The 72,089-nt window shown below is 37.2% G+C and overlaps 2 non-coding genes and 1 pseudogene across 2 annotated transcripts; 1 reads left to right on the top strand and 2 right to left on the bottom strand.

Moving 5' to 3' along the window:
• Positions 1-35,792: 35,792 nt before the first annotated feature.
• On the bottom strand, positions 35,793-35,902 carry LOC128773967 (U6 spliceosomal RNA). The gene has a single exon (XR_008418458.1). It is a non-coding gene; the product is annotated as a U6 spliceosomal RNA (small nuclear RNA).
• A 24,988-nt stretch (positions 35,903-60,890) lies between these two features.
• Positions 60,891-62,084, top strand: LOC109258687 (GTP-binding protein 10-like; annotated as a pseudogene).
• Positions 62,085-67,660: 5,576 nt separating this feature from the next.
• On the bottom strand, positions 67,661-67,764 carry LOC128773948 (U6 spliceosomal RNA). Its single transcript, XR_008418441.1, has one exon. It is a non-coding gene; the product is annotated as a U6 spliceosomal RNA (small nuclear RNA).
• Positions 67,765-72,089: the final 4,325 nt, after the last annotated feature.

Genomic DNA, 72,089 nt, shown 5'->3' with positions numbered 1-72,089 from the left:
CTGGGTTCTCTATTCTATTCCATTTATCTATGTGTATGTTTTTGTGCCAATACCATACTGTCTTGATGATTACAGCTTTGTAGTACAGGCGAAAGTCCGGGATTGTGATGCCTTCTGCTTTGGTTTTCTTTTTCAACATTACTTTGGCTATTCGGGGTCTTTTATGGTTCCATACCAATTTTAGGATTGTTTGTTCTAGCTCTGAGAAGAATGCTGTTGCTATTTTGATTGGGATTGCATTGAATGTGTAGATTGCTTTGGGTAGTATTGATATGTTAACTATATTTGTTCTTACAGTTCATGAGCATGGAATGTTTTCCCATTTCTTTGTGTCTTCTTCAATTTCTTTCATAAGCTGTTTATAGTTTTTAGCATACAGATCTTTTACATCTTTGGTTAAGTTTATTCCTAGGTATTTTATGGTTCTTGGTGCAATTGTAAATGGGACCAATTCCTTGATTTCTCTTTCTGATGCTTCATTTTTGGTGTATAGAAATGCAACCAATTTCTGTACATTGATTTTATATCCTGCAACTTTGCTGAATTCATGTACTAGTTCTAGAATTTTTTGGGTGGAGTCTTTCAGGTTTTCCATGTAGAGTATCATGTCATCTGAAAAGAGTAAAAGTTTGACTTCTTCTTTGCCAAGTTGGATGCCTTTTATTTCATTTTGTTGTCTGATTGCTGAGGCTAGGACTTCCAACACTATGTTAAACAGCAGTGGTGAGAGTGGACATCCCTGTTGTGTTCCTCATCTCAGGGGGAGAGCTCTCAGTTTTTCCCCATTGAGGATGATATTAGCTGTGGGCCTTTCATATATGGCTTTTAAGGTAGGTTCCTTCTATCCTGACTTTCTTGAGGGTTTTTTTTTTTATTGAGGAAGGATGATGTATTTTTTCAAATTATTTTTCTGCATCTATTGACAGGATAGTATGATTCTTATCCTTTCTTCTATTAGTGTGATGTATCACGTTGATTGATTTTTGAATATTGAACCAGCTCTGCAGCCGAGGAATGAATCCCACTTGATTATGGTGAATAATTCTTTTAGCATACTGTTGAATTTGATTTGCTAGTATCTTAATGAGAATTTTTGCATCCATGTTCATCAGGGATATTGGCCTGTAATTCTCCTTTTTAGTGGGATATCTGTCTGGTTTGGGAATCAAGTTAATGCTGGCCTCATAGAATGAGTCTGGAAGCTTTCCTTCTGTTTCTATTTTTTTGGCACAGCTTAAGAAGAATAGGTATTAACTCTGCTTTAAATGCCTGGTAGAATTCCCCTGGGAAGCCATCTGGCCCATGACTCCTATTTGTTGGTAGATTTTTGATGACTGATTCAATTTCTTCGCTGGTTTATGGGTCTGTTCAAATTTTCTATTTCTTCCCAGTTGAGTTTTGGTAGTGTGGGTGTCTAGGAATTTGTCCATTCCAGATTGTCCAGTTTGTTGACATATAATTTTTCACAGTATTCTCTAATAATTTTTTGCATTTCTGTAATGTTAATTGTGGTCTCTCCTCTTTCATTCATGATTTTATCTATTTGGGTTCTCTTTTCTTTTTGAGAAGTCTGGTTAGAGGAGTATCAATTTTGTTTATTCCTTTAAAACCACCAGCTCTTAGATTCATAGATCTCTTCTACTGGTTTTTTTGGATTCAATATTGTTTATTTCTGCTCTAATCTTTATGATTTCTATTCTTCTGCTGGCTTTGGGGTTTCTTTGCTGCTATTTCTAGTTCCTTTAGGTGTGAGGTTATATTCTGTATTTGGGATTTTTCTTACTTCTTGAGATAGGCCTGGATTGCGATGTATTTTCCTCTTAGGACTGCCTTTGCTGTATCCCAGAATGTTTGGACTGTCATGTTTTCATTTTCATTTGCTTCCATATATTTTTTTAATTTATTCTTTACTTTCCTGGTTGACCCATTCATTCTTTGATAGGATGTGCTTTAACCTCCATGTATTTGGAGGCCTTCCAATGTTTTTTCTTGTGGTTGATTTCAAGTTTCATAGCATTGTGATTTGAAAATATGCATGGTATGATCTCAATATTTTTATATTTGTTGAGGGATGTTTTGTGACCCAGTATGTGATCTGTTCTGGAGAATGTTCCATGTGCACTTGAGAAGAATGTGTATTCTGCTTTCAGATGAAAAGTTCTGAATATAACTGTCAAGTCCATCTGGTCCAGTGTATCATTCAAGGCCATTATTTTCTTATTGATTTTCTGCTTAGATGATCTGTCCATTGCTATATGTGGAGTATTAAAGTCAACTACATTTAGTATTATTATCAATAAGTTTGCTTATGTTTATGATTAATTGATTTATATATTTGGGTGTTTACCAAGTTGGGGGCATAAACATTTACAATTGACATGTCTGAAGGCAAGGGAAATAAAAGCAAAAATGAACTGTTGGGACCTCATCAAGATAAAAATCTTCTGCACAACAAAGGAAACAATCAACAAAACTGAAAGGCAGCTGTCAGAATGGGAGAAGATATTTGCAAATGACATATCAGATAAAGGGTTAGTATCTAAAATCTATAAAGAATTTAACAAAGTCAACACCCAAAAAACAAATAATCCAGTAAAGAAATGGGCAGAAGACATGAATAGAATGTTTCCAAAGAAGACATCCAGGTGACTAACAAACACATGAAAAGATGCTCAACATCACTCATCATCAAAGAAATACAAATCAAAACCACACTGAGATACCACCTCATACCAGCAGAGTGGCTAAAATTGACAACTCAGGAAACAACAGAGGTTGGCAAGGATGTGGAGAAAGGGGACCTCTCTTGCACTGTTGTTGAGAATGCAAACTGGTGCAGCCACTCTGGAAAACAGTGTAGAAGTTCCTCAAAAACTTAAAAATAAAATTACCCTATGACCCAGCAATAGCACTGATAGGAATTTATTCAAAGGATACAGGAATGCTGATTCATAGGGGCACATATACCCCAGTGTTTATATCAGTGCTATCAACATTAGCCAAATTATGTGATGAATGGATAAAAACGGTGTGGTATATATGTACAATGGAATACTACTTGGTGATGAAAAAGAGTGAAATCTTGCCATTTGCAACAACGTGGATGGAACTGGAGGGTATTATGCTAAGTGAAATAAGTCAATCGGAGAAAGACAGATTTCATATGTTTTCACTCATACGTGGAATTTGAGAAACTTAACAGAAGACCATAGAGGAATGGAAGGAAAAATAAGTTACAGAGGTGAAAGCTAACCATTAGAGACCCTTTTTTTAATGTTTATTTTTGAGAAAGAGAAAGAGACAGAGCACAAGCAGGGGAGAGGCAGGGAGAGAGGGGGACACAGAATCTGAAGCAGGCTCCAGGCTCTGAGCTGTCAACATAGAGCCCTACACAGGGCTCAAACCCACGAACTGTGAGATCATGACCTGAGCTGAAGTCAGATGCTGAACCCACTGAGCCACTCAGGCACCCCACCATTAGAGACTTTTAAATGCAGAGAACAAACTGAGGGTTTGATGGGAGTAGGGGGTGTGGGGAGGGCACAGAAAATGGGAGATGGGCATTGAGAAGTGCATTTGTTGGGATGAGCACTGGGTATTGTATGTAAGGGATGAATCATGGGAATCTACTCCCAAAGCCAAGCCTATAGTGTATACACTGTATGTTAGCCAACTTGACAATAAATTATTAAAATAATAAAATAAAATATCTCTGGAAGGAGCTCTCCAAAAATTGGGAGGGTGGCAGGTTCAGAGGTGAAGGCACCCAAACACTCTCCCATAGTCACAAAGAAGCACCGGAACCACAGAATAATGCCTGTCTTATAAACCTGATGTCTACAGAACAGTCTGGGGCCTCAGCTATACTCAAGGTCAACATGGATTCCCTCTTTCCGGGTCAAGTATTCAAACTCACATTGACATAAGGATTTTCATCCTTACAGAAAGATGGCTTTTATCCTAAACATCTGTCCCATAACACACTAAGACCTTCGGACTATGGGACTGCACAGAGAAAAATCTCAGTAGTAATGTGGGTTTTTGGAAGGCCATTTGTGTGGCCTCTAGGGGGTTTTGCTTCTACTTATTTGGTTCCAGAGTCATGAGCCTTTGGGCATGCATTTGAAACAAAGGTAATTTCAGGGGAACTACTCCTACGCCTACTTCCTCAGCCTAACACAACTAGTGTTAGTGTTAAGCTCCTCTAATTCTAGGGTATGGTAACTTGCATGGGTTCATTCCTCATAGTCTAAATGACTCTTTGCCTAGCAGAGAGGAATTTGGTCAACTTATTCCACTTAATGTATGTAGACTTGATATGAACTCTCTGGTATACTGGACTAATACTAACTAACGATACCTAAAAATTATGGAGAACTTATTGTTTGCTAGGCACTGTGTTAAGAGCCTTGCATGATTTTTCTCATTTAATCCTACAAGTATATATGGTATGCACAATTATTATTCACATTTTACATATGAGAATCCAGAGACACTGAGATTAAATAACTTCCTCCAAATTCATACCACCTGGTAAGAGGTAGAGCTCTGGCTCCAAAACCCACGCTCTTAATAGCTACAGTTGACTCCTGAACAATGCAGGTGCGAGGGGCACTGACCCCCACACAGTAGAAATTCCATGTATAACTTTTGATTCTCCAAAAACTTAACTAGTAACAGCGCACTGTTGACCAGAAGCCTGACCGATAACATAAAGTCAAGTGACATGTATTTTGTATGTTATATGTATTATATACTGTATTCTTACAATAAAGTAAGCTAGGGAAAAGAAAATGTACTATATGGAAAAAAATCTGCCTATAAGTGTACCCATGCAGTTTAAACCCATATTGTTCAGGGGTCAACTGTACACTCATACAAGCTGCTTCCTCAGATGCAGTGTTTGTAGGTCATCTCACCATATGGAGTGCATCTCCCTTTCAGAAGATGCAGGAAATAGTAAAGGACAAAGAGTGAATAATTCAGATAAAAGTCATTAGATTTAGAAGTTCAATTCTTATTGTAGTGAGAGAACTATATTTTGGAAGGTATAAAAACTGGAGGTAGCAGTAAGTATCAAGCAAAATAACTAGAGAATGATATGGTGGAGGTAGGTGTAGGCAAAGGGATGCCCATTGAGGTGTATACCTTAACCTACAAGTACACTACAAGGCACACTCTGGAAGGCAAGGTTATTTTACTCCCTATCTGGACCTAGAGAGAGAGTGTCATGCCAAGGCATGGTCAGCAGTGGGACAGGGATACCTGAAAGGCCCTAGTACTGGAAGCCTCCTATGCATAAAACTATGGCAGAACCCCAATTCCAGCCAAGCTAAGAGTCAAGTCTAGAGGAGTTAAGAAAGGGAAGAAGGAGCAAACAAGTGCTATAGCTCCAATTTGGTCAGCAGGTAGGATCCAAAACCCAGAAAGCCAAAGTCCTTAAGAGCAACACCAGCAAACAAATTGAATGTTGTTTCAAGATAGAAGTTGTTTAGTCTTTTTGCATTTGCAGCCTACTTTTTGAATCAAGCCCTTGAAGCCAGGACATGTGAACTATAGTTAGAAGTCAATAAGCCCACTCTTGAGTGTGGAAAGATACACCAGTGTTTTCTCATGACTAGATATAGTAGGATTCCCAGTGCTATGTCACACAATTCATTCCCACATATCTACTATGATTTTAGTCATGTTTACATCAAAGAAAAAATCAAATCAGTACTTTTAAATTTTATATCAGGCAGGAGATCAGCCACCATATCGTCAACACTGGTCTTGATTTTGAGTAGATTAATCTTTCACAAGAATGACAAAAGTGCAATTTTGAGAATGGATAAAGAAGAGTTGGTATATCTGTACAATGGAATATTAGTCATAAAAAGAGTGAGATCTTGCCATTTATGACAACATAGATGGACCTAGTGGGCATTATGCTAAGTGAAATAAGTCCGACAGGGAAAGACAAATGCCATATGATTTCACTCATGTGTGGAATCTAAAAACAAATGAACAACAAGAAACACAGAAACAGACCCATAAATACAGAGAACAAACTGATGGCTGCCAGAGGGGAGGGGGGTTAGGAGATGGGCAAAATGGGTGAAGGGGAGTGGGAGATACAGACTTCCAGTTATGGAATAAATAAGTCACAGGGATGAAAGGTACAGCATAAGTTATGTAGTCATTTGTATTGTAATAGCATTGTGTGGTGACAGATGGTAACAACACTTGTGGTGAGCATAGAATAATGTATAGAAAATTGGTTAATCACTATGTTGTACATCTGAAACTAATGTAAATTGTGTGTCAACTATACTTCATTTTAGAAAAGTGTAATTTTGATTTTGTCAAAATTGAGTTAACAATATTAAGAAGTTGAGTAATAGACACAGAAGAAAAATAAAATTTCTCCCCAAACATAATTTTGAGACAACAAAGGCATTAAGGTAGAAATCAGAGGTAGATTTGTGAGAAATAAATTTTGTTGCAAAACATAATTTGAATATAAATGTAACCCGATGGAGGATCAGAGTTGAGGGCCTTGGAAGAGCTTTGGCAAAGTACAGGTTACACATTGTTTAACTCAGAGCAAGCATTTGGAAGCAAGTGAAGAAACACCTTTTCTCCAACTACATCTTGGCAGAAAATAGAGTCTTACTTGGATCTGATCATCACAACCATCCAGCAAGCTCAAGAATCAGACCAAAAAGTTGAATTTGTGCTTTGGAACTAAATGATGCCAAATAACAGATTCTGATGATTTTACCAAATGTTTCTTTCACCATCTCTCCCTTGTCTTTCCTCTTTCTCCAGCCTTCTCTGCTTCAACCCTTGACTTTTTCGTTCTGAATCTTGGAGTAGTTAAATTGTATTTCAAATTGCTTTTGGCTTCCTGGAGTGACTGCTTTTAAAAGACATTTTTTCTTTCCAAACACATTTAGTCCAAAAATATTTTTAGAAATAAAGTGGATTAAATATTGGGGGGGGATGTCCAACAGTGTTCTGACCTTCTTTGCTCCATTTAAGGATTAATACTTGATAAGCACTTTGTGTTTCTCTTACTGAGTCTGGATTTGTCCCTACCAGAGTCCTGTTCTTTTCATTTCTTACTAGCCTTTGAGCATCTTGAAGGGGAAGCCTATAGCTTATTCATATCCATTGTGTCAGCCCCTAAAGCAGTAGTAAATGCTTAGCAAAGTATTGTTAAGTAAATACTAACATAGTCCTACTCCATCACAATATTTCTGTTTTTGAAATGGTCAACTAATGAACTTTAATTAATTTTAAATTTGTTTAACTTTGGTTTTACTACTGTGCTAAGGACTCTGCTGTCCTGAAGCCCATAGGCAGTAAGGGTAGTCAAATAGGCGATCTATTGCAGTGTGGTAAGATAACTGCTGCAATGATGAGAGCATGTAGGAACAGAACCTTAGTAGTCAAACAATGTTGGAAAATATAGATGATATTTTCTGTGACTCCTAAAGAATGAGTAGCATTGTTTAGTCAGGCAAAATGAAAGATAGGTAAGCAGAGAGAGCAGCATGAGTAAATACGCAAATGCAGGAAGAGAGAATGAAAGCTTTAGGAAATGGCCTGTCCTGTGAGATGACTGGTGAGTGGAACATGGGGTAGAGAGATGAGGCTGGAAAGGTAGTCAAGGATTAGATAATGCAACACATTATATGACAACTTGAGGAGATTCAACTTTATTATGTGTGCAATAGGAAGTGACATCAATTTGTAACACTATTCTAGTGGCACAAGAGAAGATACACTGGAGAGAGCTGGGCTGATCACAGACAACAGAGTAGGAAGCTATTGTAGTAATTCAGGTAAAAAAAATGGTGACTTGAACATAAGTGGTAGCAATTAATATGGAAATGAAGAAATGGACTCAAGAGAGAGACTTAGTACTTCATCTGACAATAGCAGAATACACATTGTTCTCATACACATGAAATATTCACCAAAATAGGGCACATTCTGGGCCATAAAACATACTTTAACAAATTTTGAAAAGTATAAATCATACAATGTTTGTTCTCAGACCACAGTGGAATTAAACTAGAAATCAATAATAGGTAACTGGAAAGTCCCCAAATGTGTAGATATTAAACCACACACTTCAGTGGTGCCTGGGTGGCTCAGTTGGTTGTGTCCGACTTCAGCACAGGTCATGATCTTGTGGTCCATGAGTTCGAGCCCGACATCAGGCTTCATGAGGACAGTGCAGAGCCTGCCTGGGATACTCTCTTTCATTTTCTCTCTCTGCCCCTCCCCCACTTGCACACTCTCTCTCTCAAAGTAATAAATAAATAAACTTTAAAAACACACTTCAAAATAACACAAGTCAAAGAACAAATCTCGAGAGAAATTAAATATTTTGAAATAAATGAAAATACAACTTATCAAAATTTGTGGGATGCAGTGAAAGCAATGCTTAAAGGTAAATTTATAGCAATGAATGCATATTTTAGAAAGGAATAAATAGGTGGTGGGGTTAAGGAGTGCACTTGTGATGAGCAGAGTGATATATGGAAGTGTTGAATTCTATATTGTACACCTGAAACTAATATAACACTGTTAACTAACAGGAGTTAAAATAAAAACTAAAAAATGATCTAAAATCAATGGTTCCATTTTAGGAAACTAGAAAAAGAAGAGCAAATAAAATCCATAGTAAGCAGAAGAAAATAAATAATAAAAATTAGAGCAGAAATTAATAAAATTGAGAGGAAGAAATCACTAGAGAAGATCTATGAAATCAAAAGCTGGTTCTTTGAAGAGATACTTAGAAGAGTGAACAGTTGGATGTGGAAGGGTGACGGAGATAAAGATACATGGATAACTTTCAAATGATGATGCCAATAACTAAAGTAGCGAATGCATGTATTCCAAAGACCAGTTATAGCAAGTATTGACCAGGATGTGGAGCTACTGGAATAATCATATGCTGCTGTTGGAAATGTAAAACAGTATACCACTTTGTAAAATACTTAAGCAGTTTCTTTAAAAGTTAAACATGTACCTACTATATAACCCAGTCATACTACCCCTACCTGTTTACTTGAGTAATGAAAGCATATGTCCAAAGACTTGTGACAGATGTTCATAGTAATTTTATTTGTAACAGACCAAAACTGGAAACAGCCTAAATGTCCATCAACAAATAAATGAATAAACAAATTGTGGCATACCAGTACAATAGATTACTGTTGCAATGAAAATGAGCTAAGAGGGGTGCCTTGGTGACTCAGTCAGTTGAACATCCAGATCTTGGTTTCAGCTCAGGTCATGATCTTATGGTTCATGAGTTCAAGCCCCACATCAGGCTCTGCACTGACAGTGAGGAGCCTGCTTGGGTTTCTCTTTCTCCCTCCCTCTGTACCCCTCCCATGAGCTTTCCCTCTCTCAAAATATTAAACTTTTTTTTTAAAGAGTGAGAACCTACTAGATCAGAATCTATCTTTTTTTAATGTTTTTTTTTTTTTTGAGAGAGCGAGAACAGGGGAGGGGCAGAGAGAGGGGGGACAGAGGATCTGAAGCAGGGTCTGTGCTGACAGCAGAGAGCTTAATGTGGGGCTCAAACCCACAAACCATGAGATCATAACCCAAGCCAAAGTTGGACACTTAACCGACTGAGCCACCCAGATGCCCTTCAAAATAATAAACTTTAAAAGATATCTTTTAAACTAATAATTGCTACAGCATGAATGAATCTCAAAATAATTATGCTGAGTGAAAGAAATCATACCCAAAAGAGTACATGTTATATGACTTCACTTATATAGAATGCAAACTAGTCTACAGTGACAGAAAGCAGATCAGTGGTTGTCTGTGGATTGAGGTATGGGGAAAAGTGAGAGGGAAAGATTACATAGGGGAATGAAAAACTTTGGGGAATGATAGATATATTCACTATTTTAAATGTGGTGATGGTTTTATAGGTGTGTTCACATGTGAAAACTTTTTTTTATTTTTGTTAACGTTTATTTATTTTTGAGACAGAGAGAGACAGAGCATGAATGGGGGAGGGTCAGAGAGAGGGAGTCACAGAATCTGAAACAGGCTCCAGGCTCTGAGCTGTCAGCACAGAGCCCGACGGGGACTCGAACTCACAGACCGCGAGATCATGACCTGAGCCGAAGTCGGCCGCTTAACCGACTGAGCCACCCAGGCGCCCCCATATGTGAAAACTTAAATGAGATTGCACACTTAAATATGTGCAGCTAATTGTCAGTTGTACCTCAATGAAGCTATTTTTAAAATGGTTGGGTTTAAAAAAATGTACGTATTTTAAAAAAACAATCTCACAGGTTGGTACTTCAAACAAACTTACAAATTTGTGTCAATCTTTACTTGATCTTATCTTTTCAATCTCAGGTTAATTTATCCACTGCCAACTTTTACAGATGGATGCTCCCACCACAGCAATTCTGCCTTTGTGAGAGATCCTTCCACATTTATCATTTTATCCTCAATCCCCAAGAATCTAGAATTATTGTAGAAGAAAAAAGTTAATTACCACACAGAATGGATACAAGCATAACCTGTAGAGTCTTTGTTTTGTAATGATGACATCAGAAATCCAAGTGAAAAATGCTTTAAAAGGCTACATATAAAATGACCAGAGATGCATGAATTGGAGGACAAATTTTATGAATACAATCTTAAAATATGACTCATCTTAGTAAAGTACTCATTTGATCCATTTTAATCCTCCAAATGTATTTTAAAGCTGACATCATACTCCACTCTGAGTATTATAATGGCTTTTGTCTAAAAGCAATACAATTCTGATGTGATTAGAATATCAGAAAAACCTTCTAATAAAGAAAAATAGTCAAACAGCAGAGCTGTCAGAGATGCTCAGTAAGTGTGGACTCAGTGACAGAGTCCTTTCCTACCCTGAGTTTTTAGGATCCTATGATATAAGTTCTTAACCTGGAGTCTGATGATCCTGTGAAAGTACAGGAAAATTATGTGCTCCCTTCCCTTGTACAGTCTTCCTGGGTCATACCTTCTCTTCCAATTCTAGATCAATCATGGACTTTCCTCTTATATGCTATAAGAAAATGAGGAGAGAGGGAGGGGAAGAGACAGAAACAGACAAAGAGAGACAGAGAGGCAGGAGCGTCTAATCTGAAGACATAGCTCTGGCAATGGATTTGCACGTACTACATATACTGTATGTGTGACAGTCCAGTTTCCTTCCGCCTTCATGAGCCTCTTTCACTATTACTTCAACTAAGAGGTTGAATTAGATAGATGCTCAGAACCCTTCAAGTTTTAACTTCCTAGGTGTCTATGTACTAATGCAGCTCTTGACTTAACCTTGATTTTGCCTTCATTTCCTGAGGTTGTTGCCATTTCCCTCTTTTCAGCCAAGGTTCTGCATCAGAGTGATGCTATATTGGCTTCTAGTTTTAGTCAGTGCCACTGTCCAGCATAGCAAAGGAAAGATTTTAACAATGACAAAAGCCACTGACTTTCCTTCTGAGTCTGCAGGTTCTGAGGCATCTTGTCTCTTTCACATTCTCTGACAAGACATTGAAACTTGGATCCCATGATGACATGCTCCACAGCTGTGTTGCAACTCCCTATGCTTGATCAAATCATTTATCAAGTTGTGGTCACTCTTACCCTAAAACATCAGGGCAGTAAGAACACCCTTAGGAATCATCACCTTGTCCATTATCTTCTCCACCACTACACCATTGTTTTCCAGATATGTGTGAGGATTATAAAAAGGAAAGGACACAGAAAGCCACTCATGGAGTCCACAGGTCAGGGTTAGAACCCAGAGATTCTGATTTCATGTTTAATCCTATTTACACAGTACCTCTTCTGTTAGTCATCTTGCCAGGCATAAAGCCTTATTTTATCTGGCCATTCATTCTTTCATTTAAAAATAAGCGATGGACACTTACTGTGTGCCAAACACTGTGTTTGGTGCTAGAAAAAATGCTGACAAGAACAAGTCATTTCTATCTTGAGATTTACCCTAGCTATTAACTAAAGGTTGGTTCTTACAGTACTGCCTTGGGCTTAATGCAACAGAACAGGTAATCATCATTGCTATTATCTCCACCTCTAGGCACTTACCCACCTACACTGACCTAATCAAGACCCAATATGCTTTGAAACAGAGGCACCACATAGCATTAAACATCATTTTATTGACTTTCTTCAATGCACAAGTATTCAATGAGCACCTGCTGATTCAATCTTAATCTTATTACTAAGAATCTAATGCAGTTTAAAGATAGAATTAATCATCAAAAGAGAAAGCCCAGGTTCCTGCTGAGTCATTCTGTGGATGTTCACTGTGAGAGGTAATCCTTTATTAACCACTGAACATCCCTCTCAATGATCCTTTGTGTATTCACAACTGTATATTGGGGAGAGGATTCCAAAGAGAGAGTGACACACTAAAGAATGGGTACGAGTAGAAAGGACCAACTTTAGTAGATTAAGGAAGCAGCAAGCACCTTGAGAACTCTCCAGTTTTTGGTGTGCAGCAGGTCAAGGCCAAGAATAAATTAATAACAGAAAAAGCAAGCAAGTTCCTGAGAGTCCAGGGGATTGGAAGTTCTATAACAGAAGTAGAGGTGAGAAGAAGCAGTCATTTGTACTGAGCTTTGGTTAGCATAGTCCTATCTGGCAAGAGAGTAAAGGGAGAGAGGAGCAGGGTTGGATAGTCCAGTGAAAGTTGGACAGAGGAGTTAAATCTATGGATTTAACCATACACATTCAAATATTCCCACTGCCAAAGGTTGTGAAGTAAGGGAAAGGTGGGGTTGATGCTGATGCTGCCTATCAATAAATTTATGATCAAGGTTGAGCATGAGGAAGAGACATGATCCAAATGTTGTTTCATTGAGTCTCATTCCTGAGAGCCCATAGTCTTGTGAGAACTTCCCAAGCATGATTCCTGTGGTTAAAGGTTAGCATTTAAAACGATCAAGGTGAAATTCACATAACATAAAGCTTATCATTTGAAAGTGAATAATTTAGTGGCATTATAGATTCACAGTGTTGTGCAATCATCCCCTCTATCTAGTTCCAGAACATTTTCATCACTCCCAAAGGAGATCCAGTAGCCATTAAGCAGTGACCACCTTCTCCCAGTCCCTACTAACTACTAATCTGCTTTCTGTCTCTATGAATTTGCCCATTCTGGACATTTCTTATAAATTGAAGCATACAATATGCAGTCTTGTGTCTCAAGCTTCTTTCTTCATTTGCTTAGCATAATGTTTTCTAGGTTCATTCATGTTATAGCATGTCACAGTATTAATTCCTTTTTATGGCTGATAATATTCCATTTGACGGATACACCAAATTTTGTCTATTCATCCATTGTTGGACATCTGGCTGGTTTTCATCTTTTGGCTATTGTGAATAGTGCTGCTATGAAAATTCTTGTACAAGTATTTCACTGAATGCCTGTTTTTATTTTTTTCAGATATATAACTAGTAGTAGAATTGCTAAGTCATATGGAAACTAAGTGTTTAACTTTTTGTTAAACCATGTTCTGCAGCAGCTGCACCCACTTTACATTCCCACCAGCAAATGTATGAGGGTTTCAATATCTCAATATTTCAGCCAACACTTGTTCTTGTCTGTCTTTGTTATTATAGCCAATCTATTGTGTGTGAAGTGGTACTGCCTTGTGGTTTTGATTGCATTTCCCTAATGACTAATGATATTGGATACCTTTTCGTGTGTTTATGTCTGAGGGACATTTATTGTTAATATCATTTATTCTAGTGAATAAACCATCCTTGTTATTTTGAATGCCTTCTAATTTTTAAAAATAAAAACTGGATGTTTTGAATATGATAATGTAGTAACTCTGAAAATCAGATTTTTCTTCTTAGAGTTTGTTGTTGCCTGCTGTGTGTTGTAGTTGCTTGTTTGTTTCATGGTTATTCTAAACTAGTTTTTAAAAGACTTTGTCATGTGTGGTCTTTAAAGTTTGTTCCTTTAGCCTGTGGTCAGATAGTGGTTTGGCAGGGATTTTCTTAAACTCCTGGAGTTCACAAAAAATATTTTAAAAAATATCTTTCTTGTCTTTGCAAATTAGCTATGTGTTGGAGCACTCTTTAAATACTTAGTGAATCATGTAGAACCCTATCTTAGCCTTCCCTTTCTGCTTGTGCTGAAACCAAAATCAGCCATTGGTGAAAGCTGAGGTCCTTCTCAAGACTTGTCTAAACATGTATCATGCCCTGGGCATGCATGTGGCTTTTTAGATTCCCGTTTATATGTGAGAGCTTTTCAAAGCCCTTATTCCCCCAGGTAACTCTCCTAAGCTTTTCTTCCCAGGCTTTTGGTGTGTTTACTATTTATTCAGACTATAATCTTTTGCCCCAGGTACCAATGGCTTATTCAGTTGCCTTTCAGTATTTTCAAGGAGCACCCCCCCACGCACTCTTAGCCATTTTCTGTCCTGAGAGTTTGGAGTTAGGCAAAACAAAGGCAAGTGACTTGCTTCATTCTTTCAAGGAGCCCCCAGACAGATCAAAACAAACAATTCCTTGAGAACAAGTTCCACTCTACTCTTGTAACCAGATACCTATGGAGGTGGGAGGCCGGAGTGAGGGGAGATATAGGCTGCCATCTTTAAGACGGGTATCACACCAAGGAGCAGAGTGGGGCAAGGCCAAATTTAAATGCCACAACAAAGCTCTTCTATTTGTCCCCTTTTCTGAATTCATCAATCACTTGATTACTGTAATCCTTTGATAATATTCCAGAGTTCTGACATAGTTTACTCTGACAGTTTCTACTAATTTTCTTGGTGCTTCTGTGGAGGCACAGACTATTAGATCCTCTTAGACTCCCATTTTTGCTGAGCAAAGATGGGTATTTTACAAAAAGTATAGCTGTGGCCCCTGAATTCAAGCCACAGACTTCATCTAGTGCTTGACCCAACACAGTGATCTTTTGCAGCACTAGGGACGAGCTGATGGCAATAGACTTAACTGATGCATTAACATCTTACTTAATGGCAGTAATCAAAGTGAGCCTTTTAAAACTTGAACTCCCATTGGAAGAAGCAGCTCTCTGTAGCAGGTAAGTGGATGGACATTGGGTCCAGACTGCCTGGCTTTGCAATCTGGCTTTTCCATGTACTAGTTACATAGCCTTAGAGAACTTTCCTAAACCTTGTTTGCCTCAGTTTACTCACTTGAACAATGGGGATAGTAAGGCACTTACCTGCCAGAGGAATGTTGTAAAGATTAAATGCATTAGTACTTGCAAAGTTTTCAACAGAGTCTGACACAAAGTCTACATGTGTGTTTGCTATTACTGTTGTGTCACTTAAACAGAAAACCTACAATGATTTTGCATCTTTTTTTCTCAAAGTAAAAACTAAAACTCTTCCAATGGCCTTGCAAGGTCATATATAATCTGGCCTCTTAATCACCTCTCTGACTTCATCTCCTGCTACTTTTCTGATTGCTCACTCAGCTCCAGTCAATCTGGCCTCAAATGTTCCAGAATTGCTCCAGCACGGGAACCTTGTCACTGGCTGGTACATCTTCCTGGATCATTCTTCCCAAAGATATCCTCAATTGTGAACTCCCTCACCTTCTTCCTTGGACTTTTTTGACACACTTACTCATCCTTCCTCCTTACAAAAGTCCGCCTCTTGCTACACACTAGTGCTAAACATTTTATCATTTGTTTGTATCCCTATAATATGTTAACATATGATAGTAATGAAATTCCCTCATTACTCTCTGGTACAATACTGCTGCATTACGGACTTTACTAACAGATTGAATGAAAAAAATTCACCAGCACAGAACCTTCATACCAGGCATTAAGGGATATATTGATCTTCTCCAGCAAGTACTCTGTGATGGAGAATCTCTTTTGGATAGAAATGACAGCCAGAATTACTGACATTGAATTGGGATTTCTGAAATCAAGAGGAATATTGTGATCCCAGTATGACAGGGACAAAGGAGCAATATTTAATCAACAAGGCAAGGTAGGTGAAGTTACTGTAATAAGGGGCAGAGCTGAAGCAGTAATCATAACATTCCTATCCGCAAGGACAATATGAAGGGCTGTATAAATGCCCTAGCCCTTTGTTACAGTCTGGTTCTCAGGAATCCTTTTTTGTTTAAGTTTATTCATTTATTTATTATTTTTTTTTTTATTTTTGGGACAGAGAGAGAGACAGAGCATGAACGGGGGAGGGGCAGAGAGAGAGGGAGACACAGAATCGGAAACAGGCTCCAGGCTCCGAGCCATCAGCCCAGAGCCTGACGCGGGGCTCGAACTCACGGACCGCGAGATCGTGACCTGGCTGAAGTCGGACGCTTAACCGACTGCGCCACCCAGGCGCCCCTAGTTTATTCATTTATTTTGAGACAGAGTGTGTGTGAGGTGAGAGAGGGGGAGAGACACACCTAAGCAGGCTCCATGCTCAGTGAAGAGCCTGATGCAGGGCTCAGTCTCACAACCATGAGATCATGACCTGAGCCAAAATCAAGAGTCAGACGCTTAACCAACTGAGCCACCCAGGTGCCCCAGGTTCTCAGTAATTTTGATTACCTCTTCATTTCACAAGATATCACTTCATTCCATAGGACACTGTCCCATTACTTTGATTTTTTCATGCTGATAGGACCCAATGAACAAGATGTAGCAACTATCCTAAACACCATGGTAGGATGCATGCATGCTAGAAAGTGGGAAATGAACCCCACAAAAATTCAAAGGCAGTCTTCCTTGGTGAATTTTCTAAGGATCTAGAGATCAAGGGCATATTGAAATATCCCTTCCAAAGGGAAGGGTGACTTGCCACATCAGGCCATTAACTACTATTGAGAAATAGGCACAATGGGGGTTACTGGGTGGCTTAGTCAGTTGAGCATCCAACTCTTGTTCTCAGCTAAGGTCTTGATTTCAGGGTTGTGAGTTCAAGCCCTACATTGGGTTCCATGCTGAGCATGAGGCCCACTTAAAAAATTAAAAAGAAATAAGCACAGTGACTAGTGGGCTTCTTTTGATTCTGAGGGCAATATATATCTTATTTGGAAGTCCAACTTCTTCTACCTATTTACTGAATAAAGGCTGCTATAAACTAGCAGAATAAGAAGAGGCAACAGTCCAGGCTGCCATGCAACATTCTCTGCAACTTGGTCAATATGGCTCAGCAAATCGAATGGCACTTACAGTGACTGGCAAATCAAGATGCATTTTCAGGCTCCTATACGTGATGTATTTGCTTATACAGTATTTCTTTCCTCCTTACTCCCATGGCAAATAGTTAATTTGGGTAGATACTATTACCTATATAATTGTGTTATACTAGCTGTTACACCTCCAACCCTTCTAGTTTTTCTCAGAGTAAACCAATGTAAGATCAGTCTCATTCTGGAAATTCCCCCATTATAATTTTCTTTCAAAAGTTAGAAATAAAACTCTGTTTAAATAAAGAGTTTAAGGATGTCTAAATTCCAAGAGGCACATTCTGACAAGTTACCAGCTTTTTTTATGGCTTCCTTGGTCTTTGCTTTATGAAAAAATGAAATTACAAAAACAGAAACTGTACCATTATCCATCTCAGTCTGTATGAAATAGGGAAAGAAATCAAATAGGATATTAACAGTGCAGAAAAGGAAAATGTTCTTTAGGAGGATTGTGCTGATCTTAAATGGACTTCATACAGGTGTGCCTGAACAAGATAATGGCTGGTCCCCTCCAGCTGGCTATTTTCACATGGGAGAAGTGGTCTTAAGTAAGTGGATTTTTGCACACAGTATGTGCACAGGAAGTGAGATATGTGGAAGAGAGTGTTGATGTAGCCAGGGGTAAGCAGAGGGGCAAGGTGGTTGATGGTTATACTGTAGCAATGCCCAGGGACTATGTATGTAGGTCCAAGTCCCATAGAATTATGGGCTATAAAATCTAGCTGCAGGGCCCATTTCCAAAGCAAGGGGGCAGTACTTTTTCTGTCCTTGGGTAACAAAGTGTGACAGGGAACAAAGAAGGGAAAGGGGTAGACCAAATATTCAAACTGGACCACCAGTAACATTTGTAACATTTAAAGATTTCAGGGGCGCCTGGGTGGCTCAGTCGGTTAAGCATCCGACTTTGGCTCAGGTCATAATCTTGCGGTCCGTGAGTTCGAGCCCCGCGTCGGGCTCTGTGCTGACAGCTCAGGGCCTGGAGCCTGTTTTGGATTCTGTGTCTCCCTCTCTCTCTGACCCTCCCCCATTCATGCTCTGTCTCTCTCTGTCTCAAAAATAAATAAACGCTTAAAAATTTTTTTAATAAAAAATAAAGATTTCAAGCCAAGAGTTCACTTGGGGCCTTCTTGCCATATATAAGGGTTTATATCAACAAATAAACTGTTAAATAAAATCTTATCTCCAATTAACATGAAAAATCCACCTTCTTAATGAGCTGAAAGACCAGGTTCAGATCTAGAATACTGGGTATGTTCTAGTTATATATTTTTCCTATTTAGTTTATCAAGAAAATTTAAAAATGCAAATCTGTCAGTCATAGATATAATTCTGGAATAGTTTGTTGTGTGATGTTCAAGACTATATATCTGGATACCTGGGGTATCCAGGGATGCCCTTTGTTGGGCCTGGTGTAGAAGGAAGTCACAGGGCAGGAGATTATACAAGAGTATGAATTCGAGAAGGCTGGGGTTATTGGGAGTCAGTTTAGCGTCTGTCTTCCATACTTAGAGTACTCATAGTTCTATTTTAGTGATGTTAAAAGAGAGTGGGCCCTCCCACCTTGGGCCCCTGGTCCACATCGCAATCCCTAGAACTCAGCATGCCCCCCTTTTTAATGGACTCTGAGATTCCTCGTCAGGAGACACTTCACATGCATATATGTGAATAGTGTAGCTTACTTGTTCCCTGTTAGCTGCATATAACCATCACCTTTTGGTTACCTCTGAGTCCTGGGAGTATAGGATTGACCATGTCATTCAACCCTCAAAAGCACAGACTCAGTAAAGAGGAACACCCAGGCCTTTTGGGGCTTGAGACATGGGGTCATTTGGGGAGCAAAATCAGGGCCTTAGGTATCTGTAGCATAATTAGGTGCAAGATCATGGACTCTGAGTATGTACACAAAAAAAGGCTTATCTCAAAAAGAGTTGTGTATGTGTCTTTAGTCTAATGTGAATCCCCTAAGATTCTTAAGCCCACATAAGGACCTTTAATATATATTAACTACAGTTAATATATTAACTATATTAACACATAAATATCTGCACGCATATATATATATACACATATACATATGTATGTATATATATATATATATATATATATATATATATATACACACACACACACACGCATACATACATACATACATACACACACACACACACACCACCATCACCACCAACATGGCATGGACCAACAGAAACTAGGAGAGGGATGAAACAAACTACCCCTCAGAACCTCCAGAAGGAACCAATCCTGTGAACACCTTGACTTCAGACTTTGGGCCTCCAGAACTGTGAGAGAATAAATTTGTATTGATTTTTTTTAAGTTTATTCATGTATTTTTGAGAGAGTGGGAGCACATGAGTGGAGGAGGAGCAGAGAGAGAGGGAGACAGAGAATCCCAAACAGGCTCTGTTCTGTCAGCGCATAGCCTGACGCAGGGCTGGAATCCACAAATCCTGAGATCATGACCTGAGCTGAAATCAAGAGTTGGACGCTTAACGGACTGAGCCACCCTGGTGCCCCAGTACTTTATAATTTTAATCAGGCAGATTACTCCTCTGCTTAAAATCCTTCAGACCCATAAATTTGTATTGTTTTAAGTCACCTGGTTTGCAATAATTTTTGGGTTTTGGCAGCTCTATAAAACTAACACACCCTGGGCACTTGAGTGGCTCAGTCCGTTAAGCGTCTGACTCTTGATTTTGGCTCAGGTCATGATCTCATGATTTGTGGGTTCAAGCCCTGCATCGGGCTCTGAACTGACAGTGCAGAGCCTGCTTGGGATTCTCTCACTTTTCCTCTCTCTGCTCCTCCCCTGCTTGTATTGCCTCTCTCTCTCGAAATAAATAAACTTAGAAAACTAGCACATCCCTGCAAGAGATATTTGTGCATCACACCCCTGAGAATTCTAGTCTCTTCCTCAATCCAGATTTTACCATCATGTTCGGTTTACCTGCAACAGTACCAAGTCAGTGAATTAAGGCTGGTCCTACTGTAGGTGAAATTAGTTTTCCCACATTGCTCTAAACCAGTGGTTCTTAAACTTTAGTGTACTTCAGAAGCACCTGAAGGACTTATAAAACCCTGATGGCTAGCAGCCTACCTCCGGAATTTGATTCAGTAAGTATGAAGTGGGGTCTAAGAATTTGCATTTCTAACAAGTACCCAGTGATGCTGATGCTGCTTATCCACAGCAACTCAATAGTACCATTTGGTCTCCAGGCAAGCTAGGTGGTCCATTGGTTTCTTTCAATAAAATGCAGTAGAGGATAGACCACCATTTCTGCCATTACAGAAATTGCTTATAACGTTATATTTTAATTTATTTGAGGCTGCAATAAAATAATTTAAAATAGGCTTACCAAACAGTTGAAAGATACTCCTTTCAAAGAAAGTAAGGTGGTGGGCTAAAACAAATAGATACAAAGTTCTGAGTCAGTGTCATTTATGTAACAAAAAAATCTGCAACTTATTTATTTCAAACAAGCTTTTATTTTTAAAAAAGATTTTAATGTTTATTTATTTTTGAGAAATAGAGAGAAGAGACAGAGCACGACCAGGGGAGGGACAGAGAGAGAGGGAGACACAGAACCAAAAGCAGGCTCCAGGCTCTGAGCTGTCAGCACAGAGCCCAACGCGGGGCTCAAACTCAGGAACCGTGAGATCATGACCTCAGCCGAAGTCAGACACTCAACTGACTAAGCCACCCAGGTGCCCCAAATAAGCTTTTATTTTTAATGCAAACAAATGTTGTCAAATATATCTGTAAAAGGTAAGAGTAAAGCCAGATGTCACTTAATATTATTTTGGGGTGATTAACTTCGAAACAAAACTAGTGGTTTGGGCTACTGAAAAGTAGAATATATGTGAAGAACAAATTCTTCTTTTGCCATCCATTTCTTCCTATGCCTTCCAACTGTAGGATGAAATAAGAGTCAGTTAACAATTGTACACCATTAACATATACCAGTAACTTTCTAATATGAGTTAATCCTATGTACATCTACTGTCTCAACAAGGAGAAATGGAAACCATTTCTTGTAACTCAGACCCTTAAGATACCAGGGTGCACATGCTTCAATCATTTGATCACACCAGCTTCAAATCCCTCTTGCCCACCACTAACAAAACTTGCTTTTTTTTTTCTTTAGAGGCCACTCTGATTTAAATACACCTTTCTACCTTAGAAGTCTGTGCTCTTTACACAAACCATATATCCCTTATACTCCCAGACCTTCAGTTTCCTTATCTATAAAATGGGAATGAGGCTGTTATCAGACATCTGTAGCTGTGAAAATTTAGAAAGAGAGAAAGAGAGGTAGAGGGAAAGTGGGAGAAAGAGGTGGATAGGTGGAGGAAATATAAGCTAAGACTTAATTACCAATTCAGTGATAAGCAATCTTACTATGACAAATTTTCTTTTCTTTTGAATGTCATATGAAATACAAAAACCTAAACAGAACTAATAGTTGTGAATTAATCATGATCCTTTTTAATACTTTTGTAATCCTTTTAATACTTTTGTAAGGAGTCACCTCAAGAGGCATTGTTATTCCAAGAGACTACATTTCTGTGACCAAGTGATGAAGGCACAGCTTGTGCATGGCCTATCTGCTTTAGCTACTTCTTCTGGTGACCATTTTCTTAAAAAAATTATTGATCTCTAATGCAAAGTCTCATAAATCTCCCCTTTGTAGTAGTCTTTTTTTATTTTTTTAATGTTTATTTTTGAGAGAGAGTGGGGGGGAGGGGCAGAGAGAGAGGGAGACACAGAATCTGAAGCAGGCTCCAGGCTCTGAGCTGTCAGCACAGAGCCCGATGCAGGGCTCAAACCCATGAACCGTGAGATCATGACCTGAGCCAAAGTCAGACGCTCAACTGACTGAGCCACCCAGGTGCCCCATTCCCTCTGTAGTAGTCTTAAAGCTATGGACAAAGGACTTGTAGCTATGAATGAAGTACATTTCAGAATGTACTGTCTTCTATACTATCTAGTATATATTATTAACTTTTCAAAACTAAATTTCAACATTTTTTTCTTATTAGTTTACAGAAAAAATTTTAAAGCATAAAACTCTCAGTAACAAGTATATGTCAGAAATGGTTAGTTAATACTTAAGGCTCTACACTAATACCTGGATTCTACACAGTTGCCCCCTGCTGATTCCATATCAATTTCAAGTTTTTCTTCTGGTTCTTCACTTTCATCCGCTTCCACTTCCTTCTCCTCACATCCAGCTTCTTGGGCCTCTTCATCAGAGTTCTCATATTCAGTTGCTTCTTTAGTGAAGAAACTTATGTTCAGTTGCTTCTTTGTGACCAGAAAGTGGCAGAAAAAATAGCCCAATTTAAAATCAATAGTGGCATCCAGTATTCTGCCTTCAGAAGAATCTGTAGAATAGAAATATGTTTAAAAAAAAAGAGTAGCTGGGCACATTCCTACTAGTTGATAATAACACTTCTGTGGCCCTAGATTTATGCTGCTTGATAATTTTCTCTGTGACATTTCCCCCCTATTTCCAATAGATCTCATACCCTGTGCTGATGATTATTTTGGACCCTTGTTAGAAGATATAAGAATCACTTGGTCATCAGCATTTTGTATGTTTTTGTCAGAACTTCATTGGAAAATACATGTTTGATTTGAAGACAAATTCTATCATGAAGTTCATTGGTTCCTCACCCCTGAAAAGTGCTCCAGTACCATTTCATCATTTTCTCATATTATCTTACCAGGAGTCTACATTTTTAAAAGCCATCAACCAAACGTGAGGTATAGCAGTTGTTTGCCCTTTTCCTTCAGGCTCATTTTCCATTTTCTCCCAAGTACCTTCCTGAACACCTACTTCCCACTGACACTTACCTTCTCTGGGCTCATGAATTGCATTGATGAACTCAGGTCTCAGCTCTCTTATCAAACAGGCTGATAGAAATTAAACTTTTTCTCAAGACTGTAAATATCTTTATACAATTAGTACATTCAGCCTGAAGTTTGTTTTTTTTTTTTAAACATTGACCTGTTGCTTAGTCGCCTGAGGCAAGCACAAAGAGTGGCCTGCAAGTAAGCCAGCTGTGCCAATAGAAGTTACAAGAACCTGAAGATGTTGCCTCCATTCATGACCACCGTCTCCTCAGGTGCATAGGCCCCAGCTTTCCTATAAGTGGCAGCATCACCCAATACTTTGCCCTCCCAGACCTTGACCTCCACCAGTTCTGTCTTCTGGGCTGTAGCCCTCTCTGCGGGTTCTTCCAGTTCTCAGGGTCAGGTGCCCTCTGCCAGGTACCTTCCCTCCCAGACCTTGGCTCCTGGAATTTTACCTGACCCCTTATCGGTCCTTCACCTCTCAAGGCACCAGTCCATCGGCAGGGTCATTGGGCTCCCTGGAGTGGCACCTGACCACCATACAGCCTGTGTGGGGCTGGACCAAGAAGGATATGGTTGTTATAATGACTATGATATGAAAGGGAATGATGGGGCGCCTGGGTGGCGCAGTCGGTTAAGCGTCCGACTTCAGCCAGGTCACGATCTCGCGGTCCGTGAGTTCGAGCCCCGCGTCAGGCTCTGGGCTGATGGCTCGGAGCCTGGAGCCTGTTTCCGATTCTGTGTCTCCCTCTCTCTCTGCCCCTCCCCCGTTCATGCTCTGTCTCTCTCTGTCTGTCCCAAAAATAAATAAAAAACGTTGAAAAAAAAATTTAAAAAAAAAAAAAAAAAAGAAAGGGAATGGATCACATCTTTGATTAGGAGCCAAAACTGTGCCATAGGAAACTCAAAGATACGCCTTCCTTACCTTTCTTCTCTTCCTCTTTGTTCAAATAATTCTCATTCTCTTCCTCAAAGTTGTCATCCTCCTCTTCTTCATTGTCCTCCTCTTCTTCCTCATCTTCCTCATTCTCCTCCTCTTTTTCTACCCCCTCCTGATCTCCTCCCTTCCCTTCTTCCTCCTTTTCATCATCGTCCTCCTCTTTTTCCTCTTCCTCGTCCTCATCGTCTTCCTCATCTTCCTCTTCCTCTTCCTCTTCAATTTCCTCCTCCTCTTCTTCCTCCTCTTCTTCCTCCTCTTCTACTGGTTGTATATCCCAATTCCCCTGGACTACAGGCTGAGCAGCCTCCTGCCCACCCTCCTCCTCCTCCCAAAGGGCTTGAACAGCTGCCTGGAAATCCCTAGGGGCTGCGGCCCTTGCAACTCCACCCCCCAATTCTGCAGGCACTGCACCATGCCTGATGGATCCAGGATCCTGGCCCACCTCAACACCGGCTCCCATCTGGCCACCTGAGATTAGGCCTTGATTCTCTGTGGCAGACATGGCAGAACAGATACACCAGTCAGTGCCTCAACTGTAGAAGTGATCTGGCCCCTTAACAAAATTGGCAAAGATGGCGACCACAGAGTTGAGGCTGTTGGCAGCAGTGCCTGCTGGGAGGTGATGGAGGCAGCAGAGAAGATGGCGGCAGAGGATACAGCAGTCTATGGTGCCTGTGGAGGCCCTGCAACAGAGTGGTTGTAGAAGTAGGGTATGGGGGTTGAGAGGGGTGCCTGTGAAGAGCAGCCAATTGAAACTACACCTGAGGCAGTGTTGGACAAGGTGGGAAGTAATCCATTGGGCTGGTGACAGGAGGCAGAGCTTCGAAACGTCAACAAAGGATTGCCCCGCCCCCCTGCCATTGCAAGCTCTAAGTTTATTTGCTGAAAGGTAAAGATTGACATGCTTGGGGTCCAATGAATTTTCAAGACCCTCAGCTTCTAGAGTTTCTGTCCTTCCCTTTCCTTTGAGACCTCAGAGTCCTGGATTACCTTTTAAGCCCATGCGTGTTCTGTCCTTTTAATTCTACCAAATTCTAGAAAAACTAAAGTGTTCCAATATGGAGGCACTCTGCTGCATAGGGTAAATTGTTCCTTGAGTTCCACTTGGGTCAGCTTGTGCCAATAGGGAAGGTTCATAAAAAATTGTATAGTTCAGATCTTAGCAATTGTAAAAACCTACCAGAAGGGAAAGAAAAGAGAATTTGGACGTTTTAACATTATTAAAGCTATTTAGAAAAAAAAATACAATTGAAATAGATGCAGTCAGAACAGACAGTTGAAGAGATGTTAAAAATCAGAGCCAGATGGTGTTTAAATTAATAGTGTTAAATATACTTCAAGCCTCCAAAGAACTAATAAATAAAGATACTTCTTTTAAAGGCCAGGCTAAGCATGAAGTCAGGCTTCCTAGAATGATTTCTGAGTCAACTGCCCAAGACTTTTTTTTGCATTCAGCCCCACTTAGCCAAGATCTGAAGTGTAAACAATTCTTAAAATTATGAAGAAATCAACACCTATTTTATTCTGAATGCATTTACCATTGTTACCAGGCTAGAAGCACCAAGAAATAATTCCTGATGAATCCTCTGGGTTTAGACATACTCCTCCTTATCCCAGTTATGTAGCAACAACTCATATCTCTGCATGGTAATCAGAGTCAACTTACCCCACTACCATATAAATTTCTTTCTTTGCCTACTGGTCCTCTGCCATGAGGAGACTAAAGTGACCAGGTGGTAGTTGTAGCTTCAAGTTCAGTAGAACCCAACTTGATTCCCTTACCAGAAGCAGCCTCTCCTGGGACCCAGAACATTTACTATGGCAGACCCTAAAGTTTAATAGACATTTCCTTCTTGTAAACATCCTTGCTAAATGGTTCTACTCCATGATCAAATTGTGTATATCCCAATTGTCATAGAAACCAGAAGGTCACTATGATGTGTGAACTGTTGACAGCTTTCTATGGTCATCAAAATGTGAAAATTGATTTTCACAGTGAGAGCCATAGTCCATACTTCAGCCACTTACACCTTCCAATAGAAAGATTGAATAGACATTATTAAAGACAGGAAGCTCACCAAGGTGTAGTGTGGAGGAGAAAACTTCAGATAATGGGTTAGGTAGATAGTCCATATAGGGTGGGTAGCAGATATGGTTTCCTTTCAAAAACACAAACCACTGGGATTCCAATCTTATAATGTAACTTCCTTAGAGACTAGCATAACTGTTGCTACATTAAATAGCAATCTCAAAGACAACATAGCCCCAAATATACACCCATCACTTGGTTGACTCTAGAGTTTGGCAGATAAGGAAAATAAGTCTCAAAAATGGGGAAAATTCAAACAGATCTGAGACTGATTATCTTCAGTAAATGCCTCAGGTCTCAATCATATGCCAGAAAGCTCAGGCTGCCTCCCTCCACTTCCGAACAAACCACAAACTGAATGGCAAGTCACCTAAAATCCCTACTATCATATCCTGATATTAATCACTTTGTGGCAGTCCATACCTCTGCTCCATATCTCATTTCCAGACATAATATACTACATGCTGTCAGTATAAAAATTTGTCATATCGATTGAAAGATTATCCTGTTCTTTCATAGGCATATAAAGTTTGTCCTCCGATTCATGGGCTTAAAATAGCACTATTATTCCTCATGATGCTGAAAATGTAGGAATGTATGAATGAAGTGGTAGAAAAATATTAGATGATAGATGTGATTTTAATGAAAAGGCAGTTTTTGAGTAATATATGGAAGTCAGTTTCTATTATGATAAATATCCTCCAAGTAGCAAGTGAAGATTTTCTGGTAACAACAATACCTAGGGCTCCAATGAATCCAGGAATGTCTGTGTAGATGGAGTGCCCAGGAAATCTTGGTCACATAGGTATAATATTGGAAAGTGTAAAGAAAGGTAAACAACATGCTGAGCTGTTTCCAAAGTCAATAGTTTGTAGCTGTTTCCAAAGGCAATCTTTGAAACAATGTACATGAGGATGGCAGCAAAGATAAAAATGATTCTTGGAAAGACAAATCCATTTTTGACAAAGTGCCCTGTGCCCTAGTGATCATAGAGACACAGTGTGAGGCTATCACAGTTTGGAACTTATGCTCCTAAAGCAAAGGAACCCCTAATACTGCCAATGGATGGGGATGCTCAGAGATCATTATCACAGAATGGTGATAAGCAATGAATCAAAAAATAAAAATGTATATGAGGCTGGTGATGAACTGATAGAGATATCATTAGTGGGGAAAGTGAAACACAGTCTCTGTCATATTGGATTATTTAGGTTAGAAAAACAGAGCTGTAGTGTGGCTCAGCTTTCTTGGATTAAAAAGCAAAGTGGAAGAACTTTCTGTGTTCATGCCTAAGGATTCTACTACATGAAGAAGCCATCTTAATTCCCAGATGGCACATGGATCAGAATTAAACCTGGAAGCAAAATAAATGAAGGTCATTGTCAGGTTCTTAGTGGGGATAAATATAAGACAAATATTAAGGATCATTATTGAGCCTCTATAGTTTGTCAAAAGAACAATATGGTGGAGTGGTTGCATGTTTAAGGTTTCCATCAGAAAAAAAAGGCAGATGTGGGTTTCAGTCTCAAGAGTTGCAACTTATAAATTATATAATTTAGTATAATCTTTAACCTCTGTAAAATTAGCTTTCTTATCTTTTGAATAGGGATAATATTAATGGTAACATTATAGTTGATGAAAGTACATAATATAACATACGGAGAGAATAGCCATGAACATTCTTTTAAAATAAAGTAATGGCAAAAAGGTTTAAAATCAATAATCTAATTGTGTACATTAAGAAGCTATATGAAGAGGGGCGCCCAGGTGGCTCAGTCGGTTGAGCGTCTGACTTTGGCTCAGGTCATGATCTCACAGTTTGTGGGTTCGAGCCCCGCATCGGGCTCTGGGCTGACGGCTCAGAGCCTGGAGCCTGCTTCGGATTCTGTGTCTCCCTCTCTCTCTCTCTGCCCACCCCCACTCATGCTCTGCCTCTCTCTGCCTCTCAAAAATAAAGAAATGTAATAAAAAAAAGAAGCTATATTAAGAAGAGCAAATTAATAAGAGTTAGTGTAAAGAAAGAAATTATATAGCTAATAAGCATATTATCAGTTTTCTGATAAGCTAACATTATTTGTTTTCTTGTGAAAATAAATAAAATTCATTAAGCCCTGCTTGAATAATCAGGGAAGACAGAAAATACTAATTACCAATATCAGGAATGAAAGAGGGGATATATCTACAGATTTCTTAAACACTCAAATAATAAAAAAGAACATATGAATGATTTTATGCCAATAAGTTTGATAACATATGAAATAGACAAATTCCTTGGAAAACACAATTTTAGAAAACTAACACAAGGATAGAAAATCATAGCAGTTGTGTATCTATAAAACTTTGAATCTCTAGGGACACCTGGATGGCTCAGTTGGTTAAGCATCTGACATCAGCTCAGGTCATGATCTCACGGTTCATGGGTTCAAGCCCTGAATCCAGCTCTGTGCTGACAGCTCAGAGCCTGGAGCCTGCTTCACAGATTCTCTGTCTCCCTCTCTCTTTGCCCCTCCCCCACCCACACTCTGTCTCTTTCTCAAAAATAAAGTAAACATTTAAAAAATTTGAATTTCTAATTTTAGAAATGTTTCCTGGTAATGGTACATGGAAAGGGAACTGAGGTAGAGCCCAGTGGACTTCATGCGTAGGAGAGAGCTAAGCAGCTAAGGAAACTAGGGTGACTACAGATCGTAGAACAGAATACACAAGAGAAATCTTCATAGAGAGAAACTACTAATTTCTATAGAAAGTCCCTTGAATATTAAGAATTGTAACCAGAACATGTACATGAAACTACCCCAAGCTGACAAAAAAAAAAAAAAAATCAGAAGTATTAGAGAATGCTTTCTAGTGCTCACACAGGAGAGGGAAAAAGTATCTCTCCCCACCAACCAGACTGGAAAAACTTTTATAATTCACTGGGTATTTGGCTGAATACACAGGAAAGTCTTGCCTCAGTAACAAATGATTAGCCTTGGATGGAGAATAGCTCCAAATCCACCATACAGAATCACAAAAACAATTCCTGAAATAATCAAATTGTTCCCAAGTAACTTAAATGTATCTTAAAGAAAATTCAAGGGTATGTATGGGAATATAAAAATATCCAACAGCCACTAAGGTAAATTGCACATCTGACATCCATTTAATAATTAATTAGGCATTCAGTGGTCCAAGAAAACACAATCCATAATGAGGAGAATAATAATTACATCCAAACCAACTCAGAATTGGCATTAGAAGAATTGTTATATCCATATTCCTTATATTAATTAGATAGAGATGTGGAAGATATTTTTTTAGTGGAAATCAAAATCCTACAGATGAAAACTATCATGTTTGAGATGAAAAATACAATGGATCCCAAACCAAAACCCCACCAAGTTATTTTGTGAACATCAACAAAGTGATTCTAAATTTTATGTGGAGAGGCAAAAGATCCAGAATAGCCAACACAGTCTTGAAGAACAAAGTTGGAGGGCTGACAGTACTGGACTTCATGACTATATAAAGTTTCAGTACTTTAGAAATTATATTATTGGTGAAAGTATAGACAAAGGACCAATAGAACAGAATATAGAGTCCAGAAATAGACCCCCATACATGTAGTGAACTAAGTTTTGACAAAGGAGCAAAAGCAATACAATGGAGAAAAGATACTCTTTTTCAAAAAATGATGCTGGAGCAACTGGACATTCAAATGCAAAAAAAAAAATGAATCTAGATTTAAAAATTAATTCAAAGTTAATCATAGAACCAAATGTAAAATGCAAAACTATAAAATCCTAAAAGATAACATAGGAGAAAATCTAGGTGACCGTGGGTATGGCAATGACTCTATGCATGTAAAACCAAAGGCACGAACCATGAAAGAAATAATCGATAAGCTGGAATTCCTTAAAATTAAAAACATCTCAAAAAAATAAATAAAATTAAATAAAATTAAAAACATCTCTGCAAAAAAAATTATGAAGAGAATACGAAGACAAGTCACAGAGTAGAAGGAAGTATTTGTAAAAGACATATCTGATAAAAAAAACCATTATCCAAAATATACAAAGAACTCTTAAAACTCAACAATGAGAAAATGAACAACCCAATTTTAAAACTTGGACAAAAGACTTGAACAAAAGACTTAAACAGACACCTCATCAAATAAGATTAACAGATGGCAAATAAGGATATGAAAAGATGCTCAACATTAATATGTCATTAGGGAATTGCAAACTAAAACATGAAGAAACACAACTATACATCTATTAGAATGGCAAAAATTCCATATGTTGACACCACCAAGTACTGGAGAGAATGTGAAGCAACAGTAACTCTCATCTGTTGGCTGTGGGAATGCAAAATGGTATAAATATTTTGGAAGACAGTTCAGCAGTTGCTTGGAAAGCTAAACATACTCTTACCATGCAATCCAGCAATCATGCTCCTTGGTATTTACAGAAATCAGGTGACAATTTATGTCTACAAGAAAACCTGCACACAGATGTTTTTAGCAGCTTTCTTCATAATTTCCAAAACTTGGGATCAACCAAGATGTCCTTCACTAGGTGAATGGATAAATAAACTGTACCAGTCGGAGGACAGGGGACAAACAAACTCAGTATGTTCTGCTGAATTCTTTTGTGGATCTAAAATGATCTTAAAAATAAAGTCTATTTAAAGAACAACAACAAAAAAACAAAATGAGTATAAATAAGCAAACAAACAAAATCCTATTTGGTGGGATTGATAGTAGATTATACTGGCAGAAGACAAGATAATGACTGAGGATACAGCAATAAACTACACAAAATGAAATACAGAGGAAAAAAATCTTAAAAATATGAAAATAGCATCATTGATATATTGGACAACTTCACGTGGCAAAATATATATGTGATTAGAGTTTCTGAAGTGGGGACAGAACTATATTTGAAGAAATAATGGCTGAAATTTTTTGCAAATTTTATGTAAACTATAAATCCATGAATCCAATTTACTGTTTCTTGTGCTTTGGGTTTGTTGAGACTCTTGGATTCATGGATTTATAGTCTCAACAAACCCAAAACACAAGAAACATAGAGTAAATTTCAACAAGGTATATAATAATGTAGTTGCTCACATTAAGTGATAAAGAATAATCTTAAAATAGAGGGGGCAAAAACATATTGTATACAGAGGAACAAGGAGAAGATGCCATCAAATCTTTCATTGGAAACAGTGCAAGTGATAAAATGGTGTAGTAATACCTTTAAAGTACTTTAAAAATTTTCAACCAAGCATTTTATACACAACAAAAATCCTTTTAACAGGAAGAGAATTTATCACCAGGAAACCCACACTGTAAGAAATGTTAAAGGAAGTTTTGAGGTCAAAAGAAATTGATAACAAATGGAAATCTAGATCCACACAAAGAATTAAAGAGCACCAGAAATGGTAATGACCTGGGTAATACGTAATTTTTCTTTTATATATCATTATGTAAAAGATAACTGTTTAATCAAAAATAATAACAGGGGCCCCTGGGTGGCTCAGTCAGTTAAGTATCTGACTTCAGCTCAGGCCATGATCTCACAGTTGGTGAGTTGGAGTCCCGTGGCAGGCCTGCTTCAGATTCTGTGTCTCCCTCTCTCTCTGCGCCTCCCCTACTCATGCTATGTCTCTCTTTCTCAAAAGTAAATAAATATTTTTTAAAAATATTTAAATAGTAAATAAATATTTTCTCAAAAGTAAATAAATATTTAAAAAAATAACATTGTCTTGAGGGTTTATAAAATATGTATAAATAAATGTATGACAACAAATAGCATTAAGGCTGGGAGGGGAGAGATGAAAGTATACTATTGTAAGATTCTTATGATGTATATGATATAGTATAATATCACTTGAATGTAGACCATTATAAGTTAAAGGTACATATTATAATCCCTAAAGCAACAACTACAATAACAAAACAGTTATAGCTAAGAAGGCAACAAAAGAGTTAAAATGAAAACATAAATATAATCTGGAAAAAGGCAGAATAAAAGTAAAATGGGAACAAGGAATGGACTGGACAAATAGAAACCAATAACAAGATGATAGACTTAAACGTAACTATATCGATAACTACATAAATGTTAATAGTCTAAACACCCCAATTTAAAATGCAAAGATTGTCAGGTTGTACAAAAAAGCAAGACTCAGCTACATGCTGCCTACAAGAAATAGTTTATTTTTTTAGGGGCACCTGGGTGGCTCAGTCGGTTAAGCATCTGACTTCAGCTCAGGTCATGATCTCACAGTTCATGAGTTTGAGCCCCGATATATATATAGCCCCTATATATAGATATGGATATATATGGATAATGAAGGATAATGAATATATATATATATATATATATATTCATTGAATTCTATATATATATATATATATTCATTGTCCTTCATTATCCATTCATCAGTGAATGGACACATGGGCTACTTCATAATTTGGCTAATGTAAATAATGCTGTCTAAACATAAGGGTGCATGTATTATTTTGAGTTAGTGTTTTTGTGCTTTGGGGGTAAATACCCAGTAGTGTGATTCCTGGATTATAGGGTAGTTCTATTTTTAATTTTTTGAGGAACCTCCATTCCCTTCCCCACAATGGCTGCACCAGTTTGCATTCCCAACCACAGTTCAAGAGGATTCCTTTTTCTCCATCTCCTTACCAACACTTATTTTTTCATGTTGATTTTAGCCATTCTGACAGGGGTGAGGTGATATCTCACTGTAGTTTTGATTTGCACTTCCCTGATGATGAGTGATGTTGAGCATCTTTTATGTGTCTGTTGGCCCTCTGTATGTCTTCTTTGGAGAAATGTCGGTTCATGTCTTCTGCCCAGCTTTTAATTGGATTATGTGGTTTTGGTATTGAATTATAACAGTTCTTTGTATGTTTTGGATACTAACCCTTTATCAGATATGTCATTTGCAAGTATTTTTTACCATTCAGTAGGTTGCATTTTAGTTTTGTTGATTGTTTCCTTTGTTATGTGGAAACTTTATTTTGATGTAGTTCTAATAGTTTATTTTTGCTTTTATTTCCCTTGCCTCAAAAGATATATCTAGAAAAATTTTGCTATGGTTGATGTCAGAGAGATTACTGCCTATGCCCTCTTCAAGGATTTTAATGGATTCAGGTCTCACAAAATTAGGTCTTTAACCATTTTGAGTTCATTTTTTTGTATGAATGTTCATTTTTTGTATGTAAGAAAGCAGGCTAGTTTCATTATTTTGCATGTGGCTGTCCAGTTTTCCCAGCACCATTTGTTGAAGAAACTCTCTTTTTCCCATTGTGTATTCGTTCTTCCTTCATCAAAGATTGCATCAAAGATTGACCATATAACTGAGCATTTCTTGTTTTGTTCTATTTCATTCTATTGATCTATGTGTCTATTTTTATGCCAGTACCATACTGTTTTAATTACTACCTCTTTGTGATATAACTTGAAGTCTGGAATGGTGATACCTTCAGTTTTGATTTTCTTTTTCAGATTGCTTTGGCTATTCATGGTCTTTTGTGGTTCCATACAAATTTTAGGATTGTTTGTTCTAGTTCTGTGAAAAATGCTGTTGGTATTTTGATAGGGATTGCATTAAATGTGAAGATTGCTTTACGTAGTCTAGACATTTTAACGATATTTGTTTTTCCAACCCATGAGCATGGAATGTCTTTCCATTTCTTTACATCATCTTGAATTTCTTTCATCAGAGTTTTATAGGTTTCAGAGTATAGGTCTTTCACCTCTTTGGTTAATTTTATTGTGAGATATTTTATTGGTTTTGGTTTGATTGTAAATGGAATTGTTTTGTTAATATCACTTTCTGCTGTTTCATTATAAGTGTACAGGAATGCAACAGATTTCTGTACATTGATTTTATATCCTATGATTTTACTGAATTCATTTATCAGTTCTAGTAGTTTTTTGGTAGAGTCATTAGGGTTTTCTACATATAGTATCATGTCATCTACAAATAGTGAAACTTTTACTTCTTCCTTAGCAATTAAAAAGACTTTTATTTCTTTTTCTTGTCTGATTTCCTGTGTCCAGGACTTTCAGTACTATGTTGAATAAAAGTGGTGAGAGTGGACATCCTTGTCTTGTTCCTGATGTTAAGGGAAAAGCTCTCAATTTTTCACCACTGAGTATGGTGTTGGCTGTGGGTTTTTCATATATACCTTTATTATGTTGAGATATGTTCCCTCTAGATCTACTTTGCAGAGGGATTTTATCATGAATAAATACTTTAATTTGTCAGATGCTTTTTCTGCATCTACTGAAATGATCATATGGTTTTTATCCTTTCTCTTACTGGTTTGACATATCACGTTGATTGTTTTGTGAATATTATGTTTATTTTTTTTAATGTTTTATTTATTTTTGAGAGAGTGAGAGACAGAACATGAGTGGGGGAGGGTCAGAGAGAGAGGGAGACACAGAATCCAAAGTAGGCTCCAGGCTCCGAGCTGTCAGCACAGAGCCCAATGCGGGGCTTGAGCCCACGAACCGTGAGATCATGACCTGAGCCAAAGCCAGATGCTTAACCAACTGAGCCACTCAGGCACCCCAATTGTTTTGTGAATATTAAACCACCCTTGCATCCCAGGAATAAATTCCTCTTGATCATGGTGTATTATTTTTTTAATATATTGTTGGGTTCAGTTTGCTAATAGTTTGTTGAGGATTTTTGCATCAATATTTATGAGAGTTATTGACCTGTAGTTCTGTGTTTTTGTGGTGTCTTTATCTGGTTTAGGTATCAGGGTGATACTGGTCTCATTAGAATGAATTTGGAAATTTTCCTTCCTCTTGTATTTTTTGGAATAGCTTAAGAATAGGTATTAACTCTAATTTTTTTTTTAACATTTATTTATTTTTGAGACAGAGAGAGACAGAGCATGAACGGGGGAGGGGCAGACAGAGAGGGAGACACAGAATCGGAAGCAGGCTCCAGGCTCTCAGCTGTCAGCCCAGAGCCAGACGCGGGGCTCGAACTCGCGGACCGTGAGATCGTGACCTGAGCTGAAGTCGGACGCTTAACCGACTGAGCCACCCAGGCGCCCCATTAACTCTACTTTAAATATTTGGTAAAATTCACCTGTGAAGCCATCTGGTCCTGAACTTTTGTTTTGGGGGAGTTTTTTGATTATTGATCTAATTTCTTTGCTGGTTATTGGCATGTTCAAATTTCCATCTCTTCCTGCTTTAGTTTTGGTAGGTTATATGTCTCTAGGAATTTATCCATTTCTTCTATATTGTTCAGTCTGTTGGCATATAGGTTTTCATAATACTGTGTTGCAATTGTTTGTATTTCTGTGGTGTTGGTTATTATTTCTCCTCTTTCATTAGTAATGTTGTTTATTTGGTCTTACCTCTCTTTTTTTAATGAGTCTTGCTAGAGGTTTACCAATTTTGTTGATCTTTCAAAGAACCAACTCATGTTTTCATTGATCTATTCTCTTGTCTTTTGTTTTCTATATCACTTATTTCTGATCTAATCTTTATTATGTCCTCCCTTTCTCTGGGTCTTGGTTTTGTTTTTTTCTTTTTCTGGCTCCTTTAGATGTAAGATTAGGTTGTTTATATCAGACTTTTCTTGCTTCTTGAGGTAGAGCTGTATTGTTATAAACTTCCCTCTTAGAACCACTTTTGCTGCATCCCAAAGATTTTGGACCATTGTGTTTTCATTTTCATGTCATCTTTGCACAGGGGCCATGCGAATCTTCTCTGTATTATTACACTTCTAGTATACGTGCTGCTAAAGTGAGCACTGTTTTCATTTTCATTTGTTTCCATGTACTATTTGATTTCTTCTTTGGTTTCTTGGTTGATCCATTCAGTGTTGAGTAGCATGTTATTTAACCTCCATTTATTTTTGCTCTTTCAAGATTTATTCCTGTGGTTGATTTCTAGTTTCATAACGTGATTAGAAAAGATTCATATTATGAATTTTATTTTTTTCTAATTTGTTAAGACTTGTTTTGTGGGCTAATAAGTGATCTATTCTGGAAAATAATCTTGAAAAGAGTGTGTATTATTGTTTTAGGATGGAATGTTCTGAATATGTCTGTTAAATACATCTGGTCTCATGTGTCATTCAAAGTCACTGTTTCCTTGTTGATTTTCTGTTTGGATGATCTGTATGCCAATGTAAGTGGGATGTTAAAATTCTCTACTATTATTGTATTACTATCGATTATTTGTTCATATTTCTTTTATATTTGTTATTAACTGTTTTATGTATTTGGTGCTTCATGTTGGGTGCATAAATATTTATAATTGTTATATCTTCTTGTTGTATTTTTGCCTGTATTACTTTATAGTGCCCTTATTTGTCTCTTGTTATAGTCTTTTTTAAAGTCAACTTTGTCCAATATAAGTATTCCTACCCTGCTTTTTTTTTGGCATCCATTTGCATGATAGATCTTTCTCCATCAACTCACTTTCAGTCTGCAGGTTTCTTTTGGTCTGAAATGAGTCTCTTGTAGGCGGCATATAGATGGGTCTTGTTTTGAATCCACTTTGTCATTCTATGTATTTTGATTGGAGTGTTTAGTCCATTTACACTCAAAGTGATTATCAATAGATATGTATTTATTACCATTTTGTGACTTGTTTTGTGGCCGTTTCTATAGATTTTCTCTGATCCTCTTGCTGTCTTCCATGGTTTGTTGGCTTTCTTTAGTGGTCTGCTTGGATCCCTTTCTCTTAATTCTTTTCATATCTATTACTGGTTTTTGATTTGTGGTTACCATTAGGTTTATATATAATATCTTCTGAATATAGCTGTCTTTATTAAGATTATGGTTGCTTACGTTTAAACCCATTCTTTACTCTTCTCCCTCTAATGTTTTAAGTATATGGTGTCATATTTTACATTTTCTTATTTTATGAATCCTTTGCCTGATTTTTAAAGAAATATTTATTTTTACTGATTTTTTTTTTTACTTTTCATACTCTAATATATGAGCTTCCTTTCCACTCAAAGAATCCCCTTTAATATTTCTTATAGGGCTGGTTTAGTGGTCATGAACTCCTTTAGTTTTTCTTTGAGAAACTCTCTCTCCTTCTATTCCGAATGATGGTCTTGCTAGATAGAGTGTTCTTGGCTGCAGATTGTTCCCTTTCAACACTTTGAACATATCATGCCACTCCCTTCTGACCGGCAAAGTTTCTCCTGAAAAATCTCCTGATGGCCTCATAAGGTTTCTTGTTGTTTTTATTTATTTATTTATGTTTTTATTATTTTTTAATATGAAATTTTTGTCAAATTGGTTTCCATACAACACCCAGTGCTCATCCCAAAAGGTGCCCTCCTCAATACCCATCACCCACCCTCTCCTCCCTCCCACGCCCCATCAACCTTCAGTTTGTTCTCAGTTTTCAAGAGTCTCTTGTGCTTTGGCTCTCTCTCCCACTGTAACCTCTTTTTTTTTTCCTTCCCCTCCCCCATGGGTTTCTGTTAAGTTTCTCAGGATCCACATAACAGTGAAAACATATGGTATCTGTCTTTCTCTGTATGACTTATTTCACTTAGCATCACACTCTCCAGTTCCATCCACATTGCTACAAAGGGCCTATTTCATTCTTTCTCATTGCCACATAGTATTCCCTTGTGTATATAAACCACAATTTCTTTATCCATTCGCCAGTTGATGGACATTTAGGCTCTTTCCATAATTTGGCTATTGTTGAGAGTGCTGCTATAAACATTGGGGTACAAGTGCCCCTATGCATCAGCACTCCTGTATCCCTTGGGTAAATTCCTAGCAGTGCCATTGCTGGGTTATAGGGTAGGTCTATTTTTAATTTTTTGAGGAACCTCCACACTGTTTTCAAGAACGGCTGCACCAGCTTGCATTCCCACCAACAGTGCAAGAGGGTTCCCATTTCTCCACATCCTCTCCAGCATCTACAGTCTCCTGATTTGTTCATTTTGGCCACTCTGAATGGCATGAGGTGATATCTGAGTGTGGTTTTGATTTGTATTTCCCTGATGAAGAGCGACGTTGAGCATCTTTTCATGTGTCTGTTGGCCATCTGGATGTCTTCTTTAGAGAAGTGTCTACTCATGTTTTCTGCCCATTTCTTCACTGGATTATTTGTTTTTCAGGCGTGGAGTTTGGTGAGCTCTTTATAGATTTTGGATACTAGCCCTTTGTCCGATATGTCATTTGCAAATATCTTTTCCCATTCCGTTGGTTGCCTTTTAGTTTTGTTGATTCTTTCCTTTGCTGTGCAGAAGCTTTTTATCTTCATGAGGTCCCAGTAGTTCATTTTTGCTTTTAATTCCCTTGCTCTTGGGGATGTGTCAAGTAAGAAATTGCTGCGGCTGAGGTCAGAGGTCTTTTCCTGCTTTCTCCTCTAGGGTTTTGATGGTTTCCTGTCTCACATTCACGTCCTTTAACCATTTTGAGCTAATTTTTGTGAATGGTGTAAGAAAGTGGTCTAGTCTCATCCTTCTGCATGTTGCTGTCCAGTTCTCCCAGCACCATTTGTTAAAGAGACTGTCTTTTTTCCATTGGATACTCTTTCCTGCTTTGTCAAACATTAGTTGGCCATACTTTTGTGGCTCTAGTTCTGGGGTTTCTATTCTATTCGATTGGTCTCTGTGTCTGTTTTTGTGCCAATACCATGCTGTCTTGATTACAGCTTTGTAGTAGAGGCTAAAGTCTGAGATTGTGATGCCTCCTGCTTTGGTCTTCTTCTTCAAAATTACTTTGGCTATTCGGGGCCTTTTGTGGTTCCATATGAATTTTAGGATTGCTTGTTCTAGCTTCGAGAAGAGTGCTGTGTAATTTTGATTGGGATTGCATTGAATGTGCAATCCATAGCTTTGGGCAGTATTGACATTTTAACCATATTTATTCTTCCAATCCTTCAGCACGGAATGTTTTTCCATTTCTTTATATCTTCTTCAATTTCCTTCATAGGCTTTCTATAGTTTTCAGCATACAGATCTTGTACATCTTTGGTTAGATTGATTCCTAGGTATTTTATGCTTCTTGGTGCAGTTGTGAATGGGATCAGTTTATTTGTCTTTCTGTTACTTCATTATTAGTGTATAAGAATGCAACTGATTTCAGTACATTAATTTTTTATCCTGCGACTTTGCTGAATTCATGTATCAGTTCTAGCAGACTTTTGGTGGAGTCTATCGGATTTTCCACGTATAATATCATGTCATCTGTAAAAAGTGAAAGCTTGACTTCATCTTTGCCAATTGTGATGCCTTGGATTTGCTTTTGTTGTCTGATTGCTGATGCTAGCACTTCCAACCCTATGTGAAACAACAGCGGTGAGAGTAGACATCCCTGTCATGTTCCTGATCTCAGGGGGAAAGGTCCCAGTTTTTCCCCATTGAGGATGATATTAGCTGTGGCTTTTCATAAATGGCTTTTATGATGTTTAAGTACGTTCCTTCTATCCCGACTTTCTCGAGGATGTTTATTACGAAAGGATGCTGAATTTTGTCAAATGCTTTTTCTGCATCGATTGACAGGATCATATGGTTCTTATCTTTTCTTTTATTAATGTGATGTATCACACTGATTGATTTGCGAGTGTTGAACCAGCCCTGCAGCCCTGGAATGAATCCCACTTGATCATGGTTAATAATTCTTTTTATATGCTGTTGAATTCAATTTGCTAGTATCTTATTGAGAATTTTTGCATCCATTATTCATCAGGGATATTGGCTTGTAGTTTTCTTTTTTGGCTGGGTCTCTGTCTGGTTTAGGAATCAAAGTAATGCTGGCTTTATAGAATGAGTCTGGAAGTTTTCCTTCCCTTTCTATTTTTTGGAATAGCTTGAGAAGGATAGGTATTATTTCTGCTTTAAATGTCTGGTAGAGGGGCTCCTGGGTGGCTCAGTCGGCTCAGCGGCTGACTTTGGCTCAGGTCATGATCTCACGGTCCGTGAGTTCAAGCCCCGTGTCGGGCTCTGTGCTGATAGCTCAGAGCCTGGAGCCTGTTTCGGATTCTGTGTCTCCCTCTCTCTGACACTCCCCTGTTCATGTTCTGTGTCTCTCTGTCTCAAAAATAAATAAACGTTAAAAAAAAGTTTAAAAAAAAATAAATGTCTGTTGGAATTCCCCTGGGAAGCCATCTGGTCCTAGACTCTTATTTGTTGGGAGATTTTTGATAATTGATTCAATTTCTTCGCTGGTTATGGGTCTGTTCAAGCTTTCTATTTCCTCCTGATTGAGTTTTGGGAGTGTGTGGGTGTTTAGGAATTTGTCCATTTCTTCCAGGTTGTCCAGTGTGTTGGCATATAATTTTTCATAGTACTCCCTGATAATTGCTTGTATTTCTGAGGGATTGGTTATAATAATTCCATTTTCATTCATGATTTTATCTATTTGGCTCATCTCCCTTTTCTTTTTGAGAAGCCTGGCTAGAGGTTTATCATTTTTTTTTATTTTTTCAAAAAAACAGCTCTTGGTTTCATTGATCTGCTATACAGTTTTTTTTTTTTTTTTTTAGATTCTATATTGTTTATGTCTGCTCTGATCTTTATTATTTTTCTTCTGCTGGGTTTGGGGTGTCTTTGCTGTTCTGCTTCTACTTCCTTTAGGTGTCCCGTTAGATTTTGTATTTGGGATTTTTCTTGTTTCTTGAGATAGGCCTGGATTGCAATGTATTTTCCTCTCAGTTCTGCCTTTGCTGCATCCCAAAGCATTTGGATTGTTGTATTTTCATTTTCATTTGTTTCCATGTATTTTTTAAATTTCTTTTCTAATTGCCTGGTTGACCCATTCATTCTTTATTGCAATGTTCTTTAACCTCCATGCTTTTGGAGGTTTTCCAGACTTTTTCCTGTGGTTGATTTCAAGCTTCATAGCATTGTGGTCTGAAAGTATGCATGGTATAATTTCAATTCTTGTAAACTTATGAAAGGCTGTTTGGTGACCCAGTATGTGATCTATCTTGGAGAATGTTCCATGTGCACTCGAGAAGAAAGTATATTCTGTTGCTTTGGGATGCAGAGTTCTAAATATATCTGTCAAGTCCATCTGATCCAATGTATCATTCAGGGCCCTTGTTTCTTTATTGATCCTGTATATAGATGATCTATCCATTGTTGTAAGTGGAGTATTAAAGTCCCCTGCAATTACCACATTCTTATCAATAAGGTTGCTTACGTTTGTGATTGTTTCATATATTTGGGAGCTCCTGTATTCGGCACATAGACATTTATAATTGTTAGCTCTTCCTGATGGATAGACCCTGAAATTATTATATAATGCCTTTCTTCATCTCTTGTTACAGTCTTTAATTCAAAGTCTAATTTGTCTGATATAAGTATGGCTACTCCAGCTTTCTTGTGACTTCCAGTAGCATGATAGATATTTCTCCATCCCCTCACTTTCAGTCTGAAGGTGTCCTCAGGTCTAAAATGAGTCTCTTGCAGACAGCAAATAGATGGGCCTTGTTTTTTTATCCATTCTGATACCCTATGTCTTTTGGTTGGAGCATTTAGTCCCATTTACATTCAGTGTTATTATAGAAAGATATGGGTTTAGAGTCATTGTGATATCTGTAGGTTTCATGCTTGTACCAATGTCTCTGGGACCTTGTCCCACAGGATCCCCCTTAGGATCTCTTGTAGGGCTGTTTTAGTGGTGACGAATTCCTTCAGTTTTTGTTTGTTTGGGGAGACCTTTATCTCTCCTTCTATTCTCAATGACAGACTTGCTGGATAAAGGATTCTGGGCTGCATATTTTTTTCTGTTCATCACATTGAAGATTTCCTGCCATTCCTTTCTGGCCTGCCAAGTTTCAGTAGATAGATCCGTCACTAGTCTTGTACGTCTCCCTTTATATGTTAGAGCACGTTTATCCCTAGCTGCTTTCAGAATTTTCTCTTTATCCTTGTATTTTGCCAGTTTGACTATGCTATGTTGTGCAGAATATTGATTCAAGTTATGTCTGAAGGGAGTTCTCTGTGTCTCTTGGATTTCAATGCCTTTTTCCTTCCCCAGATCAGGGAAGTTCTCAGGTATGATTTTTTCAAGTACACCTTCAGCACTTTTCCCTCTCTCTTCCTCCTCTGGAATACCAATTATGCATATGTTACGATGTTTATTTGTGTCACTTAGGTCTCTAATTGTCCCCTCATACTCTTGGATTTTTTTTTAATCTCTCTTTTGCTCAGCTTCCTCTTTTTCCATAATTTTATCTTCTAATTCACCTATTCTCTCCTCTGCCTCTTCAGTCTGAGCTGTGGTTGCCTCCATTTTATTTTGCAGCTCATTTATAGCATTTTTTAGCTCCTCCTGACTGTTTCTTAGTCCCTTGATCTCTGTAGTAATAGATTCTCTGCTGTCCTGTATACTTTTTTCAAGCCCAGCGATTAATTTTATGACTATTATTTTAAATTCATTTTCTGTTACATTGCTTAAATCGTTTTTGATCAGTTCGTTAGCTGTCGCTACTTCCTGGAGTTTCTTTTGAGAATTGTTCTGTTTTGTCATCTTGGATAGTCCCTGGAGTGGCGCAGAACTGCAGGGCTCTTCCTCTGTGCTGTCTGGAGTAACTTGCGTTGGTGGGCGGGGCCACAGTCAGATCTGATGTCTGCCCCCAGCCCACCGCTGGGGCCACAGTCAGACTGGTGTGTACCTTATCTTCCCCTCTCCGAGGGGCAGGACTCTCTGTGGAGTGGTGTGGCCCCTGTCTGGGCTACTTGCACACTGCCAGGCTTGTGGTGCTGTTTTGGTGGGATCTGGCATATTAGCTGGGGTCGATCTGCAAGGTGCACAGGGGCGGGAGGGGCAGACTCACGGTGTTGGGTATTTGTGATATGCAAGCAAGTTCCTTGATGTGAACTGGTTCCCTTTGGGATTTTGGCTGGGGGATGGGCGAGGGAGATGGCGTTGGCAAGTGCCTTTGTTCCCCACCAAGCTGAGCTCTGTCCTCCAGGGCTCAACAACTCTCCCTTCCGTTGTTCTCTAGCCCTCCTGCTCTTGGAGCAGAGCTGTTGACTTATAACATTCCAGATGTTAAGTCCCGCTGGCTGTCAGAACACACTCCATCTGCCCCTCTGCTTTTGCAAGCCAGACTCGGGGGCTCTGCCTTGCCAGGCGGGCTGCCCCTCCACCGCCCCGGCTCCCTCCTGCCAGTCCGTGTAGCGCACACCGCCTCTCCGCCCTTCCTACCCTCTTCCATGGGCCTCTCGTCTACACTTGGCTCCGGAGAGTACATTCTGCTAGTCTTCTGGCAGTTTTCTGGGTTATTTAGGCAGATGTGGGTGGAATCTAAGTGGTCAGCAGGACGCGGTGAGCCCAGCGTCCTCCTAGGCTGCCATCTTCCTCCAAAACTCCATCCTCATAGGGTTTCTTGTATGTAATAGTCCTCTCTTGCTGTACGTAACTGTCTTCTCTTGCTGCTTTTAATTTTTTCTCTTTATTGCTGTTTTTGTCATTTTAATTACTATGTATCTTGGTGTGGACTTCCTTGAGTTGAATTTTGGGGGGGACTTTCTCTGCCTCCTAGATATGGATCTCTACTTCCTTTCCCAGATTAGGGAAGTTTTCAAATTTATTTCTTCAATAAATTTTCTGCCCTCTTATCTCTCTGTTCTTCTTCTGAGATCCCTATATTGTGGATGTTATTATGCAAGATGAAGTCAGTGTTTTCTGTAAGACTATTTTCAATCTGCATAATTCTCTTTCCTCTCCTTTGCTCAGCTTGGTTACTTTCAATTACTCTGTCTTCCAAGTCATTAATTCATTCCTCTGTTTCATCTAACCTGTCACTTATTACATTAAATATATTTTTTATTTTATTTATTGTGTTCTTAATCTCTGATTTGTTCTATTTTATTTCTGTGTTAAGGGTTTCACTGATGTCTTCCTTTCTTTTCTCTAGTCCAGGGAGTATTTTTATGATCATTACTTTAAATTCTCTATGCAACATATTATTTATGTCTCTTTCACTTTTGTCTCTTGCTGTGGTTTGGTCCTGTTCTTTCATTTGGGAGATGTTTCTAATCTCCTCATTTTGTCTGATTTTCTGTGTCTTTATATGTGTTCTGAGAAAGTCAGCTACTTCTCTTGCTCTTAATGATAAGTCTTATGAAGAAGAGGTCCTGGAGTGCCCTGCAGTGCATTGCCTTCCATTCCCACTGGTGCTTCAGTAAGTATCTCCTATGCACATTGCATGTACTCTGCTGTTGACTCTTAACATCTTTTTCCTTCAGTTCAATTTTGCAGAGGCTCTTTTTGCCTAATGTGTGCAGTGTTTGGTTCCCAGTAGTGGTCGGGCACGTTTTAAACAAGGTGTGTGATGGTCTGCTTACAAAATGAGACCCACTGCCACTACTGCCAGAACTGAGATCCCACAATAGGTGTGGATCAGGAGACGTGGTGCTTCTGAGGTTTTCCCTGGTCTTCTGAGGGAGGTGACCCACAGTGTAGAGACTCAGATGAGTATGACTATGAAGAGTGGATCCGTGGAAGCACAGGGGTTGGGGCTTGTTGTAAGCAAATTAGGTAAAGAGTGTTGGTGCTATGATGGTTCTCACAGGTGGCCTTTGTTTATGCTGGGGAGCTGGGGAGGGAAATGGTGCTTGCCAGCTCCTTCATTCCTGGAAGGGTCTTCCCATGATCCCTGTGTCTCTGAGCCATGCTCTGAGATGAGCAAATCACTCACCTTCATGTCTGTCCCCATTGTTTTCCAAACTGCTGGCTCTACAAAGTATCTGCATAAGCTGTTTGTTGTGCTATCTCTTTAAGGGCAGGGTACAGTTCCTAAAGCTTTGGGGTTCTCCAAGAGCCAAACCTTCCAGTTTTTTAAATTCCAGGCTTTAACTCTTGCTGGTTTTAGGAACTCATGAAATTCAGCCACTCTCACTTTCGAAGGCAAATATTACAGAGATTCATCTTCCCTGTTCCTGGGCTCCCTGGTGTGAAAGTCTGTTTTCTGCCCTTCCCTGTACCACCAACTCCCTCCCCACCTTGGATGGCTACTAAGGTGGGGAGGGCTCAAAGGAGTCCATTTTGCTCCCAGATCACTCCTTCACCCCTTCTACATTCTTCAAGGTGGCCTCTTCCCTGCCTTTAGTTGTGGAGTTTGTTCTTCCAGTCTTCAGGTCATTTCCTGAGTTATTTACACTGATACGGGTGTTACCTAGTTGTATCCATGGGACAAGGTGAGCTTAGGGTGCTCATACTCTGCCATCTCTCTCCTACTGTTCTTATATCTGTGTTACCTCATTGTTCCCTTTTAGCATTTTTAATCTTATAGTAATTATTAAATGAGGTAACTATTAAAATATGTTTAAATAACTGTTGTGGTTTTTTATTTCCTGACTGGACATGATATACATGTAGTTTTTTATTCTAATCACTTTTACAGTTTTTTGTCTGGTTTTCTGCATTTTCACTATGATGTACCTAGTTGCAGTTTTCTTTGTATTTATTTAGCTTGGGGTTTGTATCTCTTCTTGAATCTGTGACTTTTTTTATTTTCATTACTTACAGAAAATTCTAGGCCATTTTATCCTCAACTGTTGCCAATTCTTTCTTCCTTTTTATATTATAACTCCAGTTTCACATCTGTTAACTGTTTTCACTGTGTTCCACAAGTCTCATTTGCTCTTTGTTGCTTTTTTTTAAAGTTTTTCTCTTTTTGATTTATCTGTATATATTCTACTGTGGCTTAATTTCCAGTTCGGTCATTTATATTTCCTGTGTTTAATCCACCATTTTACTCATTTAAAAAGTCCTTAATTTTATTAACCTTTGGTTTCAGTTCTACAATTCCATTTGTAATTTAAAAATAACCTCTGTAGTTCTATCAGATTCGCTTTATAGATTTAAAACTTAGGTATATCAACGTTTCAGAATGAATACTTTCCTTTTATCATAATGAAATGTCCTTCCAAGTCCTTTGCAAGACTAATCTTTTTACAAATGTGCTACCTTCTGGTATTAAGTTAGTTAACACTTGATTTACTTTTGTTTGCAACTGCCAATATATCTTTATCTGTTTATCATGGTTTTTTGAATATTTTCAATTACTTTTTGAGGTAATTGTAAATTTATGTATAGTTATAAGAAATAACACAGTAAGATCCCCTGTACCCTTCACCCAGTTTCCCTCAATGGTAACAATTTGCACAACTGTAGAAGAATATCACAAACAGGAAATTTACATTGATGCAATTTATTAATTTATTCAAAATTCACCAGTTTTACATATATCCAATTGTGTGTATTTAGTTCAATACACTATATCACAGGCTTGGATTGATGTATCTACTATTATAGTCAAGATGCAGAACAGTTTTGTTATCACAAGGATCCCCGAAGCTGTCCTTTCATAGCCACATCTACTACCCTCTCCCTACTCCACTGTTACCCTTAACCCCTGACAACTACTAACCAGCTCTCCATTTCTAGAATTCCTTCAAGTGTTTTCTCTTTTTTTGAATTAGAATATTTCAGTTCAATTTGTTATAGTGTCAAATGGATTTACAAGTTCAATTTATTATGGTGTCAAATGGATTTACAAATATTGTACTTACCATTCTGCTAACACAATGTGAAAATTTAAGAGGGATATTTTTCTCCAGTAAAACTAGGGTTTCACAGTCTTTGATATGTGATGTTAAAGTTATACAGGCAGAACTGTATATATGTAACTTTTTAGGATTAACTTTTTTCACTCATCATAATTCTCTGAAGATTCATCCAGATTATTACATGTATCAATAAGTTTGTTACTATTCATTACTGAATAGTATCAGTTTGTTAAACCATTCACCCACCAAGGAACATCTGGGTTGCTTCTAATTTGGGGCTATTAAAAATAAAGTTATAATGGACATTGATGTACAAATTTTTGTGTAAACTTAGATTTACATTTCTATGACATAAATGCTTAGGAGTACAACTACTGGATCCTATGGCAGTTGCATGTTTAGTTTGATAAGAAGCTGCCAAATTGCTTTCTAGAGTGGCTGAACCATTTTACATTCCTACTAGCAATATCTCAGTGATGAAGTTTCTCTCTGCATTACCACCAGTATTTCATGATATCACAGTTTTTTTTTAATTTTAACTGTACTTATAGATGTGCAGTGATATCTCATTGTGGTTTTAATTTGCATTTCCTGATTAGCCAATGATGTTTAACATCTTTTCAAGTGCTTATTTGCCATCTGTACAAACCTTTTGGTGAAATGCCTCTTCATGTCTTTTGTCCATTTTCTAGCTATACTTTTTAGTGTATTTGCTGTTTTGAGAGTTCTTTATATAGTCTTGATACTAGTCCTTTGTTAAATATGAGGTTGCAAATAATTTATCCCTGTCTGTAGCTTATATTTCATCTTCTGAACAAGGTCTTTTGCAGAGCAATAGTTTTACATTTTAATTAGGTTCTGCTAATTCATTTTCCCTTTGCTTGTGGTACCTACTCTAAGGACTCTTTGCCCAGAGCTATATCCCAAAAACTCTCTCCTTTGTTTAAGGTTTTGTAGTTTTGCATTTTACATGGAGTTAATTTGTGTATAAGGTATAAATTTTAGTTTGAGGTTTTTATTATTGTTGTTGTTGCATATGTGTGTCCAATTGCTCCAACATCATCTGTTGAGAAGACATCCTTCCATTGAAATATTTTTGTACCTTTGTTAAGAATCAGGCATATTTGTATGAGTCTATTTCTGGGTTCTCTATTCTCCACAGATCTACCTATCACATTGTCTAGATTATTCTACCTATATATTAATCTTTAATATTGTTAATCAAATTGTTCCAGATCTGGCCATTGGGAGCTCTTTCAGTCAGCTCCTGTGTCCCTTTGACATATCCCCATAGGTTTTTTTTTTTTAGCACTTTTTAACTTTTTGGTGGTACAAGGTATTACAGGCTCATCTTTGCATTCCCTGACCCATCCCCTCAATTAGCCATTTCTCTAAGGACTCTTGGTTTCTTTTATTAGAGTGGAATTAGAAGTGAAGATATGGGTGTTGGATGTGCTCATTATTTTTTTTTTTTATGTTTATTTCTTTTTGAGAGAGCGTGCACAGGGGAGGGGCAGAGAAAGAGGGATACAGAGGATCCGAAGTGGGCTCTGCACTGACAGCAGAGAGCATGATGCAAGGCTCAATTATGCCCTGAGCCACCCAGGCACCTCTGGATGTGCTCAATATTACTGGATTGTCATTGCTTCTAAGCCTTCTCAGCAGTTAGGGCTTAGAAGTATATGTGTATATGCTAACCTAAGTATACACACATATCTATAGTTAGTTCTATATTTACCCATCTCTATATTTAGCTAAACATGAGTTCATACTGATGTTTCCAACTCTGATATATAATCACATGCTTTATCCAAGCCTTCACTTCTTGCCTATTGGGATCACATTAAATCTGTGGATCAAAATGGAAAGAATTGACTTCTTAACAATATTGAGTCTTCCCATCTATAAACATGAAATATCTCCATTTATTCATCTCTTTGATTTCTTTTACCGGTGTTTTATAGTTTTCCATATATAAATCATATACATATTTTGTAAAATATATATATTTTAAATTTTTGAGTGCTATTGAAAATGATTATTTTTTTTCAAATTTCTTGATGTAATTGTTGCTAGTTGTATTTTGTGTTGACTTTTGTGTATTGACTTGTAAGCAGTGACTGCTGCTATACGTGATTAGTTCCAGGAGTCTTTTTGTAGATTCTTTTGGTTTTCTACATAGACATTCATGTCATCTGTAAATAAGAACAGTTTTCCTCTTTTCCAGTCTACATAATTTTAATTTTTTTTCTTATCTTATTTTACTATATAGGACTATCTAGGACTTCCTGTATGATTTTGAATATGAGTGGTGAGAGAAGACATCCTTGTCTTGTTCCCAATCACTGGGGAAAAGACTTCAGTCTTTTTCTGTTAAATATGATGTCAAATACTGGAGTTTTTAAAAATATACTTTTTATTAGCATGAGGAAATTTCCTCTATTCCTGGTTTTTGGAGTGTTATGTGTTATGTTTTGTCAAATGCCTTTTCTGCATCTATTAAAATAATCATATACTTTTTTTCTCAATCTATTAATTCATTACTGACTGACTTACAAATGCCAAACCTGCTTTGTGTTTCTGGAATGAATCCCACTTGGTTATGACACATTATCCTTTTGATATTTAGCTGGATTTAATTACTAATCTGTTATTGTTGATATTTGTTTGCATCCCATGAAATATTGGTCTGTTGTGTTTTTCTTTAAATGTATTTATTTTTGGTATTATGGTGATACTTATAAGATATGTTGGAAAGTGTTCCCTCTTCTATTTTCTGGAATTGATTGTGAAAAATGAGTATTGTTTCTTTCTTAAATGTTTGGTAGAATTTACCAGTAAAACCATCTGAGATAAGAATGGTGATTTCTCTTTTTTAAAGGTTCTGGGGCGCCTGGGTGGCCCAGTTGGTTAAGCATCTGACTTCGCTCAGGTCATGATCTAGCAGTTCATGAGTTCAAGCCCTGCATTGGGCTCTGTGCTGATAGCTCAGACACTGGAGCCTGCTTCAGATTCTGTGTCTCCCTCTCTCTCTGCCCCTTCCCTGCTTACACTCTGTGTCTCTCTTTCTCAAAAATAAATAAACATTAAAAAATTTCTTTAAAGTTTTTTAAGTAGTAATTCAATATTTTAATAGATATAGAGTTTTTACAGTTATCTATTTCTCCTTAAGTGAGTTTTGGTAGTTTGTGTCTTTTAAAAGTGCTGCTGTGATAAAGTCTCATTCTTTTAGTAGGCCTGTGTCTCAGAAGTATGGTTTGCACACGTGTTTCTGTCTTTCCTTCGGGGATATGGCTTTTTTTGTTTTGTTTTGTGTTTTGTTTTTGGGGGGTTTTGTTTTGTTTTGTTTTTGCCCTTGTTTCTGCTGTCTTCCTTGGCTCAATGGCTCCAATCTACTTCCATAGAGCCCTGGTTTCTATTGACTATGTTTTTCTCCCCCGTAGGTTAAAAAGGAAGACAGAAAGGCTGAAGAGGTTTAGAACAGAGAATTCCCTTCTCCCAGGTGGAATAAACTTCTAATTCACTCTGGTGAGTCTTTCTGCTGGAAAGCAAGCTTATGTTATGGAGAAAAACCTGGGAGGTTTTCTTAATTAACTTTTTCCTTCTGCCTGCTACAGCTAAGGCTCCACACAGGAGAACATGATAGGGAACCTGGTAGGGTTCCTGAAAGAAAAGCTCATGAAAATGTGTGGAACCTTCTATGATTGCAGCCCCAAGGATTTTCTCACTCTCATGTTAGTTCACATTCAGCCTCCAGCAATTCATTAAATTTACTGGTGAATAAGTGGTCTTACTGCTTATAGCATCCAGATGCTTCTGTTCCAAGTAAGTGTATCTTACATGCTATTTATCTCAGAATGTGGCTTTCTCCTAGTGTGGTATTTTCTCCTATGACACCAGTTATCTGATGAGTCAAGGAAAATTACTGATTTTCAGTTTGTCCAGTTTTTTCTTACTGTAAGGATGGGAGTGATGTCTTCCAATCTCTTTATTTGTTAAGGTTAAAAACAGAAGTCATCCTCTCTATGGTTTCTGACTCTATAATTATATGCATAGTTTCATTCCTAATATCAATGATTTGTATTTTTATCCTCTTTTAAGAATTAATATTTAATTACATAGTTAAAACATAAATGACTTCTGAAAATTTACAATATTATATGATAATAATGTCCCAATTCACTACTTGCATCCATTCTAGTCCTCAACTGCCTTTATTTGTAACTCTTTTGTTACATTTGTGCATACCCTCCTATACATGTATTTATAGTTATATCTTAATAGAAAAAAATTAATATCATTTGCCACATAAAAGTAGATGTTAAACAATTATATTATTACAGAAATTTAGGCCTATAAATTATTTTTTCCAATCCATTGTAATGCATTTAGATCCTACTCATTCTTTTTTTTTAATTTAATTTTATTTTTTAGCTTACTTCCAAGTTAGCATATAGTGCAAAAATGATTTCAGGAGTAGGTTCCTTAATGCCCCTTACCTATTTAGCCCATCCCCCCTCCCACAACCCCTCCAGTAACCCTCTGTTTGTTCTCCATATTTAAGAGTCTCTTATGTTTTGTCCTCCTCCCAGTTTTTATATTATTTTTGCTTCCCTTCCCTTGTGTTCATCTGTTCTGTGTCTTAAAGTCTTCATATGAATGAAGTCATATGATATTTGTCTTTCTCTGACTAATTTCGCTTAGCATAATACCCTCTAGTTCCACCCACGTAGTTGCAAATTGCAAGATTTCACTTTTTTTGATTGCCGAGTGACACTCCATTGTATATATATATACCACATCTTCTTCAACCATTGATCCATCGATGGACATTTGGGCTCTTTCCATACTTTGGCTACTCATTCTTTTTGATGGATACATACTATTCTATTTTTGGAATAGACCATAGATGTATTCATTCCCTCTTTATGGATTTCTTGCTTCTTTCCAGATTTTTTAAATGACAAAAGATAGTGCAAATAATAATGGAAGAGCCTCCTGGAAGCATGGGCAATACCTTGTCTTTGAACACAATTAAAGGATCTCTGTATGTGATGAAACAATCACTTGCCTAGTACCTTTACCTCAAGGTTGATAATTATGGAAAATACTCTTATATTTTAATCCAATACACCATTACTGAAATAATTACAATTACGGGATCTTTGTGGAAGTCTAATCTATTGTGGTTTTCTGAATATTTAAGCATCTTTCATTAAAATTTATTGCTGCATTGTAGGCAGGAGTATGAGTTCTACTGGGGAAATGGTCTGTGAATGGGTAAGGGTTCACATCAGAATTTTTAAAAATCCATCCAAATAAAAATAAAATGAAGCTTTTTATCAAGTACAAATGTTGTTTTCTACAACTTTTGTTGTTTCTTGGAAAGTGCCCTGAAGGTTTCTTTATGGATGCAAAAGTTTTCTAAATTATTTATTTGTTCAATGAAGAATTGAGAGATGGCCCTCCACATGGGAATAAGTTTTTGTATTTGGGACATATTATAAAATTGGGGCAAGTGAAACAAGTCTAAACTTTTCCTTTTCCTTTTAATCTGTGGAAATTTCATGATTTTAAGGCACTTTGCCATTTAATTATTATATATTTATAACACTCCCAAATGGGCAAGACCTCTTTGAAGATAACTATGAAAATTTTCTGAAGAACATAAGAGAAAATTTGTATAGTTATAAATTTTAAATGTATAGCTATAAATTATAAGTTAGTATAGTTGTATCTTGTATAGCTACAACTTAAACTTTCATTTAGTGTCATCTGAATACATTCTGAAATATTTTTAATCTAAACTTGACAAGGCTGTTCATCATGTAGAGAAGGAAAGTTGCAAAGTTATTATGTATTTTTAAAAGAATATAAACTTGGACTTTCTTACAATATAGGTGTTTGTTTATTCTTATTTTTGTGAAATATTTGCCTTGTGGAAGGCTTTCTAAAGGTTATAGCCCACAATAAGATATTTTACTGTTTAGCAAAAGATGATAATTATTGGTATCATTATCTGCTTATCTATCTATCCATAACATCTATCTAAATATCTATCCATGTATAAAGAAAATGGTGCCCCTATTGCCATAGAATATAAAATGAAACATATTTTGGAAGACTACAGGCAAATCTGCTTAAAAAGGAAGCAGTAATGGAGTAAGAGGACAGGACAATTCAATCTTTTTATCTTACAGATGTTTCTAGTATTTTCTGTATGTATTACTTTTGTAATCATAAAAATAACTGAAATTAAATTTTTTAAATATGGGGTTATATTCCTTTGAACTAATTTCCAAAGATTATTTAGACCCATATGAACAAGGGAAGATGTTTAAAAATTCTGTTTACCTCTCTAGAAAAACCATTTTTTAAATTTTTTTTGATGCTTATTTATTTTTGAGAGAGAGAGAGACAGAGTGCAAGCAGCAGAGGGGCAGAAAGAAAGGAGTCACAGAATCTAAAGCAGGCTCCAGGCTCCGAGGTGTCAGCACAGAGCCAGACACAGGGCTCAATCTTGTCAACTGCGAGATCATGACCTGAGCCAAAGTCGGACACTTAACCGACTGAGCCACCCAGGCACCCCAGAAGAACCATTTTTAAACAGTATGTGAATATGTACTTGAATAAAATAAAAATTTGCAAGTATATAAACCTGAATTTTAACACTGACCATCTCTCTGTGATGGAATTTCTAATGATACAGTATATATTTCCATGATAGTTTTCAATATCTTATTTGACTATTTAGTAAGCAATTTTATAATCAGGAAAAAAAGTTGAAAATAGCATGTTTTTGTTAACACACACATGCACATATAGCCTTGTCTTTACATGAGGGTGAAATTTTTCATGGGCTGGAGAGTACTTCCTATGTACCTGTTGTGACTACTTTCCTGACTGACTGGATTGTTTTCAATCCCTGGATATTTAAGTCACAAAGCTAACTTCAGTTAGGAGGTAATGCTTATCTGTATATCACTATTTTCTCTGGACAAAGAGAAAGAAAAATAGAAAGGGGGATAGAGATAAATTTTTATCAGTTTTTGAGGTGAAATTTATGTATAATAAACTGCACTAATTCAAAGTGTAGAGTTCACTGAGTTTTGGAAAACATATACCTCCATGTAACTACCACCAAATTTAAGATAGAAAAAATTTCCATCAACCCCGAAAGTTCCCTTTTGCCCCTATGCAGTCAATACTGCCTCTACCCACTTTAGGCAACTGGTGTTATGATTTTGGTTACTACAGAGTAGTTTATATTTTCTAAAACTCTAAAAGAATTTCTAAAAGTGTGGAATTAGTGAGTCATATGGTAAATTTATGTTTACATTTTCTAATAAAAAGCTCAGGCATGCAACCACACCACTATATTTCATTCTTGGAAAACAGTAGCAGCTAGACAATGAGCCTGTATATCTGATTACTACTGATCCTTTTCTGAATTCAGTTTGGCTACACATTTAATTCTAGTCTAACCCAGACCTTCTCCTATGTATTGCATCTAGTACAAGATAACTGCTTGTTCCTATAGATTTCCTGATTATAGTCTCGTTTCTACATCCTTTGCCTAATGATAGAAGTTCCCATTGAGAAATGAACTTTATTTTCTCATCCATTGATTTTAAGATTATCCATTTCATTGCATTGGCCAATGAGATGTAAGTTGTGGTGGCACAATCAGAGATCTAAAAAAGCACTTTTGCATTTCAGCCTTAATACTTGCACTTTGGCATCACCATGAGAATATGCCAAGGCTAAGTTAATGGAATATAAAAGACAAATGCACCAGAGCCGGAAAATCCTAGGTTTCTGAAATGAGGACTGTCCAAATCAGCCGACAGCCAGACAACACACATACATGCAAGTGAACCCAGCCATAATCACGAAAACTGCCCAGTTGAATCCACACTAAAATGCTCACCTGCACACTCATATTCTAAATGGTTATTGATATGTCACTGAGGTCTGTTAGGTTTTTTTTAAAGCAGCATTATTATGACAACAGATAACTGATATGGAATGTAATGCTAAAATTCATACACCTTAAAAAAATGATGCTAGGAGTTAGGTCTCTTATAATAATGTGAAGCTAAGATTAAGAAAATGATTTTTAAATAAGAGTGATGAAGACATCCCAACCACATTACTACATTCTATACTCAGATTAATAAAGTCAGAGAAAAGAGATGTAGTATAAAACAGTTTATCCAGGGTTGCCTGGGTGGCTCAGTCAGTTAAGCGTCTGACCCTTGATTTCGGCTCAGGTCATGATTTCAAAGTTCATGAGTTTAAGCCGTGTGTTGGGCTCTACACTGACACTGCAGAGTCTGCTCGGGATTCACTCTTTCTCCCTCGCCCTCTGCCCTTCCCCTGCCCTCTCTCTAAAAATAAATAAACTTAAAAAAAAAAAACAGCTCATCCAGTATATGAAATTAGTCACATGACTAGGAAGTTGTGAACCCAAAATGGGAACCCTGATTTTTCTGCAATCACAGCAGGTGAACATACTGTCTCTACCAGTCATTACTGCCTCAGGGACTAGAATCTGGTCTTGTAGAAGACGGGTAGGTCTTAACCATGCTCCATATTTTTCAGTAAGAAGTATTTTAAACATTAAACCTCTCTCTCACAATTTACCTCCAAAAAAGTAGAAAATACAACCATGTGTTCAGGGCAGAACTGCAGCCAGCATTGCTAGTTGGAAAGAAATTAGATCCTAGATCATCACCCAGCTATAGCCACCATGCCTGTATGCAGACTTTCTTGAGTGCACAGAAAGTTCCACCAACCTTGCCTAAGAACGTTCTCCAGCCTATGGAAAATTGCCCTCTCCTAAATGTGTGTGCGTGTGTGCATGCACAATAAAATGGAATAGGCTCTTTTCAGAACCATTTTACTTAAAAAAAACTGGTCAATAATAATTTTAAAAGATGCTAAAAATTAAGAAAATATACATCATCAATGGTCACATAATTAAGATAATATTTGGATCTATAAACTTCTAAATTTTAATTTTATAGAAAAATTGTTATTTTAAACTTAACAGTCTATTTTATAGATTCGTCATAATTTGAGTGTCATTTTGAAAGAATATATGTTCATCTTTTAAGCTTATAAGTTACAGTTGTTTTTCTGATTAAAAGATAATAAATTTTCAAGATATAAAAGCAGGGAAATGATAAAATGAGAATTTTAAATTGTCATGTCTTCTCATTCTTTAAAGCCTTCCCAAGACAACATTTTAAAAATATGTTGCACAAATTCTTGTATGCATTGTTTGTTTTATGTTTTGTGCCAATAGGAAAGAAAAAACTCTCTTTTTCTCTGTCTTTCAATCTCAACAAAGATACTGATACATTAGAAAAAAACCAGGGGGTGCCTGGGCGACTCAGACGATTAAGAGTCTGACTCTTGATTTCTTCTTTTTTTTTTCATTCTTTTTAAATTTTTTTAAGTTTATTTATTTTGAGAGAGAGAGAGAGAGAGTGAACACAGGGTAGGGGCAGAAAGAGATAGGGAGAGAGACACAGAGAGAGAGAGAGAGAGAGAGAGAGAATCCCAAGCAGGCTCCTCACTGTCAGCACAGAGCCCAACACAGAGCTCGAACCAAAAAACTGTGAAATCATGACCTGAGCTGAAATCAAGAGTCAGATGCTTAACCAACTGAGCCACCCAGGCACCCCCAGACTCAGACTCATGATTTCGGCTCAGGTCATGGTCTCATGGTTATGGGATTGAGTCATAAAATAACATAAACGTAAAATAGGATAACACAAAATTTACTTAAGTGTAAAATTAAATAATTTTAGATAAAAATTAGAAATTTATGCAACTATTACCACAATTTATACATTCTATTCAATTTTAGAAATTTTGCAACACCTCAAAAAGATCCTCTGTGCCCATTTTCAGTCTATCCTTGCTTCCTATCCCAGACCCAGGCAAACATTAATTCACCTTCCATTTCTATGAATTTGCCTTTTCTGGACATTTCATATCATTTGAAACATACAATATATGGCCTTTTTCACTGGATTTCTTAACTTAGCAAAATGTGTTCAAAATTCATCCAAATTATAGCATGAATCTGTACTTCATTCTTTTTATATGGTCAAATAATATTTCACTGTAGAGATAGAACACATTTTATTTACCCATTCATCAATTGAGGGACATTTGTATTGTTAAATTTACTCCTAAGTATTTTATTTATATCACATTATTATATAGGGAACTCATGTCTTCATTTTGTTTTTGGATTTTTCATTGCTAATATAAAAACAAACAGATTTTTATATGTTGATCTCAATATAAAAAACGACAGATTTTTGTATATTGATCTTATATCCTGCAATCTTGATGAACTCAACCCTGATGATTTTTTGTGGATTATTTAGGATTTTTTATTCTTAAGACCATGTCTGCTGCAAATAGAAATAGGTTTGTTCTTTCCTTTTCAATATGCATGCCTTTTTCTTCTTTTCCTTGGCTAATTGCCTTGGCTAGGACTTCCAGTATATTTTTAAACAGAAATGGCAAGAGCAGGCATCCTTGTCTACTCTTGATCTTAAGACAAAAGCTTTCAGTCTTTCACCAATAAGTATGATGCTAACTGTAACTTGTTTCCCGTCTCTCATTTATCACTCTCCATTTTTGCTTTTTGTCCAGTATGTTGAAAACCATTGTTTCACTTTTTTTCTGATTATTTTTGTTCCTTCATAGGAATTTGCGGTAGTCTAAATTAGGGATCCCCAAATATGTCCACATCCTAACCCCCAGGATCTGTGAATATATTACCTTACATTGCAGAAAAGTCTTTACAGGTGTGATTGACTTAAGGATCTTGAACAGAGAGATTATCCTGCAATATTTGTGTTGGCCCAATGTAATTATAAGTGTCCTTATAAGAGAGGAGATGTGAAGATGGAAATAGAGATTTGAAGATGCCACCCTGCTGCCTTGGAAGATAGAGGAAGGAGTCATAATCTAAGGAAGGAAATATATACAGCTCTAGAAGCTATAAAAACAAGTAAACAAATTCTTCCCTAGAGCCTCTGGAGGAGCATGGCCTTCCAACACCTTGGTTTCATCCTGATGAAACCTATTTCAGACTTCTGACCTCCCAAACTGTAAGATGATAAATGTGTGCTGTGGTAATGTGTTACTGCAACAATAGTACATTAATACAGAAGGTAAATTTTGTCCCTGTTAATCTATCATATGTGGAAATAGAAGAGGCAGAACAATTCCCACCTCATTACATGAAGTCAGCATTACCTAGAAATCAAAGAAGAAAAGTCATGACATGAAACAGAAACTATAGCTCAATATGCCTTTTTAATTTAAATGTGTTTTTAGCAGATTAAACCACAATATAAAACAAGAATAATACACTATGATCAAGTAGAGTTCATCCTAGAAACAGAATTGTGGTTAACTTGCTTCTCTTCCTCCAGACACATGTCTCCAGGTGGCACTCATGAGCAGAGCCTAACAAGGAACCAGGTAGCAGATTAGAAACAGGGTTAGCAGAGACCATGCTTCAGTGTCACAGAGCAGAGTCAGAAATGTAAAGCTGAAAGATTTAAATAGACATTATACCAACTGCTTACTGAAGCATAGCTAATATAAAGGAAACAACAATAAGTAGTTTAAATAATCTGCCTTTCTTTTGAAACATGGTCCATAAATAGAAAAAAAAAAACTATTACACCAACAAAATCACAATAAAAATTCAACCACAGAAACCAAAAGCTTTATTAAGGGGCTTGTACTTTATGCATAGATAATGGAGAGCCATTGGCAGATTTTGGTTATGTAATAAAAGTTTATAGCCATAATTTCCAAAATGGTGTTCAGGTAACTAGGGGATGTGCAAATGATCCACTAAAGTACAGGGGAAAATGTGTTCGAATTTCTATTATATTCATTGTATTTCACAATTCATTTGTTTCAAAATTTGGGTATTCATAATGTACCTTCCCCAAATTTCCTTAATATACAAAGATATAAATGAAAATACATCTTTCACAGCTACTGCAAAAATATTTCATGGAGAGTGGTGCATAGTCAAAAACAGTTTACAGACTTTGGCTTTATAGAGTCCAAGATCACAGAGCCCTCATACTATGGCGTGTCATCCAAGGACACAAAAACAAGGGAGGAAATGGAATAACTAGTGACTCAGCCTCTTCAGTCTGTTCTCTGCAGTGGCTGCCAGCCTCCTTTCAAAACAGGAGTAATCAGCCTTTACATTTGCAATCATATATTTAATAACTGTCCCCGCAACACCCTCACATATGCACACACTCGTGGTGATGGGAGACACCCAAATTATCTTATTTTGATGCAAGTATCATACACTTTTTGCCTGTAAACATCCAATTTAAATATTTTTCCTCACAGGATAAGATAACATAGTTCAGGTGTCATAGAAACCAAAAAGTACATCATGTTTCTACGGTTGACATCAGTTTTCTATGGCAACTGGATAGTACAAGTTCATCTTCAGAGGCAAAATTTTAATCTCTACCTCAGATACTTGAGCCTCTCCATCCAATAAATGAATGAATAAATATTACAATAAACACCAGAAACATACTGTAGGGATATACATTGAAGGGAAAATATTTCTGTACAATGGTTTAGGGAATCAGGGAATCCATTTAAATAGAAAAGTTGACAAGTTTAGCTTTCCTGTCAGGCACACACCTGTGTTCCAGCCCCCGCTCAGCATACTCATACAAGATGTTTATAACATATGCTGGGTCTAAAGGGGATCTCAGAATCACCCAATCCTAATTCCACTCTCATTTTCACATGGCACCTAATGATGCCAGTTCTCAATGAGGGGGAGAATCCAAGCATATCTGAGACATTTTTGTATCCCTATAGTAAGTGCCTCAGGTATGAATGACATGGCAGAAGGGATCAGAACACTTCCATCTACCTGCAGCTAGAACCCTTACTCATAAACACACAGACAAGGGTTACTGGGAACTCCAAATACCAGAAGCTGGTTTTCAGACGTCCCTGCCAGCACATGCCTTTGCTGAAGATCTCTGCCTCTGTGGAATATGTACTGCATCTCAGTTATTGTAGAAATTAGATTGTCATATAAGTCATAAGATTAAATTCTCCATCCTCTGACATCCTAAATTATCTTTAGAGCCAGAGCCTAGAACCATAACCTTGTCACTCAAAATACCTGTATGTTTAAGGAAAAGAAATATTTACAGGATTTGTCTGTATTAAATTATGTCATGACAAATAAAAACTGATAAAATCAAACCTGCCACAAAAGGAGGAATAACAAAGTAAATGATGGTATATTCAGAAATTAAATTCTATGTATCTATTACAAAGATGAGACCAATATAAATGTACTAACACAGAAAAATAGTAAAATAAAATCAGGTCACATCTGCTGTTGAAAACAGTATGGAGATTCCTCAAAAAGTCAAAAATAGAAATACTGTATGAGCCAATAACTCCACTACTGGTTGGTATTTACCCAAAGAAAATCAAAACACTAATTTGAAAAGATATATGCACCTCTATGTTTATTGCAGCATTGTTTACAGTAGTCAAAATATTGAGGCAACCTAAGTGTCCATCAATAGACAAAAGGGTAAGGAAGATTTGGTATGTATATTGGAATGAAGAGCATGGAATATTATGCAGCCATAAAAAGGATGAGATCATGCCATTTGCAATGACATGGATGGACCTAGAGGATATTACACTAAGTGCGATAAGTCAGACTGAGAAATACCATGTGATTTTACTCATACATGGAATACAAAAAAAATAATAATAATAAGCAAATAAAAAGCAGAAGCAGACCTATAAATACAGAGGACAAACAGGGTTGCCAGAGGGGAGGTGGTGAGGAGGTGAGCAAAGTGGGTGAAAGGGAGTGGGAGGTACAGGCTTCCAGTTATGGAATGAATAAGTCATGACAATAAAAGATACAGCACAGGGAATATAGTCAGTGGTATTGTAGTAGCATTGTATGGTGACAGATGGTAGTGATACTTATGGTGAGCACAGTATAACATATAGAAAAGTTGAATCACTATGTTGTACACCTGTAACTAATGTAATATTGTGTGTCAATTATACTCAAATTTTTTTTTTTTTAAAAATCAGGTGAAAACATGTGTGATGCATTATAAAACGCACATTGAAAAAGATGTTGTAGGTACACTTTCGAGGGAGTCAGCCCTAGCACGTCACAGTCATGGTGCGGTGCGGTAGCGTGTGGTTCAGAAAGTATGGAAACTTCATTGATAACCTAAGACTCTTCACCAGGGGAGGAAGTGGTGGAATGGGTTACCCTCGTTTAGGTGGAGAAGGTTGAAAAGGTGGTGACGTCTGGGTTGTAGCCCATAAGAAAATGACTTTAAAACAACTTAAAGACAAATATCCTCGGAAACGGTTTGTGGCTGGAGAAGGAGCAAATAGTCGTGTTAATGCACTGAAAGGCTCCAGAGGAAAAGACTGTGAAATTCCTGTACCTGTGGGTATTTCAGTAACTGATGAAAATGGTAAAATTATAGGAGAACTCAATAAAGAGAAGGACAGAATTTTGGTAGCTGAAGGAGGTCTTGGTGGTAAATTACTTACAAATTTCTTACCATTGAAAGGCCAGAAACGAGTCATTCACCTTGATCTAAAACTTATAGCTGATATAGGCCTAGTAGGATTCCCAAATGCAGGAAAATCCTCTTTGCTAAGTCAGGTTTCTCATGCAAAACCTGCAATCGCAGATTATGCATTTACAACATTAAAGCCTGAACTTGGAAAGATTGTGTATAATGATTTCAGAGAGATATCAGTAGCTGATCTTCCTGGTTTAATAGAAGGAGCGCATATGAACAAAGGAATGGGCCCCAAATTCCTCAAGCATATAGAAAGAACTAGACAACTACTTTTTGTTGTCAACATTTCTGGATTTCAGCTTTCTTCCCAAACTCAATACAGAACTGCCTTTGAAACCATAATACTTCTTACAAAAGAGTTGGAATTGTACAAAGAGTAACTTCAGACAAAACCTGCACTCCTGGCAGTTAATAAAATGGACTTGCCAGGTGCCCAAGATATGTTCCATGTACTGATGAATCAACTCCAGAATCCTAAAGCTTTTTGCATTTATTTAAGAAAAACATGATTCCAGAGAGGACTGTGGAGTTCCAACACATCATCCCCATCTCTGCAATTACGGGAGAAGGAATTGAAGAATTAAAGAACTATATAAGAAATCTCTGGATGAACATGCCAATCAGGAAAATGGTGCATATCATAAGAAACAGTTCCTTAATTTACAGATTTCTAATACAATATCTTATAATGAGCCACCACCAAAGAATGGTGTTACTAGTCCCAAATAGATGTAATTTAAGTCTATTAAAAATGATATCAAGGGAAAAAAAAAGAAAAAGATGTATGTTTCTTCTTAATACGCGATTACTGGTAAATGCACAGATAAAAGGACTCGAAGGGTAGGTATACACTAAACTGTTGAAATAGTTGCATATAAAGGTAGGAGAGTAGCACTATGGGAGGTTTAGTGAAATGAAACTTAAGAATTCCTTTAATATTAAATATTTCACGAAGAAAACCAACTGATGTTTAATGTATGTATATTACAGGCATACCTCACTTTATTGCATCTGACTCTTTTGCACTTCTCAGATACTGCAGTTTATACAAATTGAAAGTTTGTGGCAACCCTGCATCAAGCTAGTCTGTCATTTTTCCAGCAACATTTGCTCACTTTGTGTCTCTGTCACATTTTGTTAATTCTCACAATATTTCAAACTTCTTCATAATTACCATATTTGTTATGGTGATCTGTGATCAGTGATTATGACTCACTGAAAGCTCAGATGATTAGCATTTTTAGCAATAACGTATTTTTTAATTAAGCTATGCCCATTTTTTAGACATAATGCACACTTAGTAGACTACAGTATAGTATTAACTTTTATAAGCACCAAGACAACAAAAAATTCATTTGACTTGCTTTATTGTAATATTTACTTTATTACCGTGGCCTAGAGCTGAACCTGCAATATCTCCAAGGTATGCCTGTACTGATTTTATAAACAACGGAAATTTATTTCTCACAGTTCTGGAGGTTGGGAAGTTCAAGATTATGGCACTAGTAGCTTTAGTGTCTGATGAGAGCCTGATTCCTCATTGACAGCCATCTTCTTAATGTAACCTCACATGGCAGAAGGGGTATGCCTGTCCTTTTAAAAGCATTATACAAAGACAGGAAAAGATAAATCTGGCATATGTGAAAGAAAGAACCAAATAACTATAGCGATTTTAATATCAGACAAAATAAAATTCATGGTGAATAGATTTCCGTGGATTTACAGGACTATTTTAAAATATAAAAGGAACCACTCATAACAAACTTTTATGCACCCCAAAGCAAAAATTTTAATTTATAGATAGAATCTGCTAGAACTGCAACAAATTAAAAATCCATACATACAGTAGGAAACTTTAAAACACGACTCTTAAAAATGAAATGATTAATATATATGTTATGGAGAGCCAGAGAGTGGACTATTTGGGTTGAATTGTGTCCCCCCCAAAAAAGATAAAGTCTTAACCCATGGTACCTGAAGGTGTTAAAATAGGGTCTTTGCAAATATAATCAAGTTAAGATGAAGTCATTAGAGTGGGCCCTAATCCAATATGACTGGTGCCCTTATAAGAAGAGGAGATACAGATACAGAGATATATTTAGGAAGAATACCAAGTAACAATGAAGGCAGGCTTTATGCTGCCACAGGCCAAGGAATGCCTAGGGATACCAGAAGCCAGAAAAGGCCAGAAAAGATTTTTCTCTCTAGGCTTTAGAAGGAGCATGGCCCTACTAACAACACCTTGATTTCAGACTTCTAGCCTTGAGAACTTAGAGACCATGAATTTCTGGTTTTAAGCTACTGCATTTGTGGTTACAGCAGTCATAGGACACTAATACAATGCTCTTCATAAAGTTGAGAAAGTTCTCTTCTATTTGAATTGTTCGGAATGTTTTATTTTTTTATGAATATAATTTATTGTCAAATTGGCTTACATACAACACCCAGTGCTCACTCATGCCATTTGCAGCAATGTGGATGGAACTGGAAGATATTATGCTGAGAGAAATAAGTCAGAGGACAGATATCATATGTTTTCACTCATATGTGGATCTTGTTTTATTTTTTATCATGTACAAGTGTTGAATTTTTTTGTTTTTATTCTGCATAGATTGATAGGATCATATAATTTTCATTTTTTAGCCTGTTAGCATGATGGGTTAAAATGACAGATTTTTACATATTGAACCAGACTTTCATCACTGAAATAAACCCCATTGTATGTAATTATTATTCTACATTGCTGAATTACATTTGCTGACATTTTATAAGGAATTTTCATCAATATTCATGATGGATATTGGTATATAGTTTTCTTTTTTATTCTGTGTTAAGCTTTTGTACCAGTCTAATATTAACTTCATAAAAAATTAGGAAGTGTTCTCTCCACTTCTATTTTGTGGAAAAGATTGTATATAATTTGTATTAATGTTTCATTAAACATTTAGCAGAATTCTTCAATGAAATTATCTTGGCCTGGAGATTTCTTATTTAAGAGGTTTTTAAAATAGACTTTATTGTGATGAGCACCAGGTGTTGTATGGAAGGAAGTGTTTAATCACTGTATTGTACTCCTGAAACTAATATTACACCGTATGTTAACTAAGGGGAATTTAAATAAAAACTTTGTTTTTCCTTCTCCAAATTTTTATTTAAGTTCCAGTGTAATATGAGTTTCAGGTGTAGAATTCAGTGATTCATCACTTCCATACAATACCCAGTGCTCATCACAACAAGTGCACTCCTTAATACCCATCACCTATTTAGCCCCTCCCCACCGCCCACCTCCTCTTTGGCAACCATTGGTTTGTTCTCTATAGTTAAAGTCTGTTTCTTGGCTTGACTCCCTTTTTTTTTAACCTATGTTCATTTTTGTTTCTTAAATTCCACATATGAGTGAAATCATATTTTTGTCTTTCTCTGACTTATTTCGCCTAGCATAATACTTTCTAGTTCCATCCACATTGCAAATGGCAAGATTTCATTCTTTTTTATGGCTGAGTAATATTCCATTATATAATTCCATTACATTATATAATTCCTTTATACACACACACACACACACACACACACACACACACACAACTTCTTTATTCATCAGTTGGTGGACGTTTCGGCTCTTTCCATAATTTAGCTATTATTGATAATGATGCTATAAATGTCAGGATGCATGTGTCCCTTCAATTCAGTATTTTTGTATCGTTTGGGTAAATACCTAGTAGTACAATTGCTGGATGGTAAGGTAGTTCTATTTGTAACTTTTTGAGGAAACTCTATATTGTTTTCCAGAGTGGCTTCACTACTTTGCATTCCCACCAACAATGTAAGAGGGTTCCCCTTTTTCCACATCCTCTCCAACACCTATTGTCTCCTGTCTTGTTAATTTTAGCCATTCTGACTGGTATGAGGTAAAATCTCATTCTAGTTTTGTTTCGTATTTCCCTGTTGATGAATGATGTTGAGCATTTTTTAATGTGTCTATATTAGCCATATTTCTTTTAGCTATATTTATTTTTTAGAAAAATACCTATTCTTGTCTTCTGCCCATTTTTAACTGGATTATTTGGTTTTTGGGTGTTGATTTGATAAGTTCTTTATATATTTTATATACTAACCCTTTGTCAGATATTTCATTTGCAAGTATCTTCTCTGATTCTATAGGCTGCCTTTTAGTTTTATTGACTGTTTCCTTCACTGTGCAGAAGCTTTTAATTTTGATGTAGTCCCAATAGTTTATTTTTGTTTTGTTTCCCTTACTTCAGGAGACATATCTAGAAAGAAGTTGCTATAGCCAGTGTCAAAGAGGTTACTGCCTGTATTATCCTCTAGGATTTTGATGGTTTCCTGTCCCACATTTAAGTCTTTCATCCATTTTGAATTGTGTATGGTGTAAGTGGTCCAGTTTCATTTTTTGCATGTTGCTGTCCAGTTTTCCCAACACCATTTATTGAGGAGACTGTCCTTTCCCATTGGATATTCTTTCCTCCTTTGTTGAATATTAGTTGACCATGTAGTTGTGGGATTATTTCTGGGTTTTCTGTTATGTTCTAATTGATCTATGTGGCCATTTTTGTGCTGGTACCACACTGTCTTGATCACTACAGCTCTGTAATATAACTTGAAGTCCGGAACTCTTATGCCTCCTTTTTCAAGATTGTTTTAACTATTTAGTGTCTTTTGTAGTTCCATACAAATTTTAGCATTGTTTGTTCTAGCTCTGTGAAAAATGCTGGTGGTATTTTGATAGGGATTGCATTAAATGTGCAGATTGCTTTGGGTAGTATAGGCATGTTAACAATATTTGTTCTTCCAGTTCATGAGCATGGAATATCTTTCCATTTCTTTGTGTCATCTTCAATCTCTTTCATACGTGTTTTATAGTTTTCAGAGTACAGATCTTTTATCTCTTTGGTTAGGTTTATTCCTAGATATCTTATGGGTTTGGGTACCATTTTAAATGGTATCACTTCCTTGATTTCTCTTTCTGCTGCTTCATTATTGGTATATAGAAATGCAACAGATATCTGTATGTTGATTTTGTATCCTGTGACTTTACTGAATTCACGTATAGTTCTAGCAATTTTTTGGTAGTCTGTGGGTTTTGTATATAGAGTGTCATATCATCTGCAAATAGGGAAAGTTTGTCTTCTTCCTTGCAGGTTTGGCCTTTTATTTCTTTTTGATGTCTGATTGCTGAGGCTAGGACTTCCAGTACTATGTTAAAAAACAGTGGTGAAAGTGGACATCCCTATCTTCTTCCTGACTGTAGAGGAAAGGCTCTCAGCTTTTCCCCATTGAGGATGATATTAGCTGTGGGTTTTCCATATATGGCTTTTATGATGTTTTGGTATGTTCCCTCTATCCCTACTTTGTTGAGGGTTTTTTATCAAGAATGGATGTTATACTTTGTCAAATGCTTTTTCTGTATCTATTGAAAGGATCATATGGTACTTATCCTTTCTTTTATTAATGTGGTGTATTAAATTTATTTGCAAATATTGAACCACCCTTTAAGCCCAGGAATAAATCCCACTTGATTGTGGTGAATGATTCTTTTAATGTACTGTTGGATTTGATTTGTTAGTATTTTATTGAGAATCTTAACATCCATGTAGTTCTCTTTTTAAGTGAAGTCTTTTTCTTGTTTTGGAATCAGGGTAATACTGGCCTCATAGAATGAATTTGGAAGTTTTCCTTCCATTTCAGTTTTTTGGAACAGGTGTTAACTCTTATTTAAATGTTTGGTATAATTCCCCTGTGAAGCCATCTGGCCCTGGACTTTTGTTTGTTGGGAGATTTTGGATTACTGATTCAATTTCCTTGCTGTCTCTGGGTCTGTTTAATTTTTCTATTTCTTCCTGTTTCAGTTTTGTATGTCTCTAGGAATTTATCCACTTTTCCAGTTTGTCTAACTCATTGGCATATAATTTTTCATAATATTCTCTTATAATTGTATGTATCTCTATGGAGTTGGTTGTTATGGCCCTGCTCTCAGTTGTGATTTTATTTGAGTTGTTTTTCTTTTCTTTTTGATAAGTCTGGCTAGGGGCTTATCAATCTTGTTAATTTTTTCAAAGCACTGGCTTCTGGTTTCGTTGATCTGTTCTACTATTTTTTTTAGCTTCTATATCATTTATTTGCCCTAAACTTAAGTATTTCCTTTGTTCTGTTGGCTTTAGGCTTCACTTGTTCTTTTTCTAGCTCTTTCAGGTGTAAGGTTAGGTTATTTATTTGATATTTTTGTTGCTTCTTGATATACGCCTGTATTGCTATATATTTCCCTCTTAGGACTGCTTTTGCTGCATCCCAAATGTTTTGACCATTATGTCTTCAAAAATATGAAATACTTCACAAATTTACATGTCATCCTTGCACAGGGGCCATGCTAATCTCTGTATCATTCCAATCTTAGTTTATGAGCTGCCAAGGAGAACACTAAATACAAACTTTTAAGAAAGAAAGAAAATTGACTTTGAGAATAGCTGTACATTCACATTAGAACTGAGAAGGTAGTGCAGAGTTCCCATATACCCCCTCACATGGTTTCCCCTATTATTAACTTCTTATCTTATTATGGTACATTCATTGTAATTAATAAACCAATATTATCACTTTATTATTTACTAAAGTATATACCTTATTCAAATTTCCTTGGATTTTACCTGATGTGTTTCTGCTTCCAGATCTCATCCAGGATACTTGTATTTATTTGTTATGTCTCCTAAGGACCCTCTTGGCTGTGAAAATGCCTCAGATTTTTCTTATTGGTGATGACCTTGACAGTTTTAAAGCATATAGGTCAAGTGTTTTGCAGAATACCCTTCTACTGGAATTTTTTATAATTTTTAAATCATGATTAAACTAGAATTATTGTTTTTCTTTTTTGAGGAATACAACAGATAAATTCGCATTTTCATCACTTTGTATCAAAGGTTAATATACTCTCAACATGACATCACTATTGCTACTGACATTGATCACTTAGCTGAAGTGGAATTTGTGAGATTTCTCCAATGGAAAGTTGGTTTTTGTCTCCATTCCCCTTGACATACTGTATTTGGGAAAAGAAATTCACTACACTCAGCAGCCTATACTTTAGGTGTAGGGATTTATGCTCTCCTTTTAGTGCAAAGTATCTATACAAATCACTTAGAAATTTTATGCAAGAAAAATTGTGCTCTCTTTTAGTTCACTGAGCATCCTTATGACAGTTGTTTTAAATTTCTTTGTCTGGTAATTCATATATCTCCATTTCTTTAGTGTAAGTTTCTGGAAATTTATTTTGTTCCTTTAATTTGGCCATACTTCCCTGTTTCTTTGTATGTCTTCTTATTTTAAATTGGGACTTTCACATGTGAAAGTCTTTATAGTCTGGCTTTGTATAAGGAAGATCTTCACCAGTAAGCTGAGCTTGAGTTTTGGAGACCTCTCAAGCCTTTTCTGGGGATGCATCTTTTCTGGGCTTGTGTGCAAAATGTTGTAGTTGAAGAGGTTTTCCTGTTTCTTTCTACTCAGCAATTTCCTCTGATGTCTGTTTGCAGTACTAAAGCCTTGCTGGTGTTGTACCAAGCTGTGGCATGAGCTCTACCTAGTGTCTATCTTCAGTACTGTGGATTATTTGGTGTTAGACGTGATTTCCTTTGTTCTCAGAAGTCCCCAACCTGGTGCCAATTCTTGTCAGTGTTTTGATTCATGTAAGAGAACTCTAGTCCCTGATGCAACCCCCTGAAAAGTCAGAATGTTGGATGTATATTCCACTCTTCTCTTTCCCTCCCTGAGAAGAGGCCAGATGTTGGAAATGTTCTCACTATCACACTGTGCTGTACCAGAGGTGGGAGCTTTGGTGAGTAAATACCATCAATTTTCTGTCTGCAATGTAGTTCTTCTTGGACATATACTTCATATGTCAGGAGCTTCTTAACTGGTTTTCATGAAAGCAATTGATCTGTGCAATGTTATGGTCATGTCTCCATGGGGTAAAGGGGATTTGGGGCTTTCTATTCTGCTATCTTGATGACAGTACTCCACTAACATTCCTTTTAATACGGATGTGGAGATGTCTATTGGGATTTCACTGAATTTATAGATTATTTTGAGGAGAACCTATAACTTTATAAGTTTTTCCTCATGTCGCCAATGAAGTGTTCATAGTTTATTCATAATACCTAAATGGCAGTAATCACAACCTTGAAAGTTATGAAATTTCTCTCTCATTTCTTAAAGAAATGGAAAAGTTTAGACTTTTTCCTTACATTCTAAATACAAATCTGTGAACAAATACAAGTAACTACTCCAATTAAAAATATTTTCACAATGAGAGTTCAATTTTGCCATCCTTTCATTAAAAATAAACCATTGCAGAGAAGTTCAGTTCTGCCAAAGTAAAGTAGCCCTACTCCTCCCAGGACCTACCCATAAAAGAAAAAAATCTCTGGATATAGCACACAAAAAAAAGCGTAGAAAGACTCTGAAAGGAATTAAAAAGAAGGCATACTACAAAGGTACCTTTAGACTTGAAGAAGAACACATTAGTGAGTTCCCTGGGTGTCTTTGTTGCCTTCCCTCTATCCTGGACAGAACATTTCATAAGGGTGTCTTTGTTGCCTTTCCTCTATCCTGGACAGAACATTTCATAAGCCTTGAAAACAAACCCACCAAAAGGCAGATTCTAAAAAAGATTCCAAAAAAGCCTGTTCTCCTTAGTGAAAGAGTGACATAACAATAGAAAACCTTTTTGGCAATATCTACCATATTCCACCCAAACACCAATTGTAAAACAGTACCCCTCCCAGCATGGTTTCAGTATGTCAGAACAGGAAGTTGATCTCTCATCCCATCCTGCCCTTGCCCCCACAGAAGTAGGCATCAGCACTCAAATTTCCACACCTGCCTCTGGCAGTATAGGAGGGGCACAGTAGGAAGCTAATCTTCTCTTCCACATCTTGCAGAAGGTGGCAGCGCCCTGATTCCCTGGCAATGGTAGTATCAGCAGGTTCCAGCAGCCATTTAAGCCTCCACCCCACACAGCATCAATGAGACTGAACAAAGTGATACAAGCTGGAGCCATTTAGCAATCCACTTTACTCCCAGCAGGAAATTGGGCCTTCACCCTTAATCCTGCAGTCTCATCCAGCATCAGCAAGACTACACAAGGGCAGGTAACAAAAGGTGGAGATAGTGTTCTGCCCATCTTTTGCCAGTATCAGTTTGGAAGTGTTCCCTCCTTTGCAGTATTTTAGAAGCATTTAAAAAGGATTGGAGGCTTGGTATTAATTATCAGTTTGGGAGAATTCACCAGTGAAGCCGTCTGGTCCTGGGATTTTCTTTGATTTTGATTATTGAATCAGTCGCCTTACTCATTATTGCTCTCTTCAAATTTTCTATTTATTCACGATTCACTCTTGATAGGTTGTGTGTTCCTATCCATTTCTAATAGTTTATCCAATTTGTTGGCATTTAATTATTCATAATAATCTCTCATAATCCTTTTTATTTCTGTGGCATCAGTTGTTATGTCCTCTTTTGCATTTCTGATCTTATTTATTTGACTCATCTTTTTTTCTTAGTCAAGGGTTTGTCAATTTTGTTTATCTCTTTGAAAAACCAGTTCAGTATTGTTGATTTTTTTCTATTCTCTATTTTGCTTACTTCCGATCTTTGTACTTCTGCTCTGATCTTTATTAGTTACTTCCTTCTGCTAACTTTTGGCTTACTTTGTTCTTCTTTTGCTAGTTTCTTGAAGTATGAATTTGTGTTACTTATTTGGGAGCTTTTCCTTTTTTTAGTAGGCATTTATCACTATAAAATTCCTCTTAATATTGTTTTTGCTGCATCCCACAAATTTTGCTGAGTGAAAAAGCAACTTACAAGATGTGAGATACTTGCATACCATATATCTGGTAAAAGCTTAATATCCAAAATATATAGGGAGGTCCTACAACTCACTAGCAAAACAAAAAAAATCAAGTAGTCCCCCCTTACCCACAGTTTAACTTTCCACAATTTTAGTTACCTGTAATCAACTGCTGTCCAGATGCAGATGATCCTTTGTCTGACACATTGTCAGAAGGTCAACAGTAGCCTAACACTACATCACAAGGCCTATACTGTTCATCTCACTTCATCTTGTCACAGAGGCATTTTGTCATCTCACCTCATCACAAGAAGATATTTTGAGAAAGGGAGAGAATACAGTCCCATAACATTTATTACAATATATTGTTATAATTGTTCTATTTTATTGTTAGTTGTTATTAATCTCTCACTGTGCTTAATTTATAAATTAAACTTAATAATAGTATGGATGTATAGGAAACGTATAGTATAGATAGCATTCAGTACTATTTGCAGTTTCATGTATCCACTGGAGGTCTTGGAATGTATATCCTTACAGATAAGGCAGTACTATCTGTAGTTTCAGGTATCCACTGGGGGTCTTGGAATGTATATACTTACAGATAAGGGGAGACCACTATAACACAATTTAAAAATGGGAAAAGGGGGCTTCTGGGAAGATGGCGGTGTAGGAGGACGCTGGGCTCACCACGTCCTGCAGATCACTTAGATTCCACCCACACCTGCCTAAATAACTCAGCAAATCGCCAGAAGACTAGCAGAACAGATTATCCGGAGCCAAGCGTAGACGAGAGGTCCATGGAAGAGGGTAGGAAGGGCGGAGAGGCAGTGCGCGCTACACAGACTGGCAGGAGGGAGCCGGGGCAGAGGGGCAGCCCTCCGGCAAAGCAGAGCCCCCAAGTCTGC

This window comes from Panthera pardus, unplaced genomic scaffold (assembly GCF_024362965.1).
Source record: "Panthera pardus isolate Hobbes unplaced genomic scaffold, ASM2436296v1 HiC_scaffold_27, whole genome shotgun sequence".
Classification (NCBI taxonomy): Eukaryota; Metazoa; Chordata; class Mammalia; order Carnivora; family Felidae; genus Panthera; species Panthera pardus.
This window is presented reverse-complemented; position numbering and strand designations above follow the sequence as displayed.